Here is a 62,017-nt window from a genome sequence, read left to right as displayed (position 1 = left end):
CGCACAGAGTAGCACTATCCCAATATTCCATGAAATCAAGGCGTCATCAAGCTATGCCTTTTTGAATAAGCGACCTCTAGGGTGAAAATTTACATATTATGGCTTTAACAGATCAAATATTAACATATCTCTGTGATTTTCCAGATGAAGGTTAGTTTTAAAGTAACCAACAGTTTCCTAATTTAGTTACTTGATGTTTGGTAACGACAGGCCTACTTTGCATCAGCAACACTGACTCAATGACAAACAAGTCATTCATAAGAAGACAACTCATGGCACTTGTATTCATAGCTACTAGTTTCTAACTAATTAATCAATTGATTGTTAATCATAAATATAGGGGCTGCTGCTTGGTACAATTGTTTTCAAGAACATTATGTAAATTTAAATTGGTATTTAGCCTAGGCTACCAAAACAAACACTAAAACTTAACATGAACTGTCAAAAATTATAGCAATTTATGCAAAAAAAATAATGGAAAGCTGTCACCATGCGCATTTCGTACCTTGACCACCTTCTTCCATATGGATCAAATTTCTGTTCTGCTCTCAACAAGTCTGGGCAAACTACTGAGTAAGCACCAATCAGAGGCCGCAATTTTATGATGTCATCATGTAGACTTCTTACAAAGTATTTTACAGTATTTTAAAACTATAAAAATACAAAACACTTAAGTATTTTGATACAAAATATGAAGCCATTTTCATCAACCCTATCAAATACAAATTACAAAATACTATTTTGTATTTGAAATACATGTATCATAAATACTGCCCATCCCTGCTGAGACGAATAACATGCAGTTATTCAAGACAACAATGAAGGAAAAAAACATTATATAAATTAAAGTGGTTTATAAACAAATATATTGCCATGTTGAATAACCAAATAGTCTGACTAGTGGCTCAAAATATAAGGGAATAGTCATTTACATTGTGCTTAGAACTTTGAGGGAAAGCTAAACCCAGTTTGTTACTTTCTGTATTGTACTTTAATATCCTTTTACAAGGATGTTTACTTAATTTTTATTAATTGTTGAATAGTTAATTAACTTTTTCATTTGATCATTACTTTATTGCATTTTCAAATGCTCCTAAAATAACTGATTGACTAGAAGTATACTGAATTATAGTGGGCATACTGTATAATGATTATATAATGTTATTGCTATGTGAACAACTGAAATCTAATAATGAATAACTGAATTCTATTTAATGATAGCAGATTTTTGTTCGTTCTTGTTCTACTAAAATGTATGAATAAACATTTACTACATGCTACCCTGCAAACAAGCCAGCAATGGCCCTTTACGGGCCCACTTAAAGGGTTAGTTCACCCAAAAATGAAAATAATGTCATTTATTACTTACCCTCATGCCGTTCCACACCCATAAGACCTTTGTTCATCTTCAGAACACAAATTAAGATATTTTTATTGAAATCTGATGGCTCCGTGAGGCCTGTATAGCCAGCAATGACATTTCCTCTCTCAAGATCCATTATGTACTAAAAACATATTTAAATCAGTTCATGTGAGAACAGCGGGTCAATATTAGTATTATAAAGCGACGAGAATATTTTTGGTGCGGCAAAAAAACAAAATAAAGACTTATATAGTGATGGCCGATTTCAAAACACTGCTTCAGGAAGCTTCGGAGTATAATGAATCAGCGTATCGAATCATGATTCAGATCACATGTCAAACTGCTGAAATCAAGTGACTTTGGTGCTCCGAACCGATGATTCGACACGCTGATTCTTAATGCTCCGAAGGTTCATGAAGCAGTGTTTTGAAATGTCATTGCTGGCTATGGAGGCCTCACTGAGCCATCGGATTTCAACAAAAATATCTTAATTTGTGTTCTGAAGTTCTTACAGGTGTGGAACGGCATGAGGGTGAGTAAATGACAGAATTTTCATTTTTGGGTGAACTAACCCTTTAAGGCTAGTGTAAGGGCCCCCAGCGGGCTGCCAGTGCAGGGCCCCTGAGAATTTGCTCATTGGCAAAACGTTGGCCCCTTAGCGTTGGCCCTGCATGGACAGCCCTAACTTACCCCCAAGAATCCCTCACTGGGCCCACACAGGGCCCATACTATTAATCTATAACTATAAATCTGGCATGTTTACCATTAATAAAAAGAACGGTTAATGACCATTAAAAAAGAAATGGTCAATGACTGGCAGGGGCACCTGCCACTCAAATATTTCCTAAATCATACTCTGTAAAATGTAAATCTCTTTGATTCTGACCACTGCATGATGATTGAATCATCAATAAGAAATCAACTTAATCTAACCAGAATTTCTCTTGTAATTTTTTGCTTAAACAATTGTGCTTCAGAAACACACAGTTACAGCAGCAGCCAGAGAAACATTAAAGTTAGGAAGTCAAGGGTCAAGAGCCTGATTAAAGCAAACACTCACCTCCAATAACGGCAGTATTGGGGAAGCTACTCTGAAACTGTAGTTTGACAAGCTACAAGCTACTCATAAATTAAAGTAGTTAATCTACAGTCAAGCTACCCTTCTGAAAAAGTAGTTCGCTACACTAAAATTTACTATCAAAAAGTAGCTAGCTACATTGAAACTACTTAGATTTTTTTTTTTTTTTTAAATGACAGCTTATTACAAATAACTGAATAACAGTTAATGAAGAATGTTTAAGTAAAATGTTTGGGGTTTAAAACAACGCAATGCACTACAATTATTATTTCAAAGTGTACTGTTTTATTTTGTAAACTATATCAAAAGATACAATACTCAAATGTAGCCTATATCTCACACTGACTGTCAAAGTGCAAAATTGCTACAAATGTCACACCAATGCAGGCTCGGTTCTACGCACCTTAGCACCCTCAAACGCAAGCAAGAGCACCCTGAGTTGATACTGTAATAATATCATATTGGCAAACGCTCCAGTGCGTATTTGTGTTTGCACTCTGGAGAATTTTAAATGTTTCTATTTACATGATTTTGCAGCGGTGAGCAACGTAGCCAATCATAGCTGTTGATCTCTTGAATGCAATGGCCTATCAGGGGTGTTTAAGTTAGTTAGAATCACCGGAAGACACGCCAGAGTTTTTATTCAGCACTGAGTTTGCACGCTTGCGAAGCCTCTCGTTAACAAAGTGTAGACACGTAAGAGACTCATTGTGCAGTGTAGACAGCTATAACTAAGATGAGTTATGACTTTTTAGTGATTATAAAGGAAATCTTGTTTTTCATGCTATAAGAGAACAGACAACCAATTGTACTCTGCAGTTTCAGAAGTGATATCTACATATAAATGCAGGATTCACACTCAATATTGCTACCATAACACGGGACAAAAATATGCAATAATAATAAGCAATGTAAATGCAGACTAGAAAAAATATTGGAATTTTTGTATCAATATTTTTGAAATTCTATTCCAATTATTTGTAAAAGTAATGACTTAAAAAAAATCTTAAATTTGTCACTGTATACATTGCTATTCTTAATTATGGTGGAACTGTTGCTTACACATTACATCTGCATTTTACTATAGCATCCTGACTAATTTCAGAAGCACCCTCAGTGATTTGATTCTGGAACCAGACCTGCACCCATGCAAGAACAAAATATATGCAACTTAAATTAGATGCACAGAAAAATCCAGGTTTAAACTCACAGCACATGCAGTGATGAAGATTTAAGACGCGAATCATGCACTTCTTGAGTGAAGATAGGCCATTTCATTGTGATAAGCGCACTAAGCTATATCGCGATTTTGTTTTCTGTTCAGTTCACGGTTGCTTTGCAAATGTAATGATGCAAAACACCGTGTTAGTGATCTTAGGTTCGTTATAAAACTGTGGCGGGACAGATTAGACTATGGCGGGTCACCACTGTAATAAAATAGTTAGCATAGGCATACATTTGATATAGACTGAAATAAAGCAGGACAATCAATTTAAAAGGCTATTATTCACCTGTATGTGCTTGACATAGACAGCATTTTAATCATGTTTATAAATTAAGCGTAAACTTTACTAATCGATTCGTGTGAAGTGTAACCCACTCCTGTCCTTTACATAATCATCAGACGATCTCTTCTCGATTAACTGTAAAGCCGCAAGATGCGTGATATAACAATAGATGGCAGTAATGGATGCAGCCTTATTGATATAAGCTTTTGCCTTAGTCCTAAACCTATGAGTTCATAGGCAAGGGTCAGGTAGGCATATACAAACCCGATTCCAAAAAAGTTGGGACACTGTACAAACTGTGAATAAAAAAGGAATGCAATAATTTACAAATCTCATAAACTTATATTTTATTCACAATAGAATATAGATAACATATCAAATGTTGAAAGTGAGACATTTTGAAATGTCATGCAAAATATTGGCTCATTTTGGATTTCATGAGAGCTACACATTCCAAAAAAAATTCACTGTTGGGACAGGTAGCAATAAGAGGTTGGAAAAGTTAAATGTACATATAAGGAACAGCTGGAGGACCAATTTGCAACTTATTAGGTCAATTGGCAACATGATTGGGTATATAAAGAGCCCTTTCAGAGTGGCAGTGTCTCTCAGAAGTCAAGATGGGCAGAGGATCACCAATTCCCCCAATGCTGCGGCGAAAAATAGTGGAGCAATATCAGAAAGGAGTTTCTCAGAAAAATTGCAAAGAGTTTGAAGTTATCATCATCTACAGTGCATAATATCATCCAAAGATTCAGAGAATCTGGAACAATCTTTGTGCGTAAGGGTCAAGGCCGGAAAACCATACTGGATGCCCGTGATCTTCGGGCCTTAGACGGCACTGCATCACATACAGGAATGCTACTGTAATGGAAATCACAACATGGGCTCAGGAATACTTCCAGAAAATATTGTCGGTGAACACAATCCACCGTGCCATTCTCCGTTGCCGGCTAAAACTCTATAGGTCAAAAAAGAAGCCATATCTAAACATGATCCAGAAGCTCAGGCGTTTTCTCTGGGCCAAGGCTCATTTAAAATGGACTGTGGCAAAGTGGAAAACTGTTCTGTGGTCAAACGAATCAAAATTTGAAGTTCTTTTTGGAAAACTGGGACGCCAAGTCATCCGGACTAAAGAGGACAAGGACAACCCAAGTTGTTATCAGCGCTCGGTTCAGAAGCCTGCATCTCTGATGGTATGGGGTTGCATGAGTGAGTGTGGCATGGGCAGCTTACACATCTGGAAAGGCACCATCAATGCTGAAAGGTATATCCAAGTTCTAGAACAACATATGCTCCCATCCAGACGTCATCTCTTTCAGGGAACACCTTGCATTTTCCATCATGACAATGCCAGACCACATACTGCATCAATTACAACATCATGGCTGCGTAGAAGAAGGATCCGGGTACTGAAATGGCCAGCCTGCAGTCCAGATCTTTCACCCATAGAAAACATTTGGCGCATCATAAAGAGGAAGATGCGACAAAGAAGACCTAAGACAGTTGAGCAACTAGAAGCCTGTATTAGACAAGAATGGGACAACATTCCTATTCCTAAACTTGAGCAACTTGTCTTCTCAGTCCCCAGACGTTTGCAGACTGTTATAAAAGAAGAGGGGATGCCACATAGTGGTAAACATGGCCTTGTCCCAACTTTTTTGAGATGTGTTGATGCCATGAAATTTAAAATCAACTTATTTTTCCCTTAAAATGATACATTTTCTCAGTTTAAACATTTGATATGTCATCTATGTTGTATTCTGAATAAAATATTGAAATTTGAAACTTCCACATCATTGCATTCTGTTTTTATTCACAATTTGTACAGTGTCCTAACTTTTTTGGAATCGGGTTTGTATGATCAAATGGCATCTGTTGTGAGTAACCATACAGCTTTGCGTCTGGTACTTGTTCAACCCAAATCGTAAGTACACCTTTCCCTCTTTCTCATTTGGGGTTTGGTAGATTTAGTTTAAAGCTATGATCTTTTTGTTAAAGGTAAAAAGGGGGAATGGAACATCACAATCTCTATCCCTTGCTGAAGACACTACATGTGACACCGCTGCTGTTTTGCTTACGGGCATTTTCTATTTTTGTTTCTTTTGGTTACGGACATTTGTGCTTCTTTGTTAACGGCTTTGCTGCTTTGCGGGTCGTTTGGGCTGATAGCTACAAGCTTCATGTCTCTGCTAGGCTCCTTATCAGTTTTATTTTGATTGCTTTCAAGTATAGTTTTGTTTGGTTTCTTTAGTCTGCGCTTCACTCTGTATTTTCCCATTTCAGTTGTTTTGCAAACAGTGTTAATTTATTGTGTTTTTGATTTATTTTGCAGCTTTACTACCTTACCAATTTATTATTATTCTTTTTTTTTTTTTGTTCAATATTACGTTATACTATTATTGCAAAGTGTTTATAATTTTCATTTCATTCACTGCCTTATTATTCTGGTGCCATCAAGGCACTGCTATCTGCTTTTGCTGCATCTGGTGTCGTCAGGAGGCCTGAGCGCTATAGTTGCCACACCAGTGTCTGTAAACTTTAATTTGGTTTTCTTTTATTATTAGGGCCCAAGCGAAAATTCGCGCAGGGCCCTCTTGTTCTTCTAAGATTATTAGGGCCCAAGCGAAAATTCGCGCAGGGCCCTCTTGTTCTTCTAAGGATTATTAGGGCCAAAGCCCAAGGGGCTGAAGGCCCTATTGTTTTCTTTAGGATTATTATTATTAGGGCCCAAGCGAATTAAGCGCGCAGGGCCCTCTTGTTCTTCTAAGGATTATTAGGGCCCAAGCGAAAATTCGCGCAGGGCCCTCTTGTTTTTCTAAGGATTATTAGGGCCCAAGCGAAAATTCGCGCAGGGCCCTCTTGTTCTTCTAAGGATTATTATTAGGGCCCAAGCGAAAATTCGCGCAGGGCCTCTTGTTCTTCTAAGGATTATTATTATTTTTTTTTTTTTTTTTTTTTTTTTTTTTTTTTCCGTCTTCCGGGGCTTTTTGGGGGCCTTAACATGCTCAAAAACTCTTGAAAATTGGCACACACATTGGAATCCGCGGCCATTAGGACGCCGGAGAGGCTGGTACCCGGGCGTGGCAGGGGGGCTCGACAGCGCCCCTTGAAAAAAGTCTGAAAATTTGGTCCATATATTAAACACGCTTGCACGTATTAGTATGAAACTCAGTACACATATAGACCTCATCGGGCCGAACAACTTTCGTGCTCTAAGTTAAACACCACGCCAACAGGAAGTCAGCTATTAAGGGTTGTTTGAAAAACGCATGCTCTGGAATTTGATATACTCCTCCTAGACGATTAATCCGATCGCCACCAAACTCGGTCAGCATGAAGTCAAGACACTGATGATTAAAAATTGCCAGGGGATTTTTGATATCTCGAACGGTTTGGCCGTGGCGAGGCAACGAATTTATGGCGAGAAAAAGGAAACAGGAAATGTGTTATAACGTCTGCATACATATATTGATCTTTATGAAACTTCACGAGTGTGTTCGTTATAGGAGTCTGATCACATGGATGTGACTATTGTGAGTCAAAGTTATAGCGCCACCACTGGCAGCAGGAAGTGTATCACTTTTTGAAATGTTTTGAGATCACCCTCTTATTTTTACCTGATTTGCTTCAAACTTCATCAGTGTAATGTCAATACACAGCAGATGTAGACCTATGACAGGATTTTTGATATTTGAAATATTGTTGCCATGGCAACAGGTCAAACTGTAATAATATTCTTGAGTGTTTTTGAGGCTCTTAACATGCTTCAAATTGCATGAAACTCGACACACACATCAATATTGTCAACCAGTAGACATGGACAAAGCCATAGAAATGGGCGTGGTGGAGGGGCTCAGTAGCGCCACCTTTTGACAAAAGTGGGGGGGTTAGTTTTTCCTACAATCACCAAACTCGGTACACATATTGTTCTCATCAAGCCGGACAATTTTCTAATTTACATTCATTAGCTCCGACCAACAGGAAGTCAGCTATTTTGGTTTGAATGTTAATTTTTTGAAAAAACAGGCTATGAATTTTATACTACTGCTCCTACAGGGTTTATCCAATTTACACCAAACTTTTTTTAACTTGTTGCTAACACATTGAAGTTGTTTAATTGCAAACGGATTTTGGATATCTCAAACGGTTTGGCCGTGGCGAGGCAACGAATTTATGGCAAGAAAAGGGAAACAAAGTGTTATAACTTNTCTGAAAATTTGGTCCATATATTAAACACGCTTGCACGTATTAGTATGAAACTCAGTACACATATAGACCTCATCGGGCCGAACAACTTTCGTGCTCTAAGTTAAACACCACGCCAACAGGAAGTCAGCTATTAAGGGTTGTTTGAAAAACGCATGCTCTGGAATTTGATATACTCCTCCTAGACGATTAATCCGATCGCCACCAAACTCGGTCAGCATGAAGTCAAGACACTGATGATTAAAAATTGCCAGGGGATTTTTGATATCTCGAACGGTTTGGCCGTGGCGAGGCAACGAATTTATGGCGAGAAAAAGGAAACAGGAAATGTGTTATAACGTCTGCATACATATATTGATCTTTATGAAACTTCACGAGTGTGTTCGTTATAGGAGTCTGATCACATGGATGTGACTATTGTGAGTCAAAGTTATAGCGCCACCAACTGGCAGCAGGAAGTGTATCACTTTTTGAAATGTTTTGAGATCACCCTCTTATTTTTACCTGATTTGCTTCAAACTTCATCAGTGTAATGTCAATACACAGCAGATGTAGACCTATGACAGGATTTTTGATATTTGAAATATTGTTGCCATGGCAACAGGTCAAACTGTAATAATATTCTTGAGTGTTTTGAGGCTCTTAACATGCTTCAAATTGCATGAAACTCGACACACACATCAATATTGTCAACCAGTAGACATGGACAAAGCCATAGAAATGGGCGTGGTGGAGGGGCTCAGTAGCGCCACCTTTTGACAAAAGTGGGGGGGTTAGTTTTTCCTACAATCACCAAACTCGGTACACATATTGTTCTCATCAAGCGGACAATTTTCTAATTTACATTCATTAGCTCCGACCAACAGGAAGTCAGCTATTTTGGTTTGAATGTTAATTTTTTGAAAAAACAGGCTATGAATTTTATACTACTGCTCCTACAGGGTTTATCCAATTTACACCAAACTTTTTTTAACTTGTTGCTAACACATTGAAGTTGTTTAATTGCAAACGGATTTTGGATATCTCAAACGGTTTGGCCGTGGCGAGGCAACGAATTTATGGCAAGAAAAGGGAAACAAAGTGTTATAACTTCTGCATACATTAATTGATTTTGATGAAACTTCGGCTTAGTCTTCGTTGTACAAGGCTGATCACATGGATGTGACTATTGTGATTCAAAGTAATAGCGCCACCAACTGGAAGCAGAAAATGTGTCACTTTCAGCATACATTGAGATCACCCTCTTATTTTTACCTGATTTGCTTCAAATTCATCAGAATAATGTTAAAACTTGGCACATGTAATCCTTTGAAAATGGGCAGGGAGGAGGGGCTCTATAGTGGCACCTTGTAGTGCAGTAAATGTGGAGTGAATTTGACATAGTCCTTTGATGTTTAACCGTTTTAAGTGCCTATTGCCCGCTGTGCACAGTTGCCCTGAAGCCACCGGGGTGGCGGTGCCACCGGGCTTGGGCCCGCCATCGCTGCTCGCAGCTATATTGTTTTATCTTTATTATTCTTCTTTATGTAAAGCACTTTGAATTACCATTGTGTATGAAATGTGCTATACAAATAAAATTGCCTTGCCTTGCCTTGCCTAATACAGTCCGACCTTTTTAAACTTACTATCGAACACATACATTACAGAATAAAAGGAAGATTGGATATTTTCCATCAAGCTGACATCCCATAAATTTCTCAATAAATTCACAATGGTTGCAGAACACAAGTTATTCACAACACTATATACATAAAAAAGGTTGAGAAGCAACACAAGAATAAAAAACAACAAAAAAAAAAAAAAACAATTAGGGGTACAGTACAGTCTAGTGGCAACTTTGCATAGTTACAGTTTTGATTTTCCAACAATAATCTATGATTACATCTATTATATAATTACTCAGTTTTCCACAAATTCCTTCCATCTTTTCCATAACAGAATCCATTTTTGCTTTGTTCATTTTGAAGAAAAGGCAAAAATGTCCATCTTATATATTTCAATTACAATTGCTTTCCAGTCTTCTATAGTGGGTGACGTAGGTTGAAGCCATTTGCGCGTAAGAGCCTTTTTAGCTGCAACCAGAAATATTCTCCATAGGTATATATAATTGGTTTTATGCAAGTCCAGATTACCCAAATATAATATTGTAACAGAGTTCGTAATGCAAGGAAGGAAGACGACAAGGGTCGGCTGTGGCTACTGGCTGCTTTATTAATACAATTAAACAAAAAGGTGTGCAGACAGGCACAAAAACAGTCATAAATAATATCGTGATTCACTCCAGCAGTTTCAGCAGGTCTCCAGGAGTGCAGCAGCCAGTAGTCCTTATCTCTCTCGCTCGCTCCTGTTTCTCCTGGCGTTAAATACTCTCTCCACGCCAATTACTGTAACGAGAGACAGGTGTTTGTTATTTGTGCTTAACCCGCTCATCCACCGCGCGTCTCCTGACGCTCTCCCCCGCTGCAGCGTTCGCTGAACCACGCCCCCCTTGCCACATACCCCCACCGCCCGACTCAGGCCGGGGAGCTGTCCGGCCTGCAGCCCCCCCCCCCATTTCTGGAGAGGAAATCGGCCACAGCCATCTGAACACCCGGCCTGTGGACCACCTTGAATTTAAAAGGCTGTAAAGCTAGATACCAACGGGTGATCCGCGCGTTGGTATCCTTCATGCGGTGGAGCCACTGCAGAGGGGCGTGGTCTGAACAGAGGGTGAATTCCCGTCCCAGGAGATAATAGCGGAGGGTGAGGACAGCCCACCTGATGGCCAAACACTCCTTCTCCACGGTGCTGTACTTAGTCTCTCTCTTGGAGAGCTTGCGACTAATTTACAGCACCGGCCGCTCCTCCCCCTCTATCTCCTGGGACAGGACTGCACCCAGCCCCCTGTCCGATGCGTCAGTCTGCAACAAGAAAGGGAGAGAGAAATCAGGAGAGTGAAGCAACGGCCCGCCACACAGAGCAGCCTTTACTTGGGTAAACACCTGCTGGCACAGCTCCGTCCACTGGACCGTATCTGGTGCCTCCTTTTTAGTAAGATCAGTCAAGGGGCTGGTGAGGTCCGAATAATTAGGCACAAACCTTCTATAATATCCCGCCAGCCCCAAGAACTGTCTCACCTCCTTTTTGGTCTTAGGGCGTGGACAGGTCGCAACTGCTGCAGTCTTATCAATTTGGGGACGCACCTGTCCATGCCCCAAGTGGAAGCCCAGATACTTTACCTCCACGCGCCCAATCGCACACTTCTTCGGGTTGGCCGTGAGCCCAGCTCCTCTCAGCGACCTCAGGACTGCCCTCAGATGCTGCATATGCCGCTGCCAATCGTTACTAAATATAATAATATCATCCAGATAGGCAGCCGCATATGCAGCATGGGACCGTAACACCCTGTCCATCAGCCGCTGAAAGGTAGCCGGTGCCCCGAACAGCCCGAATGGAAGTGTAACAAATTGGTGTAATCCAAACGGCGTCGTGAAAGCTGTTTTTTCTCGGGATAATGGAGATAAGGGGATCTGCCAATAACCCTTTGTCAAGTCCAATGTCGAATAAAAACGAGCCGTACCAAGCCGGTCAAGCAATTCGTCAACCCGAGGCATTGGATATGTGTCGAATTTCGACACAGCATTCACCTTGCGAAAATCCACACAGAACCGCACCGAGCCGTCCGTCTTAGGAACCAAGACTATCGGGCTCGCCCAGTTACTGTTGGATTCTTCTATTACCCCATTTCAAGCATCGCACCTAATTCTTCCTGTACTACTTTTTTCTTGTGTTCAGGTAATCTATACGGCCGGCTGCGAATGACCACGCCCGGCTCTGTCTCGATATGGTGCTGTAATCCGCCTGTAATTTGGCTAAATCAATGAGCTGGGAGGGCGAGAGGTGATCTCCCCCTGGGGCCAGAGCGAGAGATTGTTTTTTTATATTCGCTTCTGGTCCAAGATCATCCTCTCCGCTAATCACCGTCGCCAGCATCACTGGTTCTCCCTCATTCCATTTTTTCAGGAGATTGAGGTGATAAATCTGACGTGCTCCTCTCCTATCTGAGCGTATTACCTCATAATCGAGCTCTCCAACTTGCCGTGTGACCTCAAACGGTCCTTGATTTTGAACTTGACGTTGGGAGTAATACAAGCACTTTATCTCCCGGTGCAAATTTACGCAGATTGGTTCCCCTGTTATACAGCCGGCTCTGTTTGTCCTGAGCCTGTAACAAATTCTCCATAGAGAGCCGCCCCAAAGTGTGGAGTTTTGTTCTCAGGTCCATCACAAACTGAATTTCGTTTTTAGACTGAGAAGGTCCGTCCTCCCAAGTCTCTCTTATGACGTCCAGCACGCCCCTGGGCTGGCGACCATAGAGCAACTCGAAGGGGGAAAACCCCGTGGAGGCTTGCGGGACCTCTCGCACAGCGAACAACAGGGGTTCCAACCATCTATCCCAATTTTTGGCGTCTTCCTGAACGAATTTACGAATCATTGTCTTAAGCGTGCGATTAAAACGTTCGACCAGCCCGTCCGTTTGTGGGTGAAAGACGCTGGTCCGAATCGATTTAATGCCCAATAATTCGTAAAGTTCGCGTAACGTCCGTGACATAAACGCTGTGCCCTGATCAGTGAGGATTTCCTTAGGAATCCCCACTCGGGAGATTAAAGAAAACAGTGCATCAGCAACACTCTTAGCGGAAATGTTGCGGAGAGCCACTGCTTCTGGATATCGTGTTGCATAATCCACAATGACTAATGCAAAACGATGTCCTCGTGCTGATCGCTCTAATGGCCCGATGAGGTCCATGCCAATTCTCTCGAAGGGGACCTGCATTAATGGGAGGGGGCGCAAAGGCGCTTTTGGGGTGGCCGGTGGGTTTACCAACTGACATTCACGACAAGCCGCGCACCACCTGCGCACATTCTCGTGAATGCCCGGCCAAAAAAAACGGGTCATGAGGCGATTTAGTGTCGTTCCCTGTCCTAAATGACCAGCCATTGGATTAGAATGAGCCGCCTGAAAAAGCATTTCCCGGCGGCTCGTAGGAACTAATAACTGTGTTGTATCTTCTTTTGTCTGAGCGTCTTGGGTCACTCGATACAACCTATCTTTAATTATTGCAAAATATGGATAGGTAAGCGGCTGTCCAGGATGGAGAGGCTGGCCGTCGATGGTCCTGACCTGTTCAAATGCGCGTTTTAGCGTCTCATCCTGAGACTGCTCCAGGGGAAAATCATCGCGCTCCGAGAGAATAATTCTCTCGATTTCGCTCTGTTCCCCTGAAGCAGTACCCAGTGGTCCCGGATCAGTCTCTCCCGCCTGCACACTCGCACTCCCTTCCAGTGCATTTTTTCCCCAAGAGGCATCCGTACATAAAACCCCCAATAATTCTGTAAACGCTGGCCAATTTGTTCCCAAAATTAACGGATGCCGGAGGTGCGGATTAACTGCCACCTCAACACTATGATTTTGACCCCGAAATTGAATAATAACTGGCACTATAGGATACTCCACCACATCCCCGTGTACACACCGCACCCTAACCATGCGGCTCGTATCCAATGCCCCGGATTGTATCAGACTTTGATGGATCGAGGTTTGGTTACATCCTGAATCCACCAACGCCTGATAGGTACCCCCCTTAATACTCACAGGTATTTGGTACCACCCAGCCTGACCGGGGGCAGCCTGCGGGACATCCGGGACCCGGATCATCACTGTCTGTCCCATGGTCCTCCCCGCAACGCCAGCAGGCCGGCCCAGACCTCCCCGCACTCCGGGGCAGAGAGTGGGTTAAGCGGCTGTGAAGAGAGCGGAGAAACAGGACACCCCGGCCGACGGCAATGGGCGGGACTTGCGGCACCGAACATGGTCCCGCCCCGCCCCCGGGGCGGGACGCGAGGAGGGCCGGGTGGACGAGCCTGGGTAGAGCAGGCCAGATGGAAGAGGTTCACCGACCCCTGGGCAGCCACCATATGGTCCTCCCAAGATGATAGCCGACCCGCACGTGGGGCGGTGGCACTGGACCCACCGGTCCTCCTGCAGCAGTGATAAACTGCTCCAGTACCACTCGGTCGATGATCATTCCACGTCGCTTCCGTCGGCCAGCAACCTGTTGCGGCAGGGTCCCGGAGCTGTTGGGCCATCACGAAGGGCCGGCCGGACTCCGTCAGCTCCAAGGACCGGAACCGCTGGCTGTGTTGTTCAGGGCTCCGGCCGACCCGCTGGATGATGGCCCTCTTCAGATCTTCAAACACCAGGAGGTTCTGCACCGGAAGCTGCTGTGCTGCGGCCTGGGACTCCCCGGAGAGCAGCGGGACCAGGCGCATCGGCCACTGATCCTTTGGCCATCCACAGACCTCGGCCGTCCTCTCGAAGAGGTCGAGGAATGCCTCCGGGTAGTGCTCAGGCCCCATTTTGTGAAGTGGAATGCTGGCGGGCACAGCTTGTTGTTCCAGGGCTTCCGGCCGAACCTCCCGGTCCATCCAGCTCCGGAACCTCTCGCGGTCTTCCTGCTGGACCTGGAGGACGGTTTGGAACCGCCTCTCCTGATCTTGACGTATGTTCAGCAGTGCCTGATGTTGTTCTCGCTGCATGACCGCGAGGGACGTGATGAGCTCCGCAAATGGTGCAGCGGAGGGCATTTGCATGGCGGCGGCGTCCGTCTTCCTTCCCGGGTTTCGGCACCAGTGTAACAGAGTTCGTAATGCAAGGAAGGAAGACGACAAGGGTCGGCTGTGGCTACTGGCTGCTTTATTAATACAATTAAACAAAAAGGTGTGCAGACAGGCACAAAAACAGTCATAAATAATATCGTGATTCACTCCAGCAGTTTCAGCAGGTCTCCAGGAGTGCAGCAGCCAGTAGTCCTTCTCTCTCTCGCTCGCTCCTGTTTCTCCTGGCGTTAAATACTCTCTCCATGCCAATTACTGTAACGAGAGACAGGTGTTTGTTATTTGTGCTTAACCTGCTCATCCACCGCGCATCTCCTGACGCTCTCCCCCGCTGCAGCGTTCGCTGAACCACGCCCCCCTTGCCACAAATATTATATAAAATTGGAATGGAATTTTGATCCTTAACATAGCCTCTAACGTCCTGTGTACATCTTTCCAAAATGTGTGAATGACTGGACACGCCCAGAATATATGTTGTATATATATATATATATATATGAATATATATTTTATATATATAAATATATTTTCTTTTGACATAAGAAGTGGATTTTGGTCTGTGGTTTTGTAGACAATTATAAAATTTAGAAACAACCTTATTAGTTGTAATAGCCTTGAGTGCAGACAAGAGTATCTTCACAAATTCATTTTGTTCCCAAATCCCCTTCTTATACATTGTAACTCCTTTCTTAATCCATCACATGATTCTTACTTCAAAAGATGACAGGTAATTAGATAAAAAAAAAAAAAATCAAGCTGAAATCAAAATTGACAATTCTTGTTTTTTTATGGAATATTGCAGTGTTTATTTTAAATAATTTATCAGTGCACATCATCGTTGTTTTAAATTCATGTTCCTAGTAATCTTGAATCAGAATAACTTCTCCTTCCTCTTCTCTGATGACCAGGGCGGGGCAACCTGTCACTCAAATGAGATCCACCAATAGCAAACCACAACCATCCAATCAATTCCCCACAAACAAAATCAAGCCCCATCCTACATTTGTTCTTGTTTGAGAAGCAGTTTCACTCGGATATACGGCACAATAGAGAAGAAAATATGAGCATGAATTATTTTTCATGCTGACTGTAAAACTGCACACTGATGTCAGCGATTCAAACACTTAAAAGAGAGGTTTTTTTTTCTCTGCGTGGTTTAAACATACTTCAACATTTACAAAAAGCCCCTTCATGATCCAGGGAATGAACAATCAGCATCAAACTCATCTGACAGGCGATCTGCGTGTGAATGGCAGCGACTCTACCACATGAAGGACTCATCCTGCAGCACCGCAGACAGTTTCTGGTTGAAAGGAGCGTAAAACTGCCGGAGCAGCTCTCGTGTCACCGGCTTCATCGGCCCCAGTTTCCTGTCCGACGGATCCCTGGTGTTTGCCACGGGACGTCTGCTGATGAGTCTCTCTGTCTGTTCAGACACCGGACCTGCAAACAGACACACGACACAATCAGTCTCATCCCAAAACGATTCTGTGTGGTTTATATGTTCTCTTTGCTGTGAGCTGCGTCTCATGAAGATGATGATGAACATCTGCTGCCCCCTTCTGCTCACAGCAGGTCAGTGTTTATGAGATGATGATGGACAGGCGGCTGCAGGACTGACCTAACTGCAGGAAGTGGAAGACTCTGTTCATGCTGTGTGTCACATTTGCAGCGTGATCCTCCTAGACGCAAAACTAAGAGCTGATCACGGCTGAACACTGACAACCAGTCCAGAATAAACACCACATACAGGCCCACCTGCAGCCGCACCTACACACACACACACACACACACACACACACACACGCGTAAATAACTATTAAATACTTAACTATGTAAGGTCTCTCTGAGGTCAGAGGTCGGCATACTCACACTCATGGCGTAATACAGCGTGCTGCTGTACACACACGCTCTCAGACCTGCGTCCCGCAGACAGGCGTCGAACAGACGCAGAGACTCACAGACCTTCTGATGGAAATCCAGCGGTGATTCATTAGACGTGCCGAAGTACAAATAGTCTGAATAGAGTCTGAAGAAGAACAGCAGAAGAGTGTGTTTGAGTGTGTGTGAAGCATCAGATGACATCATCAAACACGCTACACAAGCGTCACATGACCCGGAACTAAAACACTGTAGCGAACTTCATTTGATGTACTAAGCGGTTGTTCCCCTTTAAAGGTGCCATCAAATGAAAAATTGAATTTACCTCGGCATAGTTGAATAACAAGTGTTCAGTACATGGAAATGACATACAGTGAGTCTCAAACTCCATTGTTTCCTCCTTCTTATATAAATCTCATTTATTTAAAAGACCTCAGAAGAACAGGCAAATCTCAGCATAACACTGACTGTTACGTAACAGTTGGGATCATTAATATGTACGCTCCCAATATTTGCATATGCCAGCCCATGTTCAAGGCATTACACAAGCCAGTATTAACGTCTGGATCGGTGCACAGCTGAATCATCAGACTAGGTAAGCAAGCAAGAACAATAGTGAAAAATGGCAGATGGAGCAATAATAACTGACATGATCCATGATATCATTATATTTTTTGTGATATTTGTAAATTGTCTTTCTAAATGTTTCATTAGCATGTTGCTAATGTACTGTTAAATGTGGTTAAAGTTACCATAGTTTATTAGTGTATTCACAGAGACAAGACTGTCGTTATTTTCATTTTTTAAACACTTGCAGTCTGTATAATTCATAAACACAACTTCATTCTTTATAAATCTCTCCAACAGTGTAGCATTAGCCGTTAGCCATGGAGCACAGCCTCAAACTCATTCAGAATCAAATGTAAACATCCAAATAAACACTATACTTACGCGATTAGACATGCTGCATGACAAACACTTTGTAAAGATCCATTTTGAGGGTTGTATTAGCTGTGTGAACTTTGTTTATGCTGTTTAAGGCAAGCGCGAGCTCCGGGGGCGGAGAGCACGAGAATTTAAAGGGGCAGCAGCCTGAATCGGTGCATAGTTAATGATGCCCCAAAATAGGCAGTTAAAAAATGAATAAAAAAAAATCTATGGGGTATTTTGAGCTGAAACTTCACAGACACATTCAGGGGACACCTTAGACTTATATTACATCTTTTGAAAACACGTTCTTCGGCACCTTTAAATAAAGAGTGAGTACATGTGATGTCATTCTCCCCAGCGGAAAAAGAAAATGTCCGTTGTTAGGAGACACCTTGGCGTTTTACTCTTGTTGATGCTTTGAATCTCCCGCTGTGGATGGAATGTTTAAAACGCTTGTTGAAGCCGTGTACGGAGAGATATTGTGCACCTATCCTGATGTAAATGGAGGCTGACGGTAAACCAGTCGTGCTAGGGAAAGTTTAAATTGAATTTTCTTTTGCTATTGTTTATGGGATGTTGTAAATTCGATTGTTATTTTGTTTTGGGCTAATTACACTACCGTTCAAAAGTTTGGGATCGTTAAGATTTTTAATGTTTTTAAAAGAAGTTTCGTCTGCTCACCAAGGCTGCATTTATTTAATTAAAAATACTGTAAAAACAGGAATATTGTGAAATATTATTACAATTTAAAATATTTGAATATATTTTACAAAGTAATTTATTCCTGTGATGGCAAAGCTGAATTTTCAGCATCGTTACTCCAGTCTTCAGTGTCACATGATGCTTCAGAAATCATTCTAATATGCTGATCTGCTGCTCAAGAAACATTTAATGTGTACAATTGTACAAAATATTTGAGTACAATATTTTTTTTTCAGGATTCTCTGATGAATAGAAAGTTCAAAAGAACAGCATTTATTTGAAATATAATCTTTTGTAACATTATAAATGTCTTTACTGTAACTTTTGAACGATTTAATGCATCCTTGCTGAATAAAAGTATTCATTTCTTTAATTTCTTTTCAAAAAAAATAAAATAAAAATTCTTACTGACCCCAAACTTTTGAACGGTAGTGTATAATGCTACAGAAGCTTTGTATTTCAGATAAATGCTGTTCTTTTGAACTTTCTATTAATCAAGGTATCCTGAAAAAAAAAAAGTACACAACTGTTTTCAACATTGAAAATAATCAGAAATGTTTCTTGAGCAGCAAATCAGATATTAGATTGATTTCTGAAGGATCATGTGACACTGAAGACTGGAGTAATGATGCTGAGAATTCAACTTTGTAAAATATATTCAAATAGAAAACAGTTATTTTAAATTGTAATAATATTTCACAATATTCCTGTTTTTACTGTATTTTTAATTAAATAAATGCAGCTTTGGTGAACAGACGAAACTTCTTTTAAAAACATTAAAAATCTTACCGATCCCACAGTTTTGAACGGTAGTGTATATTTTATTTATCTGTATTTAGGAGTGGGTTTTATTTCTTTTGAACTGGATACGTTTCAAGTTATGGACAATACACAGGCTCCACAGGCATTCCTAAATGACTTTGATCCAAGCTAAAAACTTCCTCCACGTTAAATGGTTGTTCGTAAAAGTATGCTGAAGGGACTGAGTAGCTATGTATTTGCAAATGCTTTGTATATTGGTGTTTATTTGCTGTGTTTGGATTTATTGTACTGATGAAATATGTGTATGGGTATTATGAACTTTGTATTGCACTTCTTGAATATGTGAATATGTTTTTTTTTTTACTTGCTTTGGGTTGTGACGGGTCATTTAAATTTGTGAAAAAACTAAACTAAACTTAACTAAAGAAACAGGATAAGACAGGGATTGTATAAATTGTTGAGGACATTTTATTAGATTCCTTTGGGGCGGTTTAATTGCTGAGAATTTAAAATTTGTCTGGATGATTTGCCAGGCTGGCACCCCTCTTAGTACATACAAAATCATCACAACACGCATTCTTGTGTTCTGTCAGTTGCACTTTATGAGATATTCATGAGCAAAAATGTTTGTTTTAGTAATTTTAGATTTAATTAAAATCTAAAATTACTAAAACAAACATTTTTGCTCATGAATATCTCATAAAGTGAGATTTTTATTTTATTTTACATTAATTTAATTTAATTTTACTGTATTTTATTGTATTTCATTTCATTTTATTTTGATTTTATTTTGATTTATTATTTTCATTTCATTATTTCATTTATTTATTTATCATTTCATTTAATTTAGTTTAATTTAATTTCCTTTTATTTATTTAATTTAATTTTATTTCATTTTTTTATTGTATATCATTTGATTTTATTTTCATTTGATTTATTTTATTTTACATTAATTTAATTTAATTTTACTGTATTTTATTGTATTTCATTTCATTTTGATTTTATTTTCATTTATTATTTTCATTTTATTATTTCATTTATTTATTTATTATTTCATTTTATTTAGTTTAATTTAAAGGTGCCCTAGAACTTTTTTTTAAAAGATGTAATATAAGTCTAAGGTGTCCCCTAAATGTGTCTGAAAAAAAAAAGTTTCAGCTCAAAGTACCCCATAGATTTTTTTTAATTAATTTTTTAACTGCCTATTTTTGGGCATAATTAGAAACGAGACGATTTCAGGTTGTGGCCCCTTTAAATCGCGCGCTCTCCGCCCCCAGAGCTCGTGCTTGCCTTAAACAGTGCATAAACAAAGTTCACACAGCTAATATAACCCTCAAAATGGATCTTTACAAAGTGTTCGTCATGCATACTGAATGCATGCGTCGGATTATGTGAGTAAAGTATTTATTTGGATGTTTACATTTGATTCTGAATGAGTTTGAGGCTATGCTCTGTGGCTAACTGGCTAACACTACACTGTTGGAGAGATTTATAAAGAATGAAGTTGTGTTTATGAATTATACAGACTGCAAGTGTTTAATAATGAAAATAGCGACGGCTCTTGTCTCCGTGAATACAGTAAGAAACGATGGTAACTTTAACCACATTTAACAGTACATTAGCAACATGCTAACGAAACATTTAGAAAGACAATTTACAAATATCACTAAAAATATCATGTAATCATGGATCATGTCAGTTATTATTGCTCCATCTGCCATTTTTCGCTATTGTCCTTGCTTGCTTACCTAGTCTGATGATTCAGCTGTGCACAGATCCAGATGTTCTGCCCTTGTGTAATGCCTCAATCATGGGCTGGCATATGCAAATATTGGGGGCGTTACACCCCGACTGTTACGTAACAGTCGCTGTTATGTTGAGATTCGCCTGTTCTTCGGTCTTTTAAACAAATGAGATTTATATAAGAAGGAGGAAACAATGGAGTTTGAAACTCAGCATATGTCTTTTCCATGTACTGAACTCTTGTTATTTAACTATGCCAATATAAATTCAATTTTTAATTCTAGGGCACCTTTAATTTCCTTTTATTTATTTCATTTTATTTCATTTTCATTTTTTTATTGTATATCATTTGATTTTATTTTCATTTTATTATTTCATTTATTTATTACTTCATTTCATTTTGTTTAATTTCATTTTATTTATTTCATTTTATTGTATTTTATTGTATTTCATTTGATTTTAGATTTTCATTTTATTTAGATCTTATTTTATTTTCATTTTATTTTATTATTTCATTTTATTTATTTCATTTTATTTTAATTCAATTTAATTTAATTTAATTTTATTGTATTTAATTTTATTTTTATTTTATTTTCATTTTATTTCATTTATTTTTTTCATTTTATTTTATTGCATTTTATGTCATTTAGTTTAATTTAATTTTCTTTTATTTATTTCATTTTATTTTGTTGTTTCATTTTCTTTTGATTTTATTTTAATTTATTATTTCATTTTATCTTATTTTATTGTATTTCATTTTATTTTAATTTCATTTTAATGTATTTTATTTCATTATATTATATTTGATTCGATTTTTATTTTATTACTTTATTTATTTATTTTACTTTATTTCAGTGAATGTTTATTTTATTTCAAGTAATGAAAATGTTTTTTTTTTTTTACAGTTGTAGTTTTAGTTCGAGATCTGGTGTGACCTCTGACCTCTCCACAGGGTCTCTGAGGATGGCGATGAGTCGCGCGTCCGGCTGCACCGCGTGAATGAAGTCCTGGCTGAGTGACGGAGGCTCCGCCTCTCTGCTGATGTCATGGAGGTAGGACCAGGCCAAGTTGTCCCACATAGTGGTAGCGGTGGCCTCACCTGTCAGTCACACACACACACACACACATTGTTTTTAGAGGAAACAGAATGTTATTACAGTAAAGCGTCACTTTGTAACACATTCTAGAAACACTCGAGCACACAGATCACCTGACCTCATGTGGAAATTAAAATAAACACACAGATCTGAGAACGTACCAGTGATGATGTCGCTACTGATGGAGTTTCCCAGAAGTCTGTGCTGTATCCGCTGGGCCACCGGATCGAACAGGTCCAGGTAATGGTCCACCGGGAAGCGGGTGAGAGGAGGATCACCGGGACGAATGATTCCTGCAAATCACAGGATCCAGATCAAGCTTCTCCAAACGACAGGTGCTTCTGTGTCAGTCACGTGACTTTGCAGCTCATCCGCAATATTTATGAGCATCAGCGGGACGAACACAGAAACATGAACAGAGACACAGAGAAATCCCTGAACATTTACTGTATATGGAGTTGAATTGTGGATAAAATCTACATAAATGTGTGTGAATTAATTTGAGTGTAAAACGTTTTCTGGATTTACTATGAATCAAATCCAGTGATCAATGTTTTTTATTGCTCTCTCTGAGCTGAGAGGAAGTCATGTGACTGAAACAGATAAATATAGATGATTATATCTAGACAGGAAACAGCTTGAAATGCAGTAAAATAAGAAAAAAGCTGAACCATGCAGGTTTCATTCTGTGCAGGTGAAACACCTGATCCCAGCGAACGTTCTCAGAATGTTCTTCCAGTAACGTTAATTCAGATATCTGGTCTTTAATATCTTCTAGTTTTAGAATGTTTAGAGAAGATTAAACTTAAACTAGATGCATCTAAATGAGTCTCTGAAGTAGAAACACTATAATTATCTTAACGAAAGAACAATCTACATCACGTGTGTTATTCTAATGACTGTACATCATCACACGTGTTTATATGACCCTGATGAATCGGTTCACATTCTCACGAATCAAACTGTGATCTGAGATTCATAATGAAGTGTGTTTTAGTTCAGCTGCTTCTTCCAGAACATTTTCTTTGTAATGAAAGTGCAGATGAAAGCAGCTTCCCTTTGAGGGCATTTAAGCGTCAGGAATCTCACGTACCGAACCTCTTCCGGCACCACCAGTGCGGTTCCTTGGGTGGCGTGAGATGAACATCGGGATGAAGCCTCAAGCGCTCATACAGGTCCGTCGTGCCACACTTGGACTGACCGATGATGTAGAAGTAGGGAAGGCATCGCAGGCGCTGGAGTTTCCCGTCGCGCAGAATTAACTGTTTTTTGAACGTGGCGCTCAGACGCTCAAAGGCATTTTGTATATTACTGGACAAGCGGCCAAACAGGTTGGATCCGTATGGATCTGCGCTCACATTTCCACGCAGCTCCTCATACCAGCAGGGGTTCTTAACATTCGGTAAAAAGTGCGGCGGAATCACGGAGAACATCTGAAAGAGACAGAGAGTTCAATAGTCTGGTTCATTTGGATCTCTAAATGTCGTAAATGTGCACTGGAGGTTCTGTATCAATGGTTCCATGAAGAACCTTTAACATTTCCATTGAACAAAAGGTGCTTTTTACTATATTCAGATGTCACTATGTACTCTATGAATTTCTCACGTGCGGGTCGAAGTCGTGCAGCTCGCTGACGGCAGGAACTCGTCTGGCTCTGAACGTCACTTTAGTTCCGATGCTGCGCACCAAGTCTCTGAGGGTGCTTTCACTGGGGTCCTTCAGCAGAGTCTTCCTCTCGCCTCTCGACAGCAAGTAAGAGGCCACGATGAAGAACACAAGGAGGATGAAGCCACAGAATTTAATGAGGCTGGCAAGTGATGGAGATCTCTGCGGGGAATAATGAGGAACCTTCAACACACCAAACAGAGTCGAGCTGACCAGAGAAAGCAATCACTGAAGAGCAGCTTCAGATCAGCGTCATTATCAGTGATGAAGCTCATTTACTGTGAACGGATCCGCTCTGAGACGCCAATCCTGAGCTGCTCACGTGAACACTTTGTTGTGTGTTAAGCGCACTAAGCTATGTTGTTTTCTTTTCGATTGACAGAATGCTTCGCCTAAGCAATGACACAAAACACTATGTTACTGATCTTTTAGGATTATTATAAAACTGTGATGGGACTGATTCAACTATGACAGGTCATCACACCTCAAAAAATGCTGCTCTTACTTAGAATTTTTGTCTTGTTTCTAGTCCAAATATCTACAAAATTCTTAGATAAAGAAGCATTTTCTTGACAAGTAAAAAATATTTTCTTGTTTTCAGGAAAAATAAGTCAAAATTAAGTGAGTTTATCCTTAAAACAAGCAAAACAATCTTAATCCAAACTAAAAACAAGATTATATATCTTATTTTTGGTTTGAAATAAGATTATTTTGCTTACCCCATTGGCAGATTATTTTGCTTGTTTTAAGGAAAAACTCACTTGTTTTTTTCCTAAAAACAAGAAAATCATTTTTACTTGTCAAGAAAATGCTTCTTGATTTAAGAACTTTAAGATATTTTGACTAGAAACAAGACAAAAACTCTAAGTAAGAACAGCATTTTCTGCAGTGATACACGGAACGTTCTTAAGAACATCCGCAATAATATAAGCCAGCTGAAAAACGTCTGGTGAAATGTCACTTGTTGATGTGTCGGCGAGGTCGCTTTAACAGCATCAGTGGTGTAATACTTAGTTTATAATCAGAATATAGACATTTAAATAGTCAGGCCTATTGTTAATTTAGTTATTCAAACATTAAAAAGACGCGTCTCAGTGTTCCTCTTCAGCAAAATTCAATTTGACCATCAGTTTTCACACTTTCGTGTGAAAAAAAGTGTCAACACAATGTAAATTAAAGATTTATTGTGCACTTTAGTTAGATTCATTAAATAAAATGTGAGTAAAGTGTGATCTTGTGCTGCATTGACTGACAGCTGCTGTGATTATAAGCGATAATACACTTTCTGTAATTCATTCGCAAGAAAAGTTATTGTTTTCCATGAGATTTTCTGAGTACTTCATACTTCATCTTGACCAAATGTATTTGTAAACCTAGTGATTTTATAATGTTTAATATTTATTCAAAAGCGAAAAACAGGACAGGAAAATAAATGGTCCTCTGCCGCCATCTGATGGTTATAGTGGTAATTAACGTCTTTAATTAATTTTTAAACAAAATTGTTTTCTATCAAATGTTGGATTTTCTTACATCTTCAAATGTTGGGTTTTACAAATGGAGATGAAAAGGATGAAGAAATAATGTTTTTGGTCATCACATTAAAAATAACATTTGAAGAGCTGGAAAAATGTTGCGTGTCTAATTACAGACACTGTGTTTCTTATACCAACGTTCACAGTAGCTTCAAGTCTTTATTGCAATCACCAAAATGGTGGCAAATTCTTTGGTGTTTCCATGGTTTCTACAAAATAAAACCGGAAACTGAAGGTAACTCGAGTATGATGTCATTGACAGGTGACGCACAGAAACTGTGTCCTGGTTAAAATTACTCATTTCACTGGATTTAAACATTCTTGGAAACATGTGGTATAATGTAAGTACAACAAAATATATAACACTGTTCTAGTGGTTTTTGGATATTTTTATCCCAAAATCTTACATATTGTGCCTTTATTAATGTCTAACATTTTTAAGTGTTTCTACTTGTTGAAAAGCAATATTCCTATAATGTTTGACACATGAAATGTTCCCTTAATGAATGCATAACCAAGAAAAAAAAGTTTTTACAAAAAAAAATAAAAAAAAATGGATGATTTGAAAATTTAGTCAACATTCAGAAATAATGTTTTCATGAGAACTTTAGCAAAACGTTCTTAGAACATATTCTTGTTGATCTACTCAAAAACCCTTCGGGCGTGTGGGAGAATATTGTTGGTCTAGCGCTCATATTCAACAGTCATCTGTTGGCTTCTGTTACCTTCAGCTGCAGAGATCCAGACGTGAACTTGCTGCGGCTCATGGCAGAATCAGATCAACACCAACAATCCTGAGAAGCACAGAGACCGACATTGATATCAGTGGAATCAGAATAAATAGATGTGCACAGCAAAAGCATTTGACAGAAAACAATCCACATTATACTAATTATTAAACAGATTCTACAATAAACGCTCACCTTCACCATCAAGATGTCAGAAATGAATCCTGTATGAGTCCATCACTACAAACACAGATGAGTCTGGAAACTTCACAGAAACACACCGACCGAAAGAAAAGAAATAACAAGCTGTTCTGAAGTTTAAACACACTTGAACTTCTTCCGTAACACTGTCTCTGTGAAGAGGGTTGAACACACACACACACACATATTTTGCCCATGGGGAATTGATTGGATGGTTGTGGTTTGCCTTGCCTTGGTGGATTTCATGTGATTGAAAGATTGCCCCGCCCTCATCATCAGAGAAGAGAAGAGTTGCTTAAAGGTGCTCTAAGCAATGTCACACGTTTTTAGGCCAAAACATTTTTTGTCACATACAGCAAACATCTCCTCACTATCCGCTAGCTGCCTGTCCCCTGAACACACTGTAAAAAAAACGCGGTCTCTGTAGTCGCCACAAGCTCCAAAAACGGCAATAAAAACAAAGTAGTGCAGCCTGGACCACGAAACATAATAAACATGCTCCAGCCAATAACCGACAAGAATGATTTTAAAGGCGCGTTCATGACTGTTTCAGGAGGGGAGGAGGAGGAGGAGGAGGAGGAGGAGGGATGGTCTAACTAGCCTCAGTTTTGTTTGACAACACTTCGAACGTCAACAGGAAGTTACTCCAGCCAGGATCGCTTAGAGCACCTTTAAAGTGTAACAGACACGCCAGGCTCCAGCATCCACCAATAACAACGAGCACCTTCCCCTGAGTACTAATCACCGCCACCTGCACCTCATCAGCACGATCATCACCAGCACTACAAGAGACACTCACACACAGCCACATTGTCCGGTCTCGTTCGCATTACAGGAACTTACCTCTATGCTTACCTCAAGGACTCCAGTCGTTACCTACCTGTCTTCAGTGTCTCCATGTTCCCTCCTGTGTTCCAAGTCTGTGTGTGAGAGTCATCCTCCAGCGTCATCTCCAGCCAGCTTCTGTGATCATCCTGTAAACACAAAGGACAGTATTATCATCTACTCACTCTACTATCACTTCAACCATTGCAATTCACATACCTGTCATCTGGTTTACCTCTGCTTGTGTCCAATAAACACCTTTAACTTTTACCTGCTGTCTCCGTCTGGCATATATTGTGACATAAAGAGGCAGAAGAAGAAATTATAGTTATTCAAGATTACCAGGAACACAAATGTAACAATAATCATGAATCATTTAGAATAAACTGCAATATTCCATAAAAACAACGAGAACATTAACACTTTAAAGTCCCATTGAAATTAAAATGTAAGTTTTTTAGCTTTTAGTATGAGTATGTTAGCTTTAAGGTTATGAATAAGCTGGTGTGTTCCAAAACAATGACAAAATTCACATTTATACGGTGGCCGAGATGTGCTGCAAATAAAGAAAACACATGCAAATACAGACACATGCTGCAAATAGCACATCTCAAGCCCTTCTGCGATGATCTGAATGATGATGATGATGATGATTAGGCTACTTTTAGAATATATATGTACAGTACAGTCCAAAAGTTTGGAAGCACTAAGATTTTTTATGTTTTTAAAAGAAGTTTCGTCTGCTCACCAAGGCTACATTTATTTAATTAAAAATACAGTAAAAAACAGTAATATTGTGAAATATTATTACAATTTAAAATAACTGTTTTCTATTTGAATATATTTCACAAAGTAATTTATTCCTGTGATGCAAAGCTGAATTTTCAGCATCATTACTCCAGTCTTCAGTGTCACATGATCCTTCAGAAATCATTCTAATATGCTGATCTGCTGCTCAAGAAACATTTAATGTGTACAATTTTACAAAATATTTGTGTACAATATTTTTTTTCAGGATTATTTGATGAATAGAAAGTTCAAAAGAACAGTGTTTATCTGAAATCTAATCTTTTGTAACATTATAAATGTCTTTACTGCCACTTTTGATTGATTTAATGCATCCTTGCTGAATAAAAGTATTCATTTCTTTAATTTCTTTTCAAAAAAATAAAAATAAAAATTCTTACTGACCCCAAACTTTTGAACGGTAGTGTATAATGCTACAGAAGCTTTGTATTTCAGATAAATGCTGTTCTTTTGAACTTTCTATTCATCAAGGAATCCTGAAAAAAAAGTACACAACTGTTTTCAACATTGATAATAATCATAAATGTTTCTTGAGCAGCAGATCAGCATATTAGAATGATTTCTGAAGGATCATGTGACACTGAAGACTGGAGTAACGATGCTGAAAATTCAGCTTTGCATCACAGGAATAAATTACCTTGTCAAATATATTTAAATAGTACACAGTTATTTTAAATTGTAATAATATTTCACAATATTACTGTTTTTTACTGTATTTTTAATTAAATAAATGTAGCCTTGGTGAGCAGACGAAACTTCTTTTAAAAACTTAAAAAATCTTAGTGGTTTCAAACTTTTGGACTGTACTGTATATATATTTTAATTTGCCCTGCAATAATTTATAACACATTAGACATAATCAACGCGCTGTAATAAGATAACTCCTCATTTAAAAGAAACAACTTGTTTAACACCTACATCTCTCCTCATTTTTTATGGGACACAAGAGAAGTTGAAGTAGAGCTCTCATCGCTGAGTTTTTAGTTTCACTTTCTGCAGTGAATAACTGACTGGGATTTGAGACATAAAATCAAGTAAATTATTAAAAAATATTTTATTTATTGTTAATCATTTATTAATAAAATTTTTTAACGCAAAATAATACCCCCCAAATAGTTTGTCTTGGCACCGGGACTGGCACAGACCACAACAAAAATGTTATAAGGAAACACCAACAAGTGACAAACCTGTCTGGGATTGTTCATGTTTACTCGTCGGGTGAGTTTTTTTGTTTATCTTAACATCCTGAACATATTTGCATTATGAGCAGGCCTGTTTGCAGCATGTATTTGCATATGTTGTGAACTTTTGCGGTGCAAGTGTTGTCAAACTGATGAAGATGTTTTCTTTATTTGCTGGTGTTTTTTCTATTTGCATGAGTTTTCTTCATTTGCAGCGTGTTGAGCTCTCTCGGCCACCATACATTTCTACTAAAATGGATATTCATGACATCGCTGTGGGCTTCAGATCTTCTCATTAGATCTTCAGTCCAATCAAATGCTCTCTAGAATCTGAAGTCCCGCACCCTCCTACACTTCTTTGAGTGTATACATGGTTTATAAAATTCAAAAAAATGCAGACAGTTTCCTGTGATGGTAGGTTAAGGGTGGGGGTAGTGTAGGGGGAGAGAATGTACAGTTTGTACAGTATAAAAACCATTACGCCTGTGGAGAGTCGCTGTAAACCACATATACAAGTGCGTTTACAAGTGTGGTTCACGGCGCTGCTGCTGGACTCAACAGAGTTGAATTATTTATCGGTGCACATCATTGTTTTAAATTCATGTTCCTGGTAATCTTGAATCAGAATATCTTCTCCTCCCTCTTGCAGCATCTCTTCTCTTCTCTGATGATGAGGGCGGGGCAACCTGTCACTCACATGAGATCCACCAATAGCAAACCACAACCATCCAATCAATTCCACACAGACAAAATCAAGCCCCGCCCTACATTTGTTCTTGTTTGCGAAGCAGTTTCAATCTGATATATGACACAACAGAGAAGAAAAGACCAGCACATCTTCAGTTTCATGATGAGTTGCGACAAAGACTATAGAATGACACAAGACGTGTCACTCGTATTGTTTTGAATGGGATAAAGTGCAACGCGCAATATGGCGGAATAAGTCCTGCCTTCTAAATAAGAGCCGATCGCCGATTGGTAAAGTCATTGCGTCACTGTTAGGCCGTTAGAAGCTCCGGTTCCTATAGAAACACACCTGTTCTGTGTCTTTGCGCTGATTGCGCTGCCTACTTCTCCCTGTTCTTCGTCCTTGTCTGTGTCCGGGAATTGATGTTTGTGAGTATTACGTGCTCCTCGTTGTCTCGCTACCACCTGACAGAATTCCCGGACCAACATGGACCCGGTGAGGGAAGCTCCGATTCGCTCCGCAGTGGAGATGCAGGGGGCAATGCTTGGACATCACGAGGAGGAGCTCTCCGCGGCAAGACATGTGGTCGAGAACCTCGCTGGACAGGTGACGGATCTGTCTCATCGATTTCAATTTCTCCGTCATGAGCTCTCTGATTCTTCGCCTCCCAGCCAAGCCTCTGAACCAAGAGTGAACAATCCGCCAAGATATGCCGGTGAGCCCGCAGAGTGTAAAGCCTTTCTAACTCAATGTCAAGTTGTCTTTTCTCTTCAACCCACCACTTATGCGACCAACCGTGCAAAGGTTGCATTTGTTATTTCTCTGCTGACAGGGAGAGCGCGAGACTGGGCCACGGCAGTCTGGGAGGCGGAGGCTTTATGCTGTCAGTCATTCGCTGCGTTCCGGGAGGAGATGGTTAAGGTTTTCGACCGCTCCGTTAGCGGACGCGAGGCATCCCGCCAGCTTGCTATCTTGCGTCAGGGAAGGTGCTCAGTTTCCGACTTTTTGTGATACTCGTTTATACTCTCTTTCTGCCCCTGAGTGCGATGCTCTCGAGAAATACCTATCTGAGAGTTTGGCTGCCGGTACAATTGTTCCTTCCACCTAAATCTCTGCTGTGCTCTTCCATCGGTAATCTCTGCTGACGGCATCAGCATGGATCCTGCTAAGGTACGTGCGGTTAAGGAATGGCCCATCCCAGATTCTCGTACTGGTCTCCAGCGTTTTCTGGGATTCGCTAATTTCTATCGTCATTTTATTGCTAATTTCAGTCACATTGCCACACCTCTAACAGCTCTCACTTCGCCTAAGAAACGATTCGATTGGACCGAGGGAGCTCAGCGTGCTTTTGATAAACTGAAGGAGCTGTTCACTACAGCACCTATTCTTATCTTGCCTGATCCAACAGAACAATTCATAGTCGAGGTCGACGCCTCTGATATTGCCGTGGGCACTGTCCTTTCTCAGCGTCCTTCTACTGATAATAAGGTTCCTCCGTGCGCGTTCTTCTCACACCGCCTTTCGCCTGCCGAACGAAATTACGACATTGGTAACCGTGAGCTCCTTGCCATTCGTTTGGCTCTGGCCGAGTGCCGTGACTGGTTGGAGGGTTCCTCTGTTCCGTTGGTTGTGTGGACGGATCATAGAAACCTCGAATATATCCAGTCTGCTAAACGGTTGAACGCTCGTCAGGCTCGTTGGGTGCTTTTTTTTGGATGTTTTGATTTCACTATTTCATATAGACCCGGATCAAAGAACACTAAGCCTGACGCTCTTTCACGGCAGTTTGGTTCTGCTGGTGATGCCTCTTCCACTGAACCTATCTTACCAGAGGGTTGCATGGTGGCAGGCATTTCCTGGGGAATCGAGAGACAAGTCAAAACCGCTCTTACTGGTGTCTCTATTCCGAAACGATGCCCCCCTAATCAATTGTTCGTTCCTCCGACTATGCGGCCCGCTGTCCTCTGATGAGGTCATTCCTCTAAGCTGGTAATTCATCCAGGGGTTAGAGGAACCCTGGCGTCCATAAGCCAATGATTCTGGTGGCCTTCTAGAATGCACGACGTGCGTCGTTTTGTTTCTTCGTGTCCCGTATGTGCACAGACCAAGTCGAATAGTTCTCCGCCCGCCGGTCTCCTTAGACCCCTTCCCATTCCGTCTCGTCCATGGTCGCACCTGGCCATGGACTTCGTTACTGGTCTCCCTGCTTCTAACGGTAACACTGTCATCCTGACTATAGTCGATTGCTTTTCTAAAGCAGCCCATTTCGTACCACTTAGTAAACTCCCATCCGCCAAGGAGACCGTGCAGATTATTGTTGAGAATGTTTTTCGTTTGCATGGACTCCCTATTGACATCGTTTCGGACAGAGGTCTCCAATTTGCTTCACAATTCTGGAAAGAGTTTTGTCGGTTAATTGGGGCGACAGCCAGCTTATCCTCAGGTTTTCATCCCCAGACGAATGGTCAAGCAGAGCGTACTAACCAGATTTTAGGACGCATGCTTTGTACTTAGGCCTTTCGAAACCCAGCGTCGTGGTGCGAGCAACTCCCCTGGGTCGAGTACGCCCATAATTCCTTTCCCTCGTCGGCTACCCGTCTATCTCCGTTTCAGTCTTCTTTAGAGTATCAGCCTCCTCTGTTTCCCTCCCAGGAGACTGAGACATCAGTTCCCTCAGTCCAAGAATTTATCCGTAGTTGTCTACGCACATGGAGAGCGGTGAGATCTGCCTTATGTCAAAATAGAGAATGTACCCGTCGTGCGGCCAATCGTCGTCGCGTTAAAGCGCCTAGATATGTTTGTGGACAGAAAGTATGGTTATCCACCACTTCGAACCGAATCGCGTAAACTGGCACCATGCTTTATTGGGCCCTTTTCAATTATCAAGATCCTTAGTCCTGTAGCCATCAAGCTCAAATTGCCTCCTAACTTGAGGCGCGTCCATCCGGTCTTCCATGTCTTGTGTATTAAGCTGGTCGTTTGCACTCCCGCCCGCCCTGCCCGCTGTCCCAAACTTGTTGAGAGTTCTCCTATATACAGGGTCAGGAAGCTGCTGGACATGCGCTGTTGGGGTCAGGGTTACCAGTATCTCGCCGATTGGGAGGGCTATGGTCCTGAGGAGAGGAGTTGGATTCCAGCTCGGGACATCCTGGACCGCTCACTCATCGATGATTTCCTTCGCTGTCGCCAGTCCTCTTCCTTGGGAGCGCCAGGTGGCGCTCCTCGGGGAGGGGTACTGTCATGAGCCAGGTTTGATTACTCTTGTTTTAGGTGCTTTTTATCCCTCCTTTCTTTCATCTTTCATTGGTCTCAGCTGTTTCCCCTTACCTCTGACGCGCACACTCCTGTGCACGCACCTGTTCTGTGTCTTCGCGCTGATTGCGCTGCCTTCTTCTCCCTGTTCTTCGTCCTTGTCTGTGTCCGGGAATTGAGGTTTGTGAGTATTACGTGCTCCTTGTTGTCTCGCTAAACCTTATTCGTGTGTGTCTTAGCAGTCAGTTTACTGAGTCTGAGTTTCAGCCCCAGTCCGGAGATCCGAGCTTGTTTCCTGCTGTCGGTTCTGCTGAACTGTGAGCCTGTCATCTGGCGTGGTCATTTCTTTCAGCCAGCATGGACTGTTTCCATCAGCTCGCACTTCACTCCAGTGGGACTGCTGTCGAGGACTTGTGACTCGGGAGACCGCAGTTTATTTCAATTTGATCTACAGCTGCAACGTGCCTGCTTCTTCACGTCTGGCAGTCTGTTTCTGTTTATTTTTTGGAACTCTAATAAACTGTTTACAAACTCCTTACGCCTCTGGGTCTTCCAGGCTCACCTGACAATTCAAAGAGATAGGAGCTGCAATTGCATGCCCGAGAGGTGCTTCAAAGATTGCCGCCGAGTGAAATGACTGTCTTAAAGGAACTTTGGTCACGATAGCGTCAGATCTAAGTCCAACTGAAATGTATTATTCCCCCCTCCCCCCCAAAAAAGTTCATACGTTGTTGACTGGATGTTGAGATGTGGGCGTGGCACTCAAAAATGGAGGCAGATCTGAATGCGAGCATAAAGTGGATTGTAAGAAAGGGGCGGAGTTTAAGACCAACATTCGCCACAGTCTGTGCAGGTCAAAAAAACATTCAAAATTAATTTATCCTCTTTACAAATTTTATATCCGGGTCATCGAGGAATAGACCACAAATGTAAGTTCACCGACAACAAAGCAATCTTCAAGAAATGCCTTGGGAAGTGATGTGCAGTAATTATTATATTTATGTTGAGCGAAACTGGTCTGCCAGCAAACAGAAGTGTGTGTGTTAATGTGTGTGTGTGTGTGTGTGTGTGTGTGTATGTTCAAGGACCTGAAGAGGCTTTCACTTGCCAGGCCTTGAAAAGGATCTTGGATTGTGGGAAAATGATCTTATGCCAATCAAGAAGATTAGAACATACACTCTAATAAATACTGGGATAAATACAACCCATGTTGGGTTGAAAATGGATGAGTAGTTTTATTTAACTCAACTTTTGTTTAAAAATGACTGTATTTCTTGCATAAAATTTTCTGACCAAACTGTTGGCATTTTTAATGCTTATAATTTAGACCAGACTCTCCTTAAGCTGAGTTCAGACTGCACGATTTTCAAAGTAGTCGGGTCACTGTTCTTTTCACACTGCATGACTATCTTGGCCTGCATTCAGTCGCTGCTGTGTTCATACTGTACGATGGATCGGCGATAGAAGGTTTCACACTGCATGACTTTACAATAGGAAGAATCGCCGACAACTCTGTCTGGCATGCAAACTACGTTTCACAACCAAACACAAGTGAGATGTGACAAGGAAACAATGCGATATCACGCGTGCAAGACCGGAGTTATTATTATTTTTATTAAAAATAGTAGCCCGCAAGAAGCTTGCAATACGAATTGCCTGTGCGCTGATTTGCAGCGAAAACAAGAAAAAGAAAAGAAGAATATGGAGGAGGAAATGGTTGAGGAGACTGTGGATTGTGTCTTCTGCAACGAGAGTTGGAGGTAAATAAATAACTTTTCAATGTGCTGCTGTTGCGGATGGTCAAGCAAATGTTTGTGCTGTGGTTCTGTTTGATAGAATTGTAATGTTTATGTGAATGAAGCCATGCTTGCTGATATTGTGGTCTATAACTCCTCCCCGGACTCCACGTTGCTCTGTATCTTGCTCTCTCATTGGCTGTCGGTCATCGCCGATGTAGTTTTCAGTCAGAACACTTTTCACACAGCAGGATTTTGAATCGCCGACAGGTCCAGATATTTAGCATGCCAAATATCTCACAGGTGTCGGCGACTCGTCGGCGATTCTCTCAGATCGCGTCTTTGCTCATTCACACTGTGTGATTGTCACTCACGTGAACGAGCACCGATTTGCCTGTGATTTCGGGCATTTGTCGGCGATTTCTCAAAACCTGTCGGCGAGCCAAAATCGGGTCTAAAATTGTGCAGTCTGAACTCGGCTTTACTTTACCTAACCTGAGAATAATAAATAGTAATTTTAAACGTGTTAAGATCAACACATTTGATCTGCAAAACACTTTCTTATATTTTTTCTGTCATAGTATTAACTCATTTTTTTCTCTGTATTCTGTTGACTGTGTTGTTAAATTTTGTGTATTATACACAAATTGTTTATTATAAACTTGTATTTTTTGCATTAATAAAAAATAAATGTATGCATGGATGAAGCGATCACAATAAAATCAATAACATGCATTTAGAAAATCGATAGTGATAATTCACATTTCATGCTGCTGTAACCTTAAATTCATTATTTTATTTTAGTTACAGTTTAATTCATTATTAATTTAATTATTTTAGTTTGTTAATTCATGCTTTTATTTAAAAAGGGAAAAGAAAGAAAAAGAAATTTTGATGTGGATGTGAAGACACTAATAATTGATTTAGTAATGTTTTCATGTATTTTCATGTGTCTTATGCAGAGTTATATATATGTTAGTTGGGAAATTAACTATATATAGTTAATTTATGTAGAGGCTACTCACCAGAACATGGTAGAGACAAGCATCGCTACTCTCCACTCTCATCTCCGAGGAGATACCCATCATCACCTGCACCGTCTCCACATCGAGATCATCACGACAGCCCATCTCCACATTATCAAGATCGTCATGTCAGCCCATTTTCACATTATTGAGATCGTCATGTCAGCCCATCTACGCATTATCGAGACCGTCATGTCAGCCCATCGCCACATCATCGAGATCATCACATCAGCGCTTCTCCACATCGAGATCATCACATCAGTCCACCTCATCGAGATCGTCATGCCAACCTGCCTCCACATTATGCTGCTCAACATGCCAGCCATTCTTCTTATCATCGTAACCAACATGTTGGCCCCACTCTACATCATCGCGATTCTATGTCAGCCCAACTTCTGATCATCGAGATCATGGCCTACATCATGCCTCTCATCATCAGGATCGTCGTACAACAGAATGGCCCTCCATCAGGTTCTCTGGTGAGAGATATGGCCTACGATCGTCTACTGACCATCCACCCTCATCTGGTGATCATCATGTCAGTTTCGTCGACGAGGATGCTGAACTTCAGGGAAATGGCTGGTAGCAGGTACTACAGGCCAGGTATCTGCTGAGTCTATGAGCAGGCCCAAACAAATTTAACTGGTAACACCTGTCATTCCCACACCTTATGTTTTTGCTATCGTTGAGAACATTGCTGTACAAGCATTTGTAGACGGTGGTTCAGAAATATATTTGATCAGCAAAACACTGAGAATGTCAATTCCCTCGCTAACAAAAAAGCCAATTCAGAAATCCTTTCTCTTGGCAAAATCAGTGACTGGTGACAGTGACTTGATACTCTTGGTATGTTACTCATTACTATTAGGCTTGGTGAGGAAGTGTTCTCACATGATGTTCAGGCGGTTAGGAATGCAACACAGCCAGTTATCCTTGGGTGGGATTTTCTTAGGAAACATCATGCTGTTGTAGGGAAAACACACCCTAGGAAAACACCCTAAAATGAGCTCAAATGAAATAATTTATAGGGAATTATAAAGAGTTGTAAGTTTACGACCGAGCAACTGAGTCGTCCAGCATTCATTTGCTCGAGCCGTAATAAGCTCTTGTAGCGGATATGAATATCCAACAATCGTGAAAACACTTATTAGAGCACGGTAAGTTTAAGATCACAGTTTAAGACATTAAATTTTAGAAGCACCAGGAACTTTTAAAGACATGTTGATGAATAAGGATGATCTGACTGTAGAAGAGCTAAAAGCCTTCCTCCACTCCCACCTGGGTGAGCAAAGTAACACAGAGCTGTTCCAGGAACTGATGTGCACCAAACAAAAAGACACTGAGACACCCCAACAGTTCCTATACAGAGTTATAGGACTTAAGCAGAAGATCATGCTGGCCTCCAAACATGCTGACACAGTTGTCAAGTACAGTGCAAGCACAGTGCAGGATGTGTTTCTCCACACCGTGTATCAAGGCCTAGGTCATAAACATGATGATGTTCGCAGAGAGCTGAAGCCATTGCTTGTGGAAACCAGAGAATCAGATGTGGCAATCTTAAAACAAATGAAGAAAGTGATGTGTGATGAAAGTGAAAGGCAGCGAAGGCTAGTTCCCGCCACCCGCCAAAGACTAACAAATGTGCACAGTGCTCAGTCTGAAGTCAATGCTGCCCAGTGTCCTAGTGTAAAGGAGAAAACGCCAAAAAAAGATGTGATCCAGCAGTTAACGGAAAAACTTGAACAGCTTACAAGTACAGTTGAGCTCATGAGACAGTCAATGCAGACACAGGTGGCAGGACAGTTCAACCACAATGGGAAAGGTAGATGAGACCGCAGGAGAGAGAAACCATATGGCTGTGACAAGTGTGTGGAGCAAAATCGTCCCAACTGCCCTCACTGTTTCCATTGTGGTGAAGAAGGCCACCAGGCAGTGGGCTGTCTAAAGAGACCAACACGTCAGGGAAACTGGAGCCGGTCCCTGCCGAGGGACAAACAGTGACGGGGTCTCAGCGATCGTCCCAACCTGACACTTGTCATACTGGTCAACCTGGAATTGGAAGACTGAAAAAAGATAAAATAATGGAAAAGAGACGGAAACAACCAAACAAGACAACCAATCCATTCACTTATGACTTACCTCACAGCAAAAGGGAACGTCTAGCCAAACTCATTGGAAGGAGAGCTCTCACCCATTGTAACCTAAATGGATTAGCAGTCAGTGCTCTGCTAGACACTGGGGATCAAGTCAGTATGACTGATAAAGACTGGAAAAGTAAATATCTACCTGACTGTGGCAAGGGGGGCGTGGTTCAGCGAACGCTGCAGCGGGGGAGAGCGTCAGGAGACGCGCGGTGGATGAGCGGGTTAAGCGCAAATAACAAACACCTGTCTCTTGTTACAGTAATTGCCGTGGAGAGAGGATTTAACGCCAGGAGAAACAGGAGTGAGTGAGAGAGAGAAAGACTACTGGCTGCCACACTCCCAAAGACTGACTGGAGCTGACGGAGTGAATTCCCACTGTTTATGTTGAAGATTGTTTTGTGCCTGTTTGCACACCTTTTTGTTGAATTTATAAATAAAGCAGCCAGTAGTCACAGCCGACCCTTGTCGTCTTCCTTCCTAATATCTACGAACCTTGTTACACTGGTGCTGAAACCCGGGAAAGAAGACGGAAGCCGCCGCCATGCAGACGCCCTCTGCTACTGCACCATTTGTGGAGCTAATTACATCTCTCGCGGTCATGCAGCGAGAACAACACCAGGCCCTACTGGACTTGCGTCAGGATCAAGAGAAGTTGTTCCAGGCCGTCCTCCGAGTCCAGCAGGATGACCGCGAGACGTTCTGGAGCTGGATTGACCGGGAGGTTCGGCCGGAAGCCCGGTCCAACAAGCTGCGCCCGCCCACCTCCCTCTCAACAAAATGGGGCCTGAGGACGACCCGGAGGCATTTCTGGATCTATTCGAGACGACGGCAGGGATCTGTGGATGGACGCGGGACCAGTGGCCAATGCGCCTGGTCCCACTGCTCTCCGGGGAGTCCCAGGTAGCGGTGCAGCAGCTTCCGGTGCAGAACCTCCTGGATTTCAACGATCTCAAAAGGGCCATCATCCAGCGGGTCGGCCGGAGCCCCGAACAACATCGCCAGCGGTTCCAAATGGTTGCTGGCCGATGGAAGAGACGTGGAGAGCATCATTGATCGTGTGGTACTGGAGCAGTTTATCACTCGGCTTCCCAGAAGAACGGCCGAGTGGGTCCAGTGCCACCGCCCCACGTCGCTGGAGTCGGCCATCCATCTCGCAGAGGACCACATGGTGGCGTGCCCAGGGGTCGGCAAACCTCTCCCATCTGCTTCTCTCTCTCCTTCTCTCCCACCTCCTTCTCTCCCACCTCCTTCTCTCTCTCGACCTGTCCCTCTACCTAGGTCCCTTCCACCCGAGGGCGGGGCGGGAATAACCAGAATTCGTACTCGCCGCCTCGAGTCCCGCCCAGGGGGGCGATTACCACTGGCCGGGTTGGACCCCGCTCCTGTTTCTCTGCTCTCTCCACGTCAGCCGCTTAACCCTCTCTCTGCCACTGGAGCGGCGGGGAGGTCTGGGCTGGCCTGCTGGCGTTGCAGGGACCCGGTGCATTTTGTGGACAGGTGCCCTGTTATGGAGGTGGGGACAATGGTCCGGGTCCCGGATGTCCCGCAGGCTGCCCCCGGTCAGGCTGGGTGGTACCAAATACCTGTGAGTATTAAGGGGGGTACCTATCAGGCATTGGTGGATTCAGGATGTAACCAAACCTCGATCCATCAAAGCTTGATACAATCTGGGGCATTGGATAATAGCCGCGTGGTTAAGGTGCGGTGTGTGCACGGGGATGTGGTAGAATATCCTATTGTGCCAGTCATTATCCAATTTCGGGGTCAAAAGCATAGTGTGGAGGTGGCAGTTAATCCGCACCTCCGGCATCTGTTAATTTTGGGGACCAATTGGCCAGCATTCACAGAATTATTGGGGCTTTATGTACGGATGCCTCTTGGGAGAAAAATGCACCGGAGGGGAACGCGAGTGTGCAGGCGGGAGAGACTGAACCGGGACCACTGGGTGCTGCCTCGGGGGAACAGAGAGAAATCGAGAGACTGATTCTCTCGGAGCGCAATGATTTTCCCCTGGAGCAGTCTCAGGATGAGACGCTAAAACGTGCGTTTGAACAGGTCAGTACCATCGACGGCCAGCCTCTCCATCCTGGACAACCGCTTACCTATCCATATTTTGCAATTATTAAAAATAGGTTGTATCGAGTGACCCAAGACGCTCAGAAAAAAGAAGATACAACCCAGTTATTAGTTCCCAGAGGCCGCCGGGAAATGCTTTTTCAGGCGGCTCATTCTAATCCAATGGCTGGTCATTTAGGACAGGCGACAACACTAAATTGCCTCATGACCCGATTTTTTTGGCCGGGCATTCAGGAGAATGTGCGCAGGTGGTGCACGGCTTGTCGTGAATGTCAATTGGTAAACCCACTGGCCACCCCAAAAGCGCCTTTGCGCCCACTCCCATTAATGCAGGTCCCCTTCGAAAGAATTAGCATGGACCTCATCGGGCCATTAGAGTGATCAGCACGAGGACATCGTTTTGCATTGGTCATTGTGGATTATGCAACACGATATCCAGAAGCAGTGGCTCTCCGCAACATTTCCGCTAAGAGTGTTGCTGACGCACTGTTTTCTTTAATCTCCCAAGTGGGGATTCCTAAGGAAATCCTCACTGATCAGGGCACAGCGTTTATGTCACGGACGTTACCCAAACTTTATGAATTATTGGGCATTAAATCGATTCGGGCCAGCGTCTTTCACCCACAAACGGACGGGCTGGTCGAACGTTTTAATCGGACGCTTAAGACAATGATTCGTAAATTCGTTCAGGAAGACGCCAAAAATTGGGATAGATGGTTGGAACCCCTGTTGTTCGCTGTGCGAGAGGTCCCGCAAGCCTCCACGGGGTTTTCCCCCTTCGAGCTTCTCTATGGTCGTCAGCCCAGAGGGGTGTTAGACGTCATAAGGGAGGCTTGGGAGGACGGACCTTCTCAATCTAAAAACGAAATTCAATATGTGCTGGACCTGAGAACAAAACTCCACATGTTGGGGCGGCTATCTATGGAGAATTTGTTGCAGGCCCAGGACAAACAGAGCCGGCTGTATAACAGGGGGACCAATCTGCGTAAATTTGCACCGGGAGATAAAGTGCTTGTATTACTCCCAACGTCAAGTTTAAAATTACTTGCAAAGTGGCAAGGACCGTTTGAGGTCACACGGCAAGTTGGAGAGCTCGATTATGAGGTAATACGCTCAGATAGGAGAGGAGCATGTCAAATTTTTCACCTCAATCTCCTGAAAAAATGGAATGACGGAGAATCAGTGATGCTGGCGACGGTGATTAGCGGAGAAGATGATCTCGGGCCAGAAGCGAATATATAAAAAACAATCCTTCGCACTGGCCCCAGGGGGAGATCATCTCTCGCCCTCACAGCTCGATTTAACTAAAATACAAGCAGAGTTTGCTGACGTGTTTTCTCCCCTACCTGGCTGTACAAACCTCATTCAGCACCATATCGAGACAGAGCCGGGCGTGGTGGTTCGCAGCCGGCCATATCGCTTGCCTGAACACAATAAAAAAGTAGTTCAGGAAGAATTAGAGGCGATGCTTGAAATGGGGGTAATAGAAGAATCCAACAGTAACTGGGCGAGCCCGATAGTTTTGGTTCCCAAAATGGACGGCTCAGTTCGGTTCTGTGTGGATTTTCGCAAGGTGAATGCTGCGTCGAAATTCGACGCATATCCAATGCCACGGGTTGACGAATTGCTTGACCGGCTGGGTACGGCTCGTTTTTATTCGACATTGGACTTAACAAAGGGTTATTGGCAGATCCCCTTATCTCCATTATCCCGAGAAAAAACAGCTTTCACGACGCCGTTTGGATTACACCAATTTGTTACACTTCCGTTCGGGCTGTTTGGGGCACCGACTACCTTTTCACTTTTACGGGAATTCACCCTCTGTTTGGACCACGCTCCTCTGCAGTGGCTCCACCGCATGAAGGATACCAACCGGACCACTCGTTGGTATCTAGCTTTACAGCCTTTTAAGTTCAAGGTGGTCCACAGGCCGGGTGTTCAGATGGCTGTGGCCGATTTCCTCTCCAGAAATGGGGGGGGGGATGCAGGCCGGATGGCTCCCCGGCCTGAGTCGGGCGGTGGGGGTATGTTGCAAGGGGGGCGTGGTTCAGCGAACGCTGCAGCAGGGGAGAGCGTCAGGAGATGCGCGGTGGATGAGCGGGTTAAGCGCAAATAACAAACACCTGTCTCTTGTTACAGTAATTGGTGTGGAGAGAGGATTTAACGCCAGGAGAAACAGGAGTGAGTGAGAGAGAGAAGGACTACTGGCTGCCACACTCCCAAAGACTGACTGGAGCTGACGGAGTGAATTCCCACTGTTTATGTTGAAGATTGTTTTGTGCCTGTTTGCACACCTTTTTGTTGAATTTATAAATAAAGCAGCCAGTAGTCACAGCCGACCCTTGTTGTCTTCCTTCCTAATATCTACGAACCTTGTTACACTGACACTCCTGTTAGGCCACTCAGTGACATTATAGGTGACGAAGACGAGTTAAGGGTGTATGCAGTGAACGGTGACGTCCTCCCTGCCCTTACAGTCAATTTGATGGGGAATGGGGACCCTAATCTGTCAATCACTGTGCCTTTTCTTGTCAGCAGTCTTGCTCTGGAGAGACCACTGTTGGGTTTCAACGTGCTGAAAGAGATGATACAAGAACGACCTGAAAAGCTAATTTCAACCCTCGTCGTCCTACTCTGTAATGCCTTGTGTATACCAGCAGAGAAGGCAGAGCTAATGGTGAGCTTCATCCAAGCCAGCAAACCCTCTGTGCAGTGCGGGCACCTATGGACGGGCAGACAGGACATGGTTCCCAGCAGGTCAGGTAGCCTGGGTCAAGTGCCAAGTCCCACCCCACATGAGTATAGCTGACGCAGTCTTCCTATTTGAGCTTGATGACAACAATGTGCAGTTGACAGAACTGGACGTGGGTGAAGGTCTGTTGGAGGTACAAAATCCAAGAAAACCTTATGTAGCTGTACCTGTGGGTAACAACACTTAACATGCAGTAACTCTGCCAAGAAAGACAGCACTGGGCGGCATCCACTGTGTTGAAAAAGTGATTGCCACAGACTCACCTGAAGTACCCAAGCCCACAGTGACTGTTAACAGTGCTGTATCAACACCTGTTGACGCCCGTCCATCGTCATGGCAACCTCCCATCGATCTCAGTCACCTTGATGATAAACAAAGGGAAAAAGTCAACAAAATGCTGTGTGAAGAAGCTGGGGCTTTCGCACGTGACCGTGATGATATTGGATGCATACCAAGCTTACAAATGTCGATTACCCTCATAGATGAAATCCCTGTACAGAGAGCATACTCAGCAGTCCCGAAGCCACTGTTTAAGGAGGTAAAGGAGTATGTGCAGGAGCTGGTGATGAGAGGCTGGATTGTTAAATCCAAGTCCCCATATGCTGCCCCAGTTGTCTGTGTTAGGAAGAAGGATGGCAGCCTACGTCTTTGTATTGATTATCGCCTCCTGAACCAAAAAACTGTGCCTTATCAACATCCATTACCCAGAATACAAGACCTGACAGACACACTGGGGGGCTACACCTGGTTTAGCATCCTGGACCAGGGAAAGGCATACCATCAGGGTTTCATTGCCGAGGGTTCACGACACCTGACTGCCTTCGTCACCCCATGGACCCTCTATGAATGGGTCCGTATCCCATTCGGACTCTCAAATGCCCCAGCAGCATTTCAGTGGAGCATGGAGGAGGTGCTAGGCACCCTCAGGGATGAATGCTGCATCCCTTATCTGGATGACGTGCTCTGTTACGCGAGAACATTCAATGAACATGTGGAGGCCCTCCGCAAAGTGCTCCAGGCTCTTCAACAGGATGGAGTAAAACTGAGACCTGAAAAGTGTGAGCTCTTCAGACAAGAAGTCAGGTATGGGGGGTGCCTTGTGTCAGCTGATGGTGTCAAGATAGACCCATGGGACCTTGAAGCAGTCAAAACCTTGACAAGCAAGACACCACAGACAGTTGGTGAAGTAAGGAAACTGACCGGCTTTTTGGGATATTATTGCTCCTACATCCAGGATTTTTCCAGGATCGCAAAGCCAATCTATGAGCTTCTCCAAACTAAATCAGGGAAACCCCAGACTCCAACATGTGGGAAAACCACCAAACGCCACAGCTGCATTCCCGACAGCCTGTTGACTGGACCACTCAACATCAGGAAGCTTTAGAGCAACTGGTCACTCTCCTTATAACCCCCCCTGTCTTAGCGTATCCTGATTTCAGCCTACCTTTCACGCTGCATACAGTCGCCTCTGACCAGGGCCTGGGGGCTGTCCTCTATCAGCGCCAGAATGGAAAGCTGAGAGTCATTGGCTATGGCTCGAGGACTTTGACAACTGCTGAACGTAACTATCACCTGCACAGTGGAGAACTGGAGTTCCTCGCATTGAAATGGGCTGTGTGTGAAAAGTTCGGGGATTACCTGTACTACGCTCCCCATTTCACTGTGTACACGGACAACAACCCTCTGACCTACATCATGAGTACAGCAAAACTCAACGCTGTTGGTCATCGGTGGGTGGGAGAACTCTCAGATTTCCAGTTCAACATCAGGTATAGGCCTGGAAAATCAAATGTGAATGCAGACACACACAGTGCTGGTCCGGAACCTCAGTGAACATGGAGGGCCTGGAAAATTAAGGGCATATTGGGAGAAGACTATATACATAGTCGAACGTCAACTTGCTGAGAACCCAGTGTATGTTGTCTGCCCTGAAACTGGAGACAAACAGAAAAGCAGGACACTGCACCATAATCTCCTTTTGCTGGTGAACAACTTACCTGTCGAGATCACTCCCCCTGACACCAGATCTATTCCTGAGAAGAAAACACACAACAGACAAAACCAAGAGAGAATGACAGACACTCAAAGACAAGCAGACACGAGTGATGACAGTGAAAATGATTCAGAGGATGATTCTGGCTCGGGATACTGGTTAAGGAGACCGACCGAAAGGATAGAGGAAAGACCTGTTACCTACCAGGAGCAACTCACCAGGTATCCAGAGATTCAGGGGTCAGAACCAGCACCTGTAAGGAGAGAAAGTCATACTGTACCTGAACACTTACCAAATCCTGCTGAGAGGAGACACCATGCTGATGAAAACCTACCTTTACCCACTGGACCTGTGGAAGGGGAGGAAAACAATGGGCACCAAGACTCTGACTCAAAAGCTCGACCTTTGACCCCTCCTATAGAGCACACTCAGTCAGATGTTAGAAGGTCCGTTCGTGAGAAAAAGCCACGACATTTTCTCACATATGAGTCATTAGGTGAGCCATCAGTCCAGACACACGCCACAGTTAACTCAGTGACCGGATACACAGTACCCTATATACCTGTCATAGAAGCATCTCATCACACTACACCTGCACACTCACTCTTTCCATACAGCCTGCCTCTTTGTATGCCATATTCACACCCACTCCTTTACTCCCAGACACCATACATGCCATACCCTTACCAAGCACGCCTCATACATTCCACCTACCATGCTTGTTTGTTGAATAGAGATTTGAGAATCAAGGTTAACACTCTGAGGTCTGAAAACGCGCCGGCGCGTTTTGCAGGTTTTTTTTCACATTGCAGCAAAACAGACTTAAAATACTCCGTCATTTTTTGTCATAGAGACATAAGTAATATATCAATTGAAACTATAGAATATCTTGTTTTATTTGTATACACTCAGAGTAAAAACACAATGTTGTGCTTTTTGTAAAATAAAGAAAACTAACATGATGCGTGATTTCTCCTCTCCCTCTGAACGAAGTCCAATCTGATAGTTCTCAGAAAATGAACTGTAACTTAGTGAATACTAATCACAGAAAAGTTAAACTTATGTCTAAAAAAACATTAAGATGTCAGGTTTTAAATCATTTAAGTCAAATCGAAAACAAACCTTCTGTGTTTATGTAATCTGTATGAAAAGAGAGCCATGTCAGAAGTCCGTGATTCAGCTCATTATCTGCTAATGCGGCCACGCCCACAGAGCCAGCGCTATTCAGACGCAAATTCAGAGGCAATACATGCATTCATCGTCTCAATCGTGTATTTATTGTCTTGAAAAGTGTTTATCTGGATGTAAAAGTCATGGTTAGGGAGCTCTAGAAGACATGCAGTTAGTTCCTGTTTTCTTTTCTTCTACAGATGAATTTTAGATGAGTTTTTGTTTCTTTAGCGCCCTCCGGCTGCAGTATGAATTGGAAACTCCATTCATGGAATAGCCTCTTCTTCTTTTAGATGAATTTGTGGACTAAAAATGCACAGAGAGCGCCCTCCGACTTCAAGGATGAATTGAAAACACCAGCGCTCATAGTAATGACAATGAATATTAAATAAATATAACTTCTCTGTATAGAAAATTGACATAAGCATATGAGAATCCAATATTTCTCCAAATGTGCATGCTTTTAAACTAAAAGCCTATATTCAGACTCTTTGCATCACAGAAATACATTATATTTTAAAGTATAATATAAAACCATTACTTTATATTGTAATAATATTTTTCTGTATGTTTCATATATCATGATGAGCTTGAGACATCACAGAAGGTTTTTTTCACAGCCTACCTGACTGAAATGCCTCATTAATATGCAAGTCATTTCAGCTCATTACTATCCAATTCTTTTGTCTTCTCAGGTGAGAATGGCCCATTTTTCAGTGGTGATTCACGCCTCCATGCATACTGTGTTTCTTGGCAAAAAGTGTCTTACAAAAACTAAATCAATATATTGTTTTATATGAAGGAGTAGGCAGCATAATTTTTACATATTTTTGAAGCAAAAACTCTAGTCTACAACCTCCAATACCCAGAAGTCTTGTGAACACAGATTTAATATACTTATTTTGGCCTTATTTCAGTGACTTAAGTTTTTTGTTTTTTCAGTAACCACGCATAAACATTATTCCTTCAAAAACACAAACATGTACATACATGTTCCTCACATATTATTGTAGCCTAGTTTGTGCTGAATACAGTGTAATGACACTTTTGTCATTTATATGTTTATGAACAACTGAAAAAAGCACAAATGTCAGAGCATGTCAAAACTTCTCCAGGCCCCAAATCAGCCTCAGACTCCAGAGGGTTAAGAATTGAAAAAGTTAAATGGTTTTGAGATAAAGATTTTTGGAAATGTCAGGAGCCATTCTTCTCTGTCAGGGAGCGTGTGATGCCCACTAAAGTTTTATCACATTTGTGGTAGTTTCTGTAATTTTATAATTAATGTTTTTAATATTTGTTCAGGGGTAATGAACCTGGTTCCACCATCCTTTCACTAAAATATGTTATATAGAGGTCAGGAGTAATTGTGGAGTTCACCAGCAGGGGGTAGTGTGGCGCTTATTGTGCTCCAGGGGGCTTTACGTCAGTTTGGTACACTTTGCGGTTTTCTCTCTTTCTGCTGAGCGACATGAAAAACGGACGCAGGGTTTACCCTGTCTCATTTATTTCTCCTGTTTCCAAAAAGAGCATATATGCTGTTTACGTGGTGCCAGCCGGTATCTGTAACAAATGCAATTCAAAGACCTGAACGAACCATTAATCATTCATTTAAATGCACCAGTTCAGTTTTAATCTGGGGTACTTGCTTTAGTCGACTTTAAATGTGAATTTCCCTCGTCGGCGTGCAGAAAAGGGTTTTCCAAGTCGATGATTTGTCGCAGGGTCTTAAAGGTCCATGTGGAACAATGAAAGGAAGTCTCTTTGTCGCTGGAGTTAAAGCTGAGGCAGCAGAAGTCGTTGGTTGAACTTTGCGGAAAAACTTAGAACGAGACTTTCAGCGGAAAAGAAATTAAGTAAAAGAAAAAGAAAGTGATTGAAGATTGGATGGCTTGAATGAGCTGCTTGTCTGTTCTTCTTGTTACTCCATGGTTCTTGGTACTTGTCTCTGTCTTGGTTCTTTTTGACTGACCCGTTCACTATCTTGCAATATGACAATTTAAACTTAGTCGTTTGTCACACCTCAGAGGAGTTTTGGCCAATCAGATATCGTCCTGTTTCAAAAGGGCTTTTCTCTGCCTCCAATAAAACATAGGGTGTTACTTCCCGTGTCTGCTTTAGCAGAGTGCCATTTTAACATAATTTCTATTAAATGGAATATGATACATTTTAAACAGATTTCATTCAAGCCATAATTTAGGAAAGATGAAAAGAATTAAATTCTAAATTCTAATTCTAAGTCCAAATAAGGTATACTTTCAGTCATTCAGTCAAGAGCTAACACATTTACATGAATTGTGAGTGTTCTAAAGCATAACTGGTTACAGGTACTATTTGTGAACACATAATGCAAAATGTATGTAGTTAAAAGATGTTTGATAAGTCCATTTTAAAATAGTTTGGAACAATTTTGATGCAGTTTTATTTGTAGAACAGTCTCCGTTGGCTTTTCCGTGAAGTAAGGAAACAAAAGGTCTGCATTGTCTCTCTGTTTCTTTGATCTGGTGATCAAAGAATCTTTATATTCTTGGGTGTCCATTTGGTGTCGCAAATGGCTGAGTTCATCACTTCTCCTTCTGTCAGGAAACATGGATGTCGTAAAAAGTAATCAGCATTGGTTTTTTCTGCAGATGTGTAACAAATCGGGACTCAGGCAGAGATCCATTTGCAAGCTTTTATTTAAAGTGAGCATAGTCGTACAGGCTGGGTCGATCAGGGGCAAACAGGAACAGCAAGGGACAGGCAGAGTCGTAGTCAGGAAACAGGCAAAGATCAGGACAGGCAGATATCATTCACAGAACAGCAGACAAGGCAAGGGTCAGGACAGGCAGCAACGGGTCAATAATGGGTAACAGACAGGAACGGTAACTACAGGCAGACAGGATATAAACGCTCGGAATTGCACACAAGGTAAACAAGACTTTGCGGTGAGGTGGTGTGTGTGACAGTCCTTTATAGTCCAAGTGATGTGCAAAGCTGTATGTGGTGATAGGTGATTGGTGTGGAGTGTGAGCATGTGACTGGCTGAGGGGGATGATGGGAATTGGAGTCCGGGAAGTGACAGGAACTGACGGTGATCGTGACAGATGAGTTGGAGCCGAAACCTTGATTCTGAATTAGAATTATGTTTTGAAAGAATCACCTGAATGATTCATTTGTCTGGTTCGTCCATGGTTCCTACATATTCCCCCCTTTGTTCGGCGATGTGTTGAGATGAAGACATCGGCGGACACTGTAGAAAAATGGACAGAAGAAGGAGACACATGCAAAGCAACAACAAAACAACACCTCCATGATTGACCACTGTACTGGTGCAGGGGCATATTCTTCGTATGTCGCTAACTCACTTAGCTGGATTTGACTGATGGCGATTTGGCATGATCTTGGATTGTTCGGTTCTTCGACGCTGATCCTGGACTTGCTGTCATAGCAACAGGTCCATAAGCTCAAACCTGCTCGGGAGCAGGCTTATTTCATGTAAACAGGATTAGATTGCATCTTTTTAAGCGGAGGTGATGCTTAAAGTCTGTCCCAGCCACTGCTACTTTCCCACAAGAGTACCCTAATGTAAACCATGGACAATATGATTTCAAAATAAATTTGCAAATAATAATTTATTTTAATAATTACGTAATAATTTTTATTGGAGTCTTACACACATGATGTACAGATGTCTATTCCATACATGCATTTGTGCATTTGAACCGCGAGATATTATGGGAGTGGCTTGATGAAGCGCAGGAGATGCAGAAAACTTGATCTTGACCCTTAAGAAACTTTAATTAATGCTGTCAAATATGCTTTAAAGGTAAATTAGTTGCTAATTACAACATTGAAATAAAAAATCGCCTGTACAAATACTAGAAATTGTGAATATAGTCTAAATAATTGGGTAATCATGTAAAAAAAAAGAAAAATAGTGCACATTTCATTTATCTATTATAACATTTATGTTGTTCTTCTGTCATTTATTCGCTTGGCTGTTTCCTTATAAATGTCTAGAAATTCGTCAAGTTTTTCGTCAGGTGTCTTTTCTCATTCTATGATGTCATTAAGTTGCCGTCTTGACTCCAGCCAATCGCTACATTGCTGATCGTGGTTTCGTGTATCGATACATCTGCCCTTTTCATGGAACACAAGAACACGCAGTAATCTTAGACAACTTAATCCAGATATTTTAATCCAATCTGCTAATTTGTTTGAAGAACCAAATTAGCCAGAGTTCAGTTATCACGATTAGAAGATCTGGCATCTGTAAAATCATCTCAGATGTATTAAGCGATGTACAAAGAATATGCCCCAGGGCATTAGATTATCTGAGTACTGATGGATTAAGTTCAATTTTAGGAGTGGATTTTTCTGATTTTTACTGTGACTCTCAGACTGCACTGTGTGGATGTGTTGTTCTGGACTGAACCCATGTGCACAGCGCAGTATTCCTGACCGTCAGACCTCAGTGTAGTATGCAGGTGGAGGAGAGAAGAACTGGACTCCGGCCCGATGTATTGTTTGAGCCGTGCTCATAATATCTTCAGTGTAGAGCCCGATGTGCTGGATTCCTGCTCCTTTGTGCTGATCCAGAAACGAGTCCACCTGGTTTCTGCCTGGAATTAAACCACTATTATTAAACAGAGAGCTGTGATCTCACTGCTCAGCACTCAACTCGAGCAAGTTATTTAAATATTAGTACATAATAGTTAAAGACACGTAATATAAAGTAGGTGTGAGGTTTAAATGCATGACCGTACCTTGCTCAGGAAGAGACTCTGCGATCACAAACTTGCAGTCGGGCTCCTTTTTTGTCTTTGAAGGGCAGAGTGATTCCTGACTCACTGCATTTCCAGTATTCCATTGCCATCAGCTGCAGCCCGATCCCGTTGTAGTTCAACACGTATCCCTCCTCCACGTCCTCATTCCTGCGCAGGGAGAATAGGTCATGATCACAGAATGATGAATCGGACAATATTTGGACAGTTTGGAGATCTTATTTGTTTGCATCAAATAGCACATTTACATTTGGCAAACACTTATCCAAATCACTGCATTCAAGCTGTTCATGCATTCCCTAGGATTCAAACCCTAGACTGTACTCTTGACTGTTTGACTGTACTCTTTGAACATTTATGCATTTGGCAGACACTTTTATCTAAAGCGACTTGCATTGCATTCAAGGTATACTTTTTAGCAGTTCATGCATTTCCTGGGAATCAAACCCATGACCTTGGCATTGCAAGCGCCATACTTTACTGTTCGAGCCATTTACATTCATGCATTTGGCAGATACTTTTATCCAAAGTGACTTACATTGCATTCAGTGTTTACATTGGATCAGATCATGCATTGCCTGGGAATCGAACCCATGACCTTGGCGTTGCAAGTGCCATACTTTACTGTTTGAGCCATTTAAATTTATGCATTTGGCAGATACTTTTATCCAAAGTGACTTGCATTGTATTCAAGCAAGGTATACCTTTTAACAGTTTATGCATTCCCTGGGAATCGAACCCATAACCTTGGCGTTGCAAGTGCCATACTATACTGTTTGAGATGTTAACATTTAAGCATTTGGCAGACACTTTTATCCAAAATGACTTGCATTATATTCAAGCAAGGTATACCTTTTAACAGTTTATGCATTCCTAGGGAATTGAACCCATAACCTTGGCGTTGCAAGTGCCATATTTTACTGTTTGACCCATTTAAATTTATGCATTTGGCAGATACTTTTATCCAAAGTGACTTGCATTGCATTCAGTGTTTACATTGGATCAGTTCATGCATTGCCATGCTATGGCAAGCCGTTCTGACTTTTATTCATTCTCCGGATATGAATTCTTGATATCAACAATTCAGTTCTCACTAGTTAAAATGCTAATTCTTGATATCAGGAATTACATTTCCTCTAGTAACAATGGCAATTTTTGATATCAGGAATTACATTTCCACTAGTAACAAAGTTAATTTTTGATATTAACAATTACATTTTCACTAGTTAAAATGCTAATTTTTGATATCAAGAATTATATTTCCACAGGTAAAAACTAGAATTCTTGATATCAGCAATTTATATCCTGGGAAAGGCAATAGGCAAGCCGTTTTGACTTTTAATCATTCCCAGGATATTAAATTTTGATATCAACAATTCAGTTTTCACTAGTTAAAATGTTAATTCTTGATATCTGGAATTACATTTCCACTAGTAACAATGTTAATTCTTGATATCAACAATGATGTAATCACTCGCCAGAAATATGTATTCTTGATATCAACATTTGAATTTCCACTAGTAAAAACTAGCATTCTTGATATCTGTAATTGTATTTTCACTAGTGAAATGTCACCATAGGCTGCCATTCAAATTCAATTGTTGATATCAAGAACTGATTTCTTACTAGTTGAAATTCCAATTTCACATATCAGAAATACAATTATTACTAGTAAAAATCATAATTTTTGATATCAATAATTCAATTGTCACTAGTTGAAATGTCTATTCTTGATATCAACAATTGAATTGCTACTAGTAACAATGTTCATTTTTGATATCAATAATTTGATTGTCACTAGTGACAATGTTAGTTTCTGATATCATGAATGTGATTGTTATTAGTAAGAAAGCCATTTTACATATCTGAAATTATGTTGATATCGGAAATACATTTTCAGATATCAAAAATTAACATTTTTGCACTCTCTGTCCAATGGGTGCGTAAATATGGCATGATAGCTACACTATAATGTGCTAATAACTTGCATTATTTTTATATGCAGTAATATGTTGTCCATTAACAATTGGCCACATTGGACAAGATGAATGATAAAGTCTTTCTGAACCTCTTTCCTATTCCTGTCGGCCATTTTAATGTCACATTAAATATGAAAACTCGTCTGATAGTCCAGTTGCATATATATTTGAATGAAATATGCATCCGGAATGTCTCTCAATTTCAGTGGGTTCAGAGTGGAATAGACAATGATTTAATAAGAATGTAATCTTGCCCATCGGGTTGTCAGCCTGTTATTATTATTGTTGTTGTCGTTGTTATTGTTGTTTTACTTTATAACTATAATGTTGACTTAAAACCTAACAACAGTAGTTCCCTTTCGATACTTCACTCGTACTGCTTATGGGGGAAAGTCTCCCTTTTTCCCCGTCACTGAAGCCTTTTTCAATAACGCAGTGTAACTGCATCGTCATTGGTTCACTCATGAGAAGTTGTTGAACCAATGACGGCACGGCATAGCTGCGCGACCTATGGCGAGAAAGCGCGCGAATTTTCCCGCCGAAAGGGGCGGGGTTTAGTGCTATATAAGCGGGCGTTTCGCCGTAGGAAACCAGTCCTTTCTCCTTCAGCGACGACTACACATCTCTTCGCTGATCTCCACGCTGAAGCCGAAGAAGCTCGCCGCCTGGAATAAGCAGCTCTCGCCGCCGTTGAAGAGGCCCCGCAGCGGACCCAGCTGAGCCGCCGGACTACGACAGCGCCGGCGCCCTCGTGGACTACTGCCCCGAGCGCCGTCTTCTAGACGCCTGCCGCCTGCTTCCCGTTCCGGCCGCCGCCTCAGCCGTCTCCTGCCGACATCCGGCGCCCCCTCTGAGAGCGTTTCCTCGCGGTTCTATAACCGCTCTAAGAGCATTCCTAGCGGATTCGTCCGCTCTAAAAGAGCTTCCGCGGTCCTCGCCGCTCTAAAGAGCCCCCCAATCGCCGTTTTCACGGCGCCGGCATTTTTAAATGCCACGTCACTCCTGTGACACCTGCAGAGCCCCTCTGCAGGACAACGATGGACACGACGAGTGCGTTGGATGCCTGGGTAAGCCCCATGCGGAAGCCGCGCTCACTGACGTCTCATGCCCGCACTGCGAGTGCATGAGCCTGGCCTCTCTGCGCTCGCGGGTTGCTTTCTTCACCGGAGGCAGTCCCGCCGCTCGCGCCCTCCCGTCCCCTTCCCGCCGCAAGCCTGCGAGGAAGAGACAGCGGGGTAGAGCGACCCAGCGCCCGGAGTCGAGCGAGCTCACGTCGGCCCAGCCCCCGCGTGCCTCGCCCTCTCCCGCCAGAGAACAGTCGCCCGTCAGATTCTCCCACCCTGAGCAGCGTCCCTCAGCATACGCCAAGTGACCTCGTCTCATTCGGTGGATCGGATGAAGAGCCGCTAGATGAGTCTATGTCTCTCGCGGCTTCCGAAGCAGAAGGCTGGGCTGGCGAGTCGGACGACCCCGCCCCCCCGCCTCCGCTGGAGCCCATCGAACACGGCTCGGGTATGGACGCCGAACTTCTCCGCGTCCTCTCTAAAGCTGTGGAGCAGCTGGACCTGGATTGGGCTCCGCCGGAAGAGCCGTCACGGAGCCGCCTGGATGAGTGGTTCCTGCTGGGAAGACGCCAGGCCCCTCGTCAACGTGCTGCCCCGTTCTTCCCCGAGGTACACGAGGAGCTGACCAAGTCATGGCGCGCTCCTTACTCTGCCCGCCTGCACACCACGCACCGTTAAGCCCTCACCACTGTGGACGGCGCTGAAGAAAAGGGCTACGAGCACCCGCCGCCCCTAGATGAAGCAGTGACAGCTCACCTCTGTCCTCCCACGGCTGTGGGCTGGAAATCTAAGAGGGCCCTTCCTTCAAAGCCCTGCAGGACTACCTCCACCCTGGCTTCGCGAGCCTACGCCTCTGCAGGCCAAGCTGCCTCGGCGCTCCACACTATGGCGATCTTCCAAGTGTTTCAAGCCAAGCTTCTCCGCTCTATGGACGAGTCCGGCTTTGATGCATCTGCCTTCAGGGACCTCCGCAGCGCCACTGACCTAGCCCTGCGAGCCACGAAGGCCACAGCCCAGGCCATTGGAAGGTCCATGGCCAGCCTGGTGGTTTTAGAGCGCCACTTATGGCTCAACTTGACCGAGATCAAGGACGCGGATAAGATGGCCTTTTTAGACGCCCCTGTCTCGCCCTCCGGTCTCTTTGGGTTATCGGTAGAGGGTCTCACCGAGCGATGCACCGCAGCGCAGAAGTCGTCTCAGGCCATGAGACACTTCCTGCCAAAACGCTCCAGCTCCGCATCTGCTTCAAGCCGACCCAGGCCTGCGCCGGCTCAGCAGAGCAAGCCTGCCCCCTCTGCCTCCCAGGCAGCACCGCCAAAGGAGCAACGCCAGCGCTCTCACTCTGCCAGACGCTCCTTCCCGAGACGCCAGGGACCCCGGCCCAAGATTGCGCTGGACCCTGTGACGCCTAAGTCATCCTGATTTAAGAGGAAGGAAGAGGACGGGGGAATGTCTCGCTGCGGCCGGACCACCCCCAAAGCTCCTTTGCGCAGTTTCCCCTCCGCCTCGTTCACATCCGGGCGTGGGAATGATGCTCAGTGTTACAGATGGGCCCACAAATGTTGCGTCCACACAAACCGCAGTTTTCACGGCGAACACATTTTTACCTTTTCTAATAAAGGGCAAATTTCCTCTTCCACTCCCCTCGGTGCACAGCCCCCCCTCAGACGGGCTGTCAGCCGATGTCATTCAACCTCTTGCCACCCGGGTCGAGGCTTGGCGGGCCATCCCCGGGCTGTCAAAGTGGGTCCTAGGGATCATAAGTCAGGGCTACTCACTCCAGTTCGCCCGAAGACCCCCACGCTCCGGCGGGGTGCTTTAAACTTCGGTGATTTCGGACAACGCTCACGTTCTCCGAACCGAAGTCTTGGCGCTGCTCAGGAAAGGAGCTATAGAAATAGTCTCTCCTCCAGAGAGCGAGTCAGGCTTTTACAGCCGTTACTTTCTGGTCCCCAAGAAAGATGGCGGTCTCAGACCCATCTTAGATCTCAGGATCCTGAACCGCTCCCTCATGAGACGGAAGTTCAAGATGCTGACGCTGAAGCAGATCCTCGCACAGATTTGTCAAGAGGACTGGTGCTGCTCACTGGACCTGAAAGATGCCTACTTTCACATCCAGATAGCCCCCCACCACAGGCGGTTCTTGAGATTCGCCTTCGAGGGTGTGGCTTACCAATACACGGTCCTACCCTTCGGGCTGTCCCTGGCTCCTCGCACTTTCACCAAGTGCATGAATGCGGCTCTTTCCCCACTCAGACAGATGGGAATCCGTGTTCTGAATTATCTTGACGATTGGCTCATTCTGGCCCACTCGCGAGCAGAGCTAGAACTTCACAGATCTGTGCTCCTCAGCCATCTAGAATGCCTGGGTCTCAGGGTCAACCTATCCAATAGCTCGCTGCTTCCCAGCCAACGCATTTCGTTCCTGGGAGCAGTTTTCGACTCTGTTCGCATGTCGGCAGTAGTCTCGCCAGAGCGTGCTCTGGCCATTCAGCAGCTCGTGGCTTCCGTCACAAACAAAGCCTACCTTCCTCTGAAGTCCTTCCAGAGGCTTTTAGGGCTGATGGCTTCCGCCTCCCCAGTTCTACGGCTCGGCCTTCTTCGGATGCAGCCTCTGCAGTACTGGCTGAAGTTTCGGGTCCCCCCCCACGCCTGGCGGCATGGCCGCTTCTGTCTCAAGGTCAATCAGGCCTGTCTATCAGCCCTGAAACCCTGGTTGAACCCCGAGTGGTTCAAGCGTGGCGTACCCCTTCAGGCGGCGTCGCGGAGGACGGTGCTCTCGACGGACGCATCCAACTCAGGTTGGGGCGCTCTTTGCGAGGGCAGACCGGCCTTCGGCTCGTGGTCACACGAGGAGAGCCATCTTCATATCAACTGCCTAGAAATGCTGGCAGTGATTCGTGCCCTTCACTTCTTTCAGGCTCACCTGACGGGACGCCACGTCCTAGTCCAATCGGACAGCATGACGGTGGTGTCGTATATAAATCACCAGGGAGGTCTTTCGTCCAGCCGCTTATGCACACTGGCGAAGCGTCTTCTGGAATGGGCTCTACCCAGGTTTCTGTCGCTCAGGGCGACACACATTCCTGGAAAAACCAATCTGGGAGCAGATATGCTGTCTTGGAGCAATGTCCCCTCAGACGAGTGGATGCTCCACCCCCAGACGGTTCTCACGATATGGGAATTCTTCGGGAAGGCAGAGATCGACCTCTTCGCCTCAGAAGACAATTCTCATTGCCCAACTTATTTCTCGAAGAAGGACGACGCGCTGGCCCACCATTGGCCCAGCACCCTTCTTTACGCATTTCCCCCGATCGCTCTGATCCCTCAGGTTATCAGACGAATCAAGGAAGATGAGCACAAAGTCCTCCTGGTGGCCCCGCTCTGGAGGAGCCAGGCTTGGTCCTCAGAGCTGTTCAGGCTCTCCATGAGAGCCCCATGGCCCATTCCTCTGAGACGGGACCTTCTCTCTCAGGCAAACAGGACAATTTGGCACCCACAGCCAGAACTTTGGGCTCTGCACTTATGGTCCCTCGACGGGAGCCGGTTAACCTCCCCGGTGACGTGTTGAACACCATCTCTCAGGTGAGAGCTCCGTCTACGAGACGTCTCTATGCCCAGAAATGGTCAATCTTTGTTGATTGGTGCTCTGCACGCAACATAGATCCAGTGGAGTGTGACGTATCTCCGATACTGTCCTTTCTCCAAGAGCGTTTGAATTCAGGGCAAGCCCCTTCAACGCTCAAAGTTTACGTAGCAGCCATCGCAGCGTTTCACTCTCCTATCGCTGGCCAGTCAGTGGGGAGAAACGGCCTAGTGGTGCGTTTCTTGAGGGGTGCTAGGCGATTGAATCCTCCTCGCCCCCTCACTGTTCCCACCTGGGACCTTTCTATGGTCCTCAGAGCTCTCAAAGGACATCCCTTTGAGCCGCTGTGCTCAGCTAACCTCAAGCCACTGACGTTCAAGACCGCTCTGCTACTGGCTTTAGCATCGGTGAAGCGTGTCGGCGATCTGCAGGCCCTCTCTGTGAGCCCTGCTTGCCTTGAATTTGGGCCCAACGACTCTAAAGTCGTATTGAAACCCAGGCTTGGCTACGTCCCCAAGGTGCTCTCGACTCCGTTCAGAGCACAAGTTATCTCCCTCTCTGCGCTCCCTGTCTCGTCAGAAGAGCAAGAGCTGGAGTTGCTCTGCCCTGTTAGGGCATTGAGAACTTATGTAGAGCGATCACAGCCTTTCCGGCTATCAGATCAGCTCTTTGTTTGCTTTGGCGGCTGCACCAAAGGGTCTCCGGTCTCAAAGCAACGCCTCTCACGTTAGATTGTTGACGCCATAGCTCTTTGTTACTCCTCCATGGGCTCAGATTGCCCCATAGGAGTTAGAGCTCACTCCACTAGAAGTATGGCCTCTTCTTGGGCCTGGTCCAGTGGAGTTTCTATCAAAGACATCTGTGAGGCGGCCGGCTGGTCCTCGCCGTCCACCTTTGTCAGATTTTACCAGTTGGACGTTCCGGCTTTGCAAGCTCGGGTCCTATCGGTGTGATGCAGCGGCCTCTTTGAGCCCCGCCTCAAAACCGGTTCAGGAGTTTCTCCTCTTGTAGTGTAACTTGGGTTCGACGGCTTCGGCCTTCTCACTAGTTTCGTGGACCCCCCTGGCGTCCCAAACTTGTCCAGTCGTTCCCTTCCGTGGCACGGCGCGGTTGAATTCGTTCCCCATACGCAGTACGAGTGAAGTATCGAAAGGGAACGTACTCGGTTACTAACGTAACCTCGGTTCCCTGAGATACGGAACGAGTACTGCGTTACTTGCCGTGCCACGAGGCTGCGGCTTCAGGGTCGTCGCTTCAGTCGATATGGCCTGGTTTCCTATGGCGAAACGCCTGCTTATATAGCACTAAACCCCGCCCCTTTCGGCGGGAAAATTCACACGCTTTCTCGCCATAGGTCGCGTAGCTATGCCGCGCCGTCATTGGTTCAACAACTTCTCATGAGTGAACCAATGACGATGCAGTTACACTGCGTTATTGAAAAAGGCTTCAGTGACGGGGAAAAAGGGAGACTTTCCCCCATACGCAGTACTCGTTCCGTATCTCAGGGAACCGAGGTTACGTTAGTAACCAAGTACGTTTCATAAAATAACTAATGAATGCTTTGTTTGTAAACTTTTTTTTTCTGTTTTGGTAAAGTGCCTCTACTGTTCCATTACATTGTTATCATGAAGTGTTGTTTTGGTGATTGTAGTTTACTGAGCTTTTGCCTGCAAAACAATACGGAATAGAACGGAATCGAGATATGTTATGTTAAAAGAGATGAATAAAATGGTCTCTTCATTTTAAATGTAGGCCTACAGCAATCATGTCTGGAAACTTGACAAATAATATTTTATTGGGGCATGTAAAAGTGAAAAAACAAACAAACAAAAAATGATAGAAAAAAGATTAAGGTTAAAAGATTCCTTATCGTATGGCCCCCTCTAGTGGCCAACATTAATATCACAGCTTTAATCTTCTAGGTGAAATGGCTGTTTTGAATTTGATTTTACACTGACCACCAGCATCATAAATTCAGAAAACTCAGCATTTGTGGTCATTTATTGTTCTCCATGTTTACAACGTTTTTAGAAGTTTGATATACATGTGTTGGTAATGGGCTGTTCGTGCTCATACAGTAATTAAATGACCCAATATTAAGTTAGCGCATTCCCAGTGTCCGTAGCTGTATCCCTTCTTGACCTTACCCTAAAATTGGTGTCTTCTGAGTTAGAAATAAGGTGGTTCAGAGAATTATTTTAAGCATGCAGTTAAGACAATTTGATGCATTCCACGTAGGCCTACACAAAAAGCAATTGGCCTAAGATTCATTCTATTCTGTTCTTGCCGAGTACAGTTTAAATCCGTGGGAACAGACTGTGAAATGTGGGCACGATTTACAAATTTGTGGGTATATGCGGATTGAAAAACCAATATGGTTTACAAATCTAAGCACACAGATTGGATATTCCAGGGTACGTTTAATTTTGCACTAAGTGAAATAGCAATAGATTCTATTTATACTAAGTGAAAATAGCACCATTTCTTACACTAAGTGAAAAAAGCTAAATATTCTATTTGCCCTATAAAAAAGTATTCTCTTTGCAATAAGTGCACATAGTAGTTAGATGCTATATTTACAGGCTACTTATAAATAGTGTCAAGATAATATCTGTACATTAGTATTGTTGTACATTAAACGGTATGCAATAATAACAGACAGGGACATGCAGAGAGTTCCTCAGGGGCAGGGGCTCAAATGTAAAAAAGGGGCAATGTATATATATATATATAATATTATGTTTTTGCAAGAAGGCTGCATTTATTTTATCAAAAATACAGAAAACTGTTTTAATATACTTCAAAATATATTCATTTATGTGAAGCAAAACTGAATTTTTAAGCATCATTACTCCAGTCTTCAGTGTCACATGATCCTTCAGAAATCATTCTAATATGATGATTTTTTATCAATGTTAGAAACAGTTGTGCTGCTTAATATTTTTTATAACCTGTGATACTTTTTTCCAAGATTCTTTGATGAATAAAACGTTAGAAAAGAACAGCATAAATTATAGGAATAAATTATATTTAAAAGTATATTAAAATAGAAAACCATCATTGTAAATTGTAATCATCTTTCACTATATTGCTGTTTTTGATCAAATAAATGCAGGATGAGTTTAAGAGACTTTTTTCATAATGCTGCGTAATTATCAAAAATAGTAACATAATAAAGTCCTTTCTTTATAATAAAGGCCTGTAGGTGGCACTTGGGCTTCATTATAGTTTCATAAAAGAGTAAACGGTGTATCAATATACATAAATACACTAAATGAATTGAACACTATACTTCCATTATTGCGACTTTTGGTGCTGCATGGTGCAGTGCGGTGTAGTCAGTTTACATCCATTTTGTCAACGATGCAATTTGATTTATAAAATGCACAAACCGCAGAAATCGCTCCACAAATGTAAGTTTGTCTTTTTAAGTTCGTAAGTTCGACACTTTTCGAATATCTTCTTCATTTTTATTGAAGATAAATGCCTTTCCAATCTGATGGATGGGAAAAAGGAAGTAGAGTGAGTTCGGCAAAAGGCGGATTCGAACCTCTGTCAATTTGCGTCAAAACTATTTTTAACACGCCTTACCTACACTTCAGCAAGCCGTTTTGACTTTTATTCATTCTCAGGATATCAACTGTTGATATCAAGAACTGAATTGTGCATATCAGGAATTACATTTCCACTAGTAAAAACTTCATTTTTACTAGTTAGAATTGTATTTCTGATATGTGAAATTTGAATTTCAACTAGTAAGAAATCAATTCTTGATATCAACAATTGAATTTGAATGGCAGCCTATGGTGACATTTCACTAGTGAAAATACAATTACAGATATCAAGAATTCTAGTTTTTACTAGAGGAAATTCAAATGTTGATATCAAGATCATTGTTAATCATTGTTACTAGTGGAAATGTAATTCCTGATATCAACAACTGAATTGTTGATATCAAGAATTCATATCCCGAGAATGAATAAAAGTCAAAACGGCTTGTCATAGTTACGTCAATGAGATGAAAGTAGTCCACGGCCACACCCCGGTGCTAATGGTACAGCCCACGGCACAAATTACAAGACAAAAAAAGTAGAAAATTGGTTAGATTTCATTATTCAAATGATTGTTTCTAAAGTCATAATTTAGCAAAAGTAAAATAGAAAAAAAGGGAGAAATGGCAAATATCCACTAATGATAGGCCTAACCGAAAAACAAGAAAAATGAACGCCTGGTTTCAATTTTTTATTTTTGCATTTGCATTGTATGGTCTGAAAACTGAATTGTGAAGCGTTAAATTTGCCTAAAAACCTCCTTTGCCAGTTTGTCCACAGTTCTGAGCAGTTCTGAGCATGTAAAAACATCACGCTCTTATTTGAATATTAACAAGCAGTCGTCATTACACTCTAAAAAAATGCTGGGTTAAATATGGACAAAACCAGGGATTGGGTTGTTTTTACCCAGCCATTTTTTTCAACCAATTTTGGATTTATTTTTTTAGCCAGCAATATAGTAATATAGTAAAAGGCATGTTTTTGCTCACTCCCAAATAGGGGAAAATTTGTGGGGTATTTTAAGCTGAAACTTGACCAGACCAGAGACTTATATTACATCTTGTGAAAGAGGGCATAATAGGTGCCCTTTAACCCAACCTGCAGGGTTTGTCCATATTTAACCCAACTTGGGTTGTTTTTAACCCAGCATTTTTTAGAGTGATGCACATATCTTAAAAGGAATTCATGATATCTGCAATAAGAATTTTTACTACTGAAAATGAAATTGTAAGAATTAAGTTACAGATAACAAGCAGTTTGTTTTTTACTAGTTGTGATTTCATTTTTGATATAAATGTATTTCTGCGAGTGATGACGTCACTGTTGATATCAAGAAATGTAATTCCTGATATCAACAATCAGCATTTCC

At 42.7% G+C, this 62,017-nt stretch overlaps 1 pseudogene; it reads right to left on the bottom strand.

Moving 5' to 3' along the window:
- Window positions 1-15,751: 15,751 nt before the first annotated feature.
- Window positions 15,752-26,436, bottom strand: LOC125255526 (annotated as a pseudogene).
- Between the last annotated feature and the right edge of the window lie 35,581 nt (window positions 26,437-62,017).

This window comes from Megalobrama amblycephala, linkage group LG20 (genome assembly GCF_018812025.1).
Source record: "Megalobrama amblycephala isolate DHTTF-2021 linkage group LG20, ASM1881202v1, whole genome shotgun sequence".
Lineage (NCBI taxonomy): Eukaryota > Metazoa > Chordata > Actinopteri > Cypriniformes > Xenocyprididae > Megalobrama > Megalobrama amblycephala.
The sequence above is the reverse complement of the archived record's forward strand: the minus strand, read 5'-3'. Positions and strand labels throughout refer to the sequence as shown.